At 29.6% G+C, this 72089-nt stretch overlaps 6 protein-coding genes, 1 long non-coding RNA gene and 2 pseudogenes across 8 annotated transcripts; 8 read left to right on the top strand and 1 right to left on the bottom strand.

Annotated features, from left to right (window-relative positions):
* Positions 1–30867: 30867 nt before the first annotated feature.
* LOC149055068 (uncharacterized) lies at positions 30868–31913 on the bottom strand. Its single transcript, XR_016192066.1, has 3 exons — positions 31821–31913; positions 31218–31309; positions 30868–31138 (listed from the first exon to the last, which is right to left on the bottom strand). It is a non-coding gene; the product is annotated as an uncharacterized LOC149055068 (long non-coding RNA).
* A 1637-nt stretch (positions 31914–33550) lies between these two features.
* LOC149055067 (uncharacterized) lies at positions 33551–34814 on the top strand. Its single transcript, XM_089228639.1, has 4 exons — positions 33551–33667; positions 33839–33997; positions 34203–34370; positions 34592–34814. The coding sequence occupies exons 1-4, from the start codon at positions 33578–33580 to the stop codon at positions 34763–34765; spliced, it is 591 nt and encodes a 196-aa protein (XP_089084765.1). The 5' UTR covers positions 33551–33577; the 3' UTR covers positions 34766–34814.
* A 6699-nt stretch (positions 34815–41513) lies between these two features.
* On the top strand, positions 41514–42733 carry LOC149055066 (uncharacterized; annotated as a pseudogene). The gene is made up of 4 exons (XR_016191924.1): positions 41514–41651; positions 41778–41936; positions 42156–42322; positions 42483–42733. The product of XR_016191924.1 is annotated as an uncharacterized LOC149055066 (transcript).
* A 1757-nt stretch (positions 42734–44490) lies between these two features.
* LOC149055065 (uncharacterized) lies at positions 44491–45881 on the top strand. The gene is made up of 4 exons (XM_089228638.1): positions 44491–44630; positions 44802–44960; positions 45166–45333; positions 45550–45881. Exons 1-4 carry the CDS (start codon positions 44541–44543, stop codon positions 45721–45723), a joined length of 591 nt encoding a protein of 196 aa, XP_089084764.1. The 5' UTR covers positions 44491–44540; the 3' UTR covers positions 45724–45881.
* A 3043-nt stretch (positions 45882–48924) lies between these two features.
* LOC149055064 (uncharacterized) lies at positions 48925–50312 on the top strand. Its single transcript, XM_089229049.1, has 4 exons — positions 48925–49065; positions 49236–49394; positions 49612–49779; positions 49981–50312. The coding sequence occupies exons 1-4, from the start codon at positions 48976–48978 to the stop codon at positions 50152–50154; spliced, it is 591 nt and encodes a 196-aa protein (XP_089085175.1). The 5' UTR covers positions 48925–48975; the 3' UTR covers positions 50155–50312.
* Positions 50313–53355: 3043 nt separating this feature from the next.
* On the top strand, positions 53356–54743 carry LOC149055063 (uncharacterized). The gene is made up of 4 exons (XM_089229050.1): positions 53356–53496; positions 53667–53825; positions 54043–54210; positions 54412–54743. Exons 1-4 carry the CDS (start codon positions 53407–53409, stop codon positions 54583–54585), a joined length of 591 nt encoding a protein of 196 aa, XP_089085176.1. The 5' UTR covers positions 53356–53406; the 3' UTR covers positions 54586–54743.
* A 3043-nt stretch (positions 54744–57786) lies between these two features.
* On the top strand, positions 57787–59174 carry LOC107164962 (uncharacterized). Its single transcript, XM_015513003.2, has 4 exons — positions 57787–57927; positions 58098–58256; positions 58474–58641; positions 58843–59174. The coding sequence occupies exons 1-4, from the start codon at positions 57838–57840 to the stop codon at positions 59014–59016; spliced, it is 591 nt and encodes a 196-aa protein (XP_015368489.2). The 5' UTR covers positions 57787–57837; the 3' UTR covers positions 59017–59174.
* Positions 59175–66977: 7803 nt separating this feature from the next.
* LOC149055062 (uncharacterized) lies at positions 66978–68055 on the top strand (annotated as a pseudogene).
* Positions 68056–70181: 2126 nt separating this feature from the next.
* Positions 70182–71191, top strand: LOC149055061 (uncharacterized). Its single transcript, XM_089228985.1, has 4 exons — positions 70182–70268; positions 70382–70537; positions 70739–70906; positions 71053–71191. The coding sequence occupies exons 1-4, from the start codon at positions 70182–70184 to the stop codon at positions 71158–71160; spliced, it is 519 nt and encodes a 172-aa protein (XP_089085111.1). The 3' UTR covers positions 71161–71191.
* The last annotated feature ends 898 nt before the right edge of the window (positions 71192–72089 follow it).

Here is a 72089-nt window from a genome sequence, read left to right as displayed (position 1 = left end):
TTTAAATTGATAACTTAAAATCCTAATAATTATTATTTAGAATTAATTATCCACTCATAATCGTTTTTCATGAATCTGGCGACCTAATTATAGCTTGAATGTGATAGCTATTAAAAACTATAAATAAAGCACTTAACATGGAAAATACCATTAACAACAAAAAATGCAGGCAATAAAAAATTAAAATTAATAAAAATCTATTTAAACGTATTACTTTAAGTTTATAATTATTGTAGTTTTATGTAGGTTTATAGTTATTATAGTATCTATACAATACAAGTATTATTATAATATATGTATACATTAACCACTAATATGCCTACATAATATTCATCACACTTATTATTATATATTAAATATTAAATTTACTGAATATTGTTAAAACTATACAATATAAGATTTATAGGTAATTTTTAGTTAAAAGCTGTATAGTAAAGTTGTGTAATATAATGTACTCTATTAAATATAACAAAAAATAATTACTATTATAAGCAATAAGCATAGGCCATAACTGCAGATAAAGCATATGTGGCAACTATTTTTTGAATACCCACACCTTTACACTGTCACCCCTCAAAAAAATATACATTATACTTACCTGCGAAAAAAATCATAAATAAAACTTATACCAAGCAGATAATTATTATAATTTACCATAATGCAACGATGATACTTTCAAATCCAGCAATTTAGAAGGAGTTTTTAGAAAAGAATTTAGGAGATTCTTTTTTGCCTATTTGTTGATGCCTATAGGACCTAAATAAACTTCAGGTGTGGCTATAGCATATAGGCTATAAGCCACACTCGTGTGCACGTCTATGGTCTATGGTTATTAGAACAAATTTTATAAAACAAAAAAGCTCAAAAATCAACTAAAAAAGCTTAAAAACAAAAAAAAATTACGCATGCTCATATATCATATTTTTATAGTATACCGTAGGTATAGTGCGTGAAACGAATTTATAGCATGATAATGTTTCATTATCACCTATAAGTAGTTGATATATATTATAATAATTTTAAATTTATTTAATTCAATTAAAATGTTTCAGCACATTACATGCTATTATACAAGTTTGTTATTATAATCGAAACAATAATGATAATTATTGTTATTATTGTTTAATGACTATCTGATTCGAGTTTGGAACGATTTGTTTAAACTTAATAAAATAATACCTATTTATCACGCATAATCTGGTGCGGTACCTATTATAATGATGTAGCAACGTATAATAATAATATTTTAGTTTTAGCCTTCATCCATCGTATCAACTGCACTCATCATAGCATTATATTATATTTACGCTCATCGAAACATAATACAATAATTATATTTTTTTATCGCGTCTGTACAACATTACAATATATCCTTTTTTTTTTTTTTGTGCCCGACGTTTCCGTACAAAAAACTCCACACGCACTCATTTTTTACATATTATTATTATTACTTAAATGATAAAACGATGACGTGTAGCGTGCAGTCTCGCAGTATTAAATGTGTCGTCAGTGATGCACATTGCAATCAAGACGGCAGTGTCTGTGCCGTTTGTGGTCGCGTTTAAGGCAGAGCCGAACTGTCGGCGACGATCGGGTTGTTGTCGTCGTCGTCGACGGGAAAGAGGGTGAACGACGGAAAAAAATATGAAAAAAAAAACGGGAAGGCTGTTAAAAACCCATTTGGCAATATAATTATTATTATTGGAACCGGAGATAATCCGGCGTCAGACGGTCGCGAGCATGACATTATATTATAGTATACCGTCGCGCTCTTTGTCACAGCGTACGTAAATTATGTTGTACGTATGTACACGTGATGTTAGGTATATAATACTATACCCTTTGTGACCCCCCACCCCCCAAAAAAGAGCGCCGCTCGCAACTACTAGACGGGCTCCGCCGCAGACGCCACACACGTGTTTTTAGTGTGTCTTTTAACCGCGGCGGCGGCCAGTTAAAATGTAATAATAATAATAATGATATTGCTTTAGTGTGCAGCGTTTCTCGCCGCCGCTGACTTGTTTGAACAGAGCGGTATTATTATTATTATTATTGAAGACGTATTTTGTCTTTTAGGTATAACCCCCATCATATATACCTACGCGTTTATCAACCCTTTGAGTCACGTTCAACGGGTACCTAACTACTAACTACACTTCTCCGCACTTGACGTATATACTATTAATAAAACACAATACTAATACCTATATAGATATGTTGCAGCACATCATACAAGTCGTCTCCATAACGTTTGTATCCGACTGCAGTCCAAGACTTGCGTATAATATTATACAGGATGATCGCTGCAGAACACCCGTAGTTTTCTTGATCGTAACATTCGTAACCCATGAAAAGTCAGACTATAATACGCTCTATCGCTGTGTATACACAGCTGAAGGGGCAGGTTACAGATATAATGAATGAGAAAATTCACCCTGTCTGCAGGGCTCGATTTAAAGATGATACTGCAGAGATCCGAAACAAAACTCGATTTCGTGGTCCTTTTTCGATTAATATATAAAGGTAGGTACCTATATTAGATCATAACACATACTATATGAAACCTCCATTTACGAAATACGTTAAATTTCTAAAATAACTAATTAATAATTATTAGTTAGTTTGGGCCCCGGAACCCCATCAAATTTGGAAGCCAGAATCAAAGGATTCTTGGGATCCTCCGTACATATGGTCTGTTCCTTGTATGTATAATGTATATATATATATATAGATATAAATGATAATATTATATGTTTCAGTATATAGGCATGCACACACCATTTGTATAATATCATAACTTGTATGAGTATTATTACTTTTACAGTACGCTCAGTACTAGAGCGAATATTTACGTTTTTCTAAGCTTATAGACAATTATGAGTAATAATCTGTGCATGTTGACTACACAATAATCATACCCTCATCGCCAGGGTGGTAAGGGAGAAGTGTGTGCGTGTAAAATGTTTGTAAATATATCCACAAAGCGCAGTTAGATTAATTTAATTGTGATTCGTTATTTTTTTTGTGAACGTCGAATACTAATTAAACTTGAAAATTGGGTTCAATCAATAATTAAACTATTTAATTTATCATTATACTATTTATACTTCATCGATAATTAACCGGTAATAATATTTTCTTGAATATTCGTGAGATTAATTCTTCTCCGTTACATAGAGCATGAGGAAATATAATATAACGGACCTAACCAAACAAGATAGTTTTTAAAAATATTATAATTTTATATTTATATTTTAATCACAAAGATCAGTTTGAATTTTAATTCGTTCAAAACGATCATTTATCAGTTTGCATACTATGTCGAGTCTTTTTAGTATAATTATATATAGTAGAGAAAGTTGCCGCATAATCGAGATGAATTGATCGCATACACAATTGCATTAAAAATACATTAAATTCTACTTAACATATCATGGCACGAACTTATAAAATTGTAAAAATAAACATTTCATCGTGAAAAATAATAATAAAAACCATTATTAGTCATTATTATTATTATATTACTCGAAACTCGTCGTCAAACGATTCGTTTTCAATTGTATATATGCCGAAAATAAACATTTAGGTAGTATTTTATATTTTTACTTAGTTCAGTCTTCTCGAATTGAAATTTTAAAACAGAATTGATACCGTCAAAGACTTAAAATGATTGAATATATTTTATTTTGTGACATATTATAATTGAATAAAGGGAATTTGCTCGAAAATATTAATTACGATGTATTTATATGTATATGCATGGGTAACTTTTTATGGTTTTTTTAAATCATTTTCAACTTAATAATAAAATAATATTAAGTAAATTGGTTATATTATTATGTATTACGTGCGCTAAAAAAATATATAAAACGAGTTTCATACACTGCCGGCAGGTCAGATTGCAATCGATTGGATAGGTCTTATATCAATATATATCTACCTAATATTATTATATTTATATATACTTTCGGAACGTGAAGAAAATTTTATGACAAAACGCGCGCAACCATGTTTTTTATATAAGAACTAAGCGTTATAATCAAGCACGTATTCAGGAACATTTTTCGGAGGTGGGGGGGGGGGAGATATGAACTAAAAATCCATTATTAATATTATTATTTTAATATTTTTAATGTGATAAATATAAATATATATATATAAGTCTCCTTCACATCAAGTTTTGGGCCTCTGTAGGACTAGATTTTTTCAGGACCAATAAAATATTATTTAATATAAAATGAGTAATCCTTTTATAATTTTGAAAATTACAGATTCATTCCAATGGGCCCCTAAATTAGCCAAACCTTTGTACTCTAGGTCCGACAGCCCCCTCTATGATAGTACCGTATACCTACTTCATACTTGAAACATTTTCATGCAGGTGTACCGCTAATCCTTCCCTGTATATGAGATGTAATATTAATGAAATAATCAAATAAGTAGCATAATGTCTAACGGGATTTTAAAACAATATATGTAATACGTTTATGTGACAGGGTAGCAAATAGGTAATTAAAAGGATTAATAATATTATAGAAAAAGATGTGGGGTATCGATGCGATGGGGAAAACGTATCGACTGCAAGTTGTAGTACGCATTAAAATATAATAAAATAATCATGTCATCATATCCGGTCTTTATTATAGTCACTGTTTTTCCTCGACGATGATGCATGATTTGACTTTCGATAATTTTGCTGTCCTAAATACACCGCGAATCGGTAAATTGAATAAGCCCACACTACACGCGACCAGTTCGAAAAACGGTTACGACCTACCTTTAATACACATTAGCGATTGCAATGGGACGACAGCGAGACGCCCTGCAGCAATATCCATATACCTACATAACGTAATATAACATGATCGAGACACGGGAAAACTACGGAATTTCGGCGGTGGTTTACACACAAGTCAATACCGAACACGATGTGTATATTGTACATGTTATAAATTATATACGCACCGCACTCGGGGGTGCAATATTTCCGAACGAGGTAGTCGGACACGCTGTCGTCGGATCACAAATCAAAATCGAGTATACAACAGCAAAATAATATTATATATTATATTGTATTTTCACTAGGCGATATTTCGTTTCAAGTCGCACACACAACACTCATTGTGTCGCATTTTATGTCTTAGAAAACCGTCCCCGATAACATGTTATTATTATTGTAGTCGGCCGGTCCTGCACCGTACGTATATTATTGTTATCATTATTGCGGTGTATATACCGCATCGGGAGCTCGCGTCATAATAAAAGTGTTATAGCCCCCATTGGATGGGACATCGTGGGTGTGTGTGTTTTGTATTATACAATATATGTATATAGGTACCTTTTGATTGATATCCGTCTTCCCGGGCGGTTGCATTGTTCCGGACCGTATAATATCATATATAGAACACAACAAAATATATCCTCGGCCCGGCCTTTATGTATACACAGCAGATAAACGACATTGCCGTGGTATATATATATATAGGTCGAACGCGATTTCTATATTCTGTGTAGATACCTACACACTATCGCACAGTGCACTGTATACGAAAACGGACTTTAATCATTTCTATATGCCGTAATAATAATAATAGTAATATATCATTACGATCACAATACCGATATATTATTATATTGAAGGTACCTTTACGGCATTACCCAGGTACGTGTATAAATGTGCCGTTTCGTGTAATTTCTTACGCTCCCCTATAGTGATTATGATGAACACACGCATATATATAATATATATATGTTACCCAATCGCACAATATTATATTATTATATAAAAGCGCCGGCCAGGGCGATACGGTTCAATGCGAACGTATAATATTATTATAATATTGTTATAAAAACCGAAGGAGCAGCATAAAAGTTTTTTCACAATGGCGTCGTGTAAACGTTTAAAAGGTTTTACCGCATTTCGAGAAATAATAATTTTCCATCGTGCAGTAATCGTGGAATCGGTTTTTGAAATCCGTTACCTTATAACACAATAATATAACCGATGTTTTGACATCGTAATAATATTATAGAGGTCGTTGGCGAAAAATCGGTCAATCTAAATTCTAAATGCTTATTCGTTGTGACTTTATTAATATTGATGCTTTTGAAAAATATTTTATGAGGTTTAAATTTAAATCACACACGATACACCAAAAAAAAAACTTAAAAACTATCCATTATTATGGATGATATTAATTATTATCAGTTGCGTAGCCAGGATTAACAACCCTCCCCCCACCGGTTATTATACATTCCAGCAGAAAGCCCTAATATACTATGCTGTAACTTATAAGAGCATCCCTAATTCTGTGTGCTACTACGACCGATGGTGCTATAGAGGAGAGATTTAAGAAATTTCATTATAATGGTTTTCCATCAATTTGACAGCTCGCCGATGCAACGATTTTCGTCGTACTGACAACGTGATTGTAATATTATATTTTTAATAAGCTAACGAGCGAATTTTCCTCGACATTTTTTGTACCATTACCGTCGTTCAACCCATAATGTTTTCTTTTACTCCCATAAATATATTACAGAGGTACACCAAATTGCAGCATTAAACCCATACGACATATGCTCGAGGATAAGAGTGGCGAAGCCTATGCAGATTCCCCCCCCCCTCTCTTTAAGTTCATTGTTGTTCATTTATATACACAATATATATATATAATAAATATGGAATAGACATATGATAATATTATATGTTATATATGTATACGATAAGTGCAACGCGGCGACTTCAATGAATCGAGGGGGACACGAAAAAAAAATAATATAATAAAAACGGTGGAAATAAAATATATAAAAAAATAATTCGAGTTTTTATTACATACCTACTTTGTATACGTATGATGTGTATATGCGTGGAAAATAAAATAGTCGAACAACTTAAGTCGGCAAATATGATATATTACCTATATATCTAACGTCACACATGATATAATATACGATACAATGATATTATTGTAATATATACGCCAACCGCGCATAATATGATACCTTCGTATATTCACGTCATCGCGCATTTTAGGGATATTTATTATATATTATTATTGCTGTTGTTATATTATTATCATATGGGTAGTGCGTAGTCTCTTCGGGACGCACACTTGTCATCTTCGTGCGAGGTGCGTATTGCCGAAAAGATGAAATCGCTCGTGCACTTTCATAATACAATATGATAATAAATAATATTATGATTTATACGAAGTGAAAAATTACCTACGAGCATCAAACGCTTACTCAGCAAAGTCGTAAAATATATAATACAATTAGTGTTAGAAGCGTACATATTATAATTGACGTAATATTATTGAAAAGTGTTAGTAAAACAACTAACGTTTATCACATAATAATCGTGCCTGCTGAGTATTTTTTTTTCGTAACTTGTTAACGCGAAATCAACGATTTTTTATGCTAATTATTGTCTATTATTTACCCGAGGCTTTTTCTTTAGTCGTTAAAAAACAAAACACCACGCGCCACATTCCAAAATAGTTGAAGGTGCACGTATTATTATATAAAGGCGTTATAATAAACGACGTACAAATTACAGTCATTACAACGCGTCTATTGTAGTCTTATCATTGTAGAGGCAACGATTTCATTGCTGGGCAGCCCTAGTGCAGAACAGGATTAATGTAATAGATCGCCCCCGGGGTATCCTATTTTTGGGGGTCTCAATTTTTCATATTTATTTCAGAATTTGTTTATTGATATTTAGTAGGTTTAATAAGAAAGCATTTTCACTCGGAAAGTAACGTAATGATTTCGCTTCTCTTCTTATGTCGGTTTTTCTTCAGTTTCATTATTTATGTTTAAGAATATTATGAATTATGATGATTGATGATCAAAATACTCAAAATGCAATTACTTTTACGTGCTAATTGTGATAAAACCTCCTATCTATAATTATAAATATGAACATCGAACGTTTACATATATATGTAAGTATAAGTACCTATATCGCGTATATCTTAACACACATGCAGTGGCGTACACGGATATTTTCAATTGGAGGAGTTATATAAAAAAAATGTATGTATTATATATATAATACTGTGTAATGTGTATATATCAAAGTACTTTTTAAATTTTTGTATATTTTAAATATAGTAAAAGCTTACCGCTTGTTGGGGTGAGGAGTTGAACATCCAAAAACTCCCCATGAGCACACCACTGCAGATCTAACGACATGACTATAATAAGTCTACAACGCATTTTTTATTTTTTATTTTTTGTGTATTAAATATTTCAATCCAAAAATTTACTAGTACCTATATGGCTATATCAATATAATAAAAGAAAATATTAAAAAGCACATGCTAGCATTTTGATATCACTAATCTTACATTCGTAATATGATTTTTTTCAAGTTGTGGGACTAAAAGAAATCTTTAAAATTGTTAAGATTTCTAGACGTTTGGTGAAACATAATATTATTATATAGGTAAAATTCAAATATGTGAATAATGCACGTGATAAAAAAAAACATAAATATATTTATTAGTATAATTTTTGGCACCAATGTTATGACCTAATGATAATTTATAAGTTAAAACACTATATATATTATATATTATATGCTCATATAATATTATGTTTGCGACGTGATCAATTAAAATATCTACTTTCATTTTTATTTTCATTATTATTTAAAAACGTATATTGACTTTTTGAAAATATTTTTGTTTCGTAATTTCATATTTTAAAAAAAATATTTTTTTTTGAATGTTTATTGTTTTCATTTTTTAAGTTTTTACTGATAAATTGCATACATTTTGAATTCTGAATTTCATATTCCCAAGTAAGGAATTTTTCGGATCATTTCGATGTGCCAAAAACGAATTTTAAACGAGTAGTTGTATTTTATTATAGTTGTAAATATTTTAAGTTTAGCTGAGCCGATGAATTTATGGTTAGGTGCTCAAAGGTACCCGTCGCAACATTGTAATATCAACCCGCTACATCATATTATTTTATTATGTTATATTCTTTCAATAACTATACTTACTTATACTGGTTCGTATAATTCAATTCTTAGGTATATCGTATATGTATACGTATGTACTATACAGTGCGACGAGAGATTTTTATTCGTCAACAGTATCTGTGCGATATGACGTGTGCGAATGAACGCGTGGAAAACGATCGGTTTTGATGGGGAGGGAGGGGGGACGTTTGTATTCGTAATTCCGATGCGCACGCGGCCATAAGATCCGTGACCCTGCAGGAGGAAATAATATAATAATGTACACAGTTCCATTTCTGTTTTTCACAGCCCCTCCGTCGTATATATTATAGGCGTGCAGTATTATACACTTATATTATATAACATATAACATATATACATGCACGCAATACGCGTTCGAGATTTCCTCGGCTCTTGTGTACCTACACCCCCGCCCCGCCCGACCACCCGTCGACAACAACGCTCGCGAATGGCGAAGTATAAGTTTATACGCGCCAGCCCTTATTTGCTGCTGCGGGAGACTGAGTGCGCGATACATAATAATATACCTACTTTATATTATATACGCACACGCACTGTACCTATATAATATACATATATATATATACAAACGGTTGGTGGAGGGTCGGAAGGAGAGAAAAAAATTTCGACGACTTGAATTAACTGCGAGTAAACGATAACATTATGCGATTCGCACCCCCTTTTGTAGACGAGATATAATATAATGTATATATTATATTGTCGCGTTCGCCTTTTTTCTTATATTTTCCTCGTTCGAACCGTCCGCGCACGCGCACTATATACGACCGTAGTCATTTCACGTGCAATGTAAAGTCGTTTTGCAAATTCGATTGCCCTCGTCGAGCGCCCGCCGTAAGTATACGCGCATATGTATATATTTCTCTCTCTCTATAATATATATATATATTTTTTTTGTGCACACAAATCCATTTGCGAGAAAACGATTTACCGTCCGCGAGGAGCGATTTTTTCCCTATTCCCATATCTGTCCCCCGATCGCTCGGGGTAGTTTCGCTATACGCGTGTATGTATAATATATAAATGCGTAAGAGCGTGCATTATAATAATAATAATATGCAACACGATATTCGTCGATTTTCCAATTAAGGAGAATGATGCGATTGGAGATTAAAGAGACGACGCGGCTGCTGCGTTTGTAGCCTGCACGACGAGGATTTTAATTCAAATAAACGCACAAGTTAATAATTCGTGATATAATATTCTATATGCATGTATAATTACAGTGCACAGGCAACGCGTGATGTATAACCTACTGAGAGCGAAAGGCCGTCTCGCCACACTATATTATGTGGAACTAATGTCGAATTTAAAAAAAACAACAATTAACTCAATATAATATATATCATGTGGAATTCAAAATATTATTCAAATATTATAATATATTACACGTGGCCTTATGAAACCGGTTAACACGTTGTCTATCTCTATAAATTAGTAAATGTACGCACAGCACAATAATATCACGTTGAGCTCATCCGTAGTTAGTTTAAATAAGTGTGAATCGATGACTTACTGTGAAACTTTAGTAAGAACATTTGCTAAAACTATCGTAGAAAACCCACAGTTAGTGTTCTTATGACCATCAAGTTTCACAATAATTCGATTCACTGCTATAATCTTTAAACTAAAAGAGTTAAACGCGATCTGCTGAACGTAAATTTGCTGCCATATTATTATGCACTACATAGTGGTGAGACCATGGAGAGATAATCAAATAAATGCATATGTGTGTTATTATCTCAATGGCTCCTTAATTCGATTGAATCGTTTATACAGTGCGTTATAGCCTTATAGATGATGTACATTCGACGAATATTTTTCATAAGTACATCAATTTAATATTTGAAAACGCTTCATATAATATATATTTATATATAATACTGGTTAGGTAATTATTAATTACTTAATTAGTACACGTTATTACAATATACAATTAGTTACACTCATTGACAGGGCGTCCACAAGGGGTGGGAGGCTCGGCATTCATACAAATGATGTGTATCAAGTATTATAATTTATAAGTGTACCATAACTATATGCATATTGCATAATATATTCAAATATTATAAGTATTAAGTAATATATTTATAATATTTTAAATAATATTTTTAATATTTATAAGTGTACCATGACTATATACATATTACATAATATTCAAATAATATTATACAGTATAAGTTACGACAATCACACTATTTCATTTTTACTTAACAAATGTTTTATAATATTTTTTTTCAAGATTTTAACGTTTAAAATATATTTTTAGTTTGTACTATATGCATATAATATCACACATATTTTCAATTTATAAAGGATACCTACAAATTAGTTGATATTTTATTTTTCAATTATAGAACTACTCTTATAATCTATATATAAAACTAGCATTAATTTTTCATGTCGAAAAATTAATTGTTTTTTCAGAGAGGCCTGGATTTAGTTATATATATACCATGGCCAAAAATATGGTATGGGGGCTTGGTCATTGATTAAAATTGTACGTATCTTCTCGCTATATGTATACAGTATACACTATACACTGATACTGCAACTAATAAATAAAACGTAGGTACTAAGATTTACAAATCCTCACACGTTTATCATTATATTGGTCATCTGCCGTGAAATATCACTCACAATATTTACGACCATATAGGTTGATGCTCACTGATAGGTATAATAATATACACACCACGCGTATTATTGTTATTATTATTATTACGCGCAACGCAAGACGATATATATAGCGATGGCTGCAAATGGAAAAACGGAAATGTTGAAAAATTTAAACGCACCAGCTAATAAGCGAACGTGTATACGTATATGATGCGCGGGGTTGTCGACGAGACGTGAAGTGAATCGACGACGATGTCCGCAAACAACCGACCGGCAGCTCGTTATATTTTAATAATATTATTATTATAAATCGTAAACGGCGTACCTATATATAGGTATAAACCATATATACCACGCTGCAGCCGGTATTCGGTTCGTTCGCCGTAACGTCTGTGTGCACGGCTTTTTGAAGAGTCTATCGCGAAACTGGTCGACGGCATAATATTATTGTATGATATATGTATCGTTAGTAGTTGGTACCTACGTATATACGTCGTCATTCAGTCGTTGTGCACATCGCAATATACTATAATAATATCATTAGGTATGCATCTCATTAAGTTTTATTTGATATTTGTATATACAGAACGGTAATCAAAGCGGTATTATTGTATAATTATTAAAAAAATTCCTGTACATCAAAATGTTTATATGAACACAGAATGGACATAATATTGTGGCGGTAATGGATGTGAATCGTTTTTATCGGCGTCGTTTTAGATAGCCACGATCTGGGGCCACTGGTTTTCCGGCGAGAAAATGTCTAACCACCTGCGATCCCCGCCAATTATTGAGTGGCATGTGCGGATTATCGAATGTTTAGTAAAATGCTATTATATACGATGTACACATTTTGGTATGTATAGGTTATTAGGTATAGGTACTTAACCTTTGACCTATAAAATAAATGCACATGCAAAAGTCTATAATATAATATAATAATCTGACGAACGCGAACACTATCGAATGAAAATGAAATGCCAATGGTCATGGTTAAAGATAAATTGAAAAAAAATAGTTTTTTTTTTTTTATAAATTTCAGAACGAACGCGATGTATCCATATTATACCACAAATCCATCATCTTAAGCTATACGAGACACTATGTAGTATGTATATACATTTATACAGTGTAAAATACTATTAAATGGTTTATATAGTAGAAGACGTACCTACATAATATAGTTATTTTATAGACTGCTACAATACCTACCCGGCTATACCCATATGATAATATTATATACATATCACGCGCGCGCATTTATCGAAAAAGGGCAAAACGTCCGATTACGAGAGTCGATCGATCCACAGCGAGGTGGTACATGAATGCCTATGAAGTACTATACGATATAATAAAATATAATAATATCACTTACCATTTACTACTATAGTTTGTTATATTAATTTAATGTACTCGCACGCTAGAATAACCTGTTGACGTTTGAAAATAATGACGTGTATAATATTATAATATAATAATAATAATATTATTAGCATCGTATCGGCGATATAAAGTTATCAAAGTGTGACATGTATATTATGTGCATAAATACATAATAATTTTATATAAACGTTCAATGAATTATGTGATTACTTGAAGCGTGTTTGTAATGTTGATAATGTTTTCTAACGTAGAATATACCTACACTTAAATAATACGAGAAAAATATATTATAATATCAACGTAAAGTTTTATAATTATAAACATTAATATATATTATATTTGTAGTAAGACAATGTATAATTATATAGGGTGTGTATAATATATAATATATGACTCAATCACATGATCTACTGATTAAAACTACTATATTCATATTTTATTTTAAAATAAAATAATTTGTTATGATAATTTGTAATTTTGTAAAACTTAAAAATGTACAATTTTAGACTTTGTGTGTATTAGAGGTATACGTATTATTGTGATTATCGGTATTATATATATATGTATATATAGGTTTTAAAAATAAATAAATTATATACATTAGTACCTATATATATATATATTTGCACAATTTTCGGGACCTTTATATTTAGGGGAAAACGTCCGCAGGTGCTGCTGCTGTAGGATACTATATTGTACAGTAGTAAGTTACTCATCTATTTTTTGACTCAGATCCATATCAACCCACTTTTCTTCATTCAGCCGCTATAATATGTACGTGAGAAAATTAAATGCATAATTTAAATTGATTACTCGATCGTACAATATTGAACGGTTTACCCGAGATTCTCGAAAGTCGAAAGTATATAGACTAAGATACTAATAATAGGCATAATATTGTATTACGCGGCTGAAATCGACATCAAACAATACGCAAACAAAAATTATTTTTTCAAAGCAACACAAATTCTTCAATTACTATAAGATTTTAAAACTAGCAACTATATAATTATTTATTTTTATGTACTTTTTTTATATTTATATATATTTCTTTCTATTTTTTCTAGTATTATGATATTAAATGTAATACCATAATGGCCTCAGACGTCGAAGCAGAAATTATTAATAATTTCAAGATCTATATATATATATATATAAAAAAAAAACTAAAATTGCATTTCAAAATAATATAAGTTGTAACCATCATAAATGGCTACGTATTATATCACCTTAGTATTTCTGGTTTGTACAACTGTTTCGAATGACATAGACAGTTTTAAGTTTTGTTAGCTGATTATCTTGTCGATAGTCGTGACTTCATGTCGTAAAAATCATGTAAGTTCCTATTTATATTGCATCGAGTTTCTTTTAACACGTATAGGTAAACGCAATTTTATGTGTTATGTCATATTATGCATTGTATAATATTCATAATAACAGTCTGCGTTTTGTTCAACGACTGGCAATTTTTTATTTTTTCGATTAAGTTTTTTTCTCTCTCTTATATTGTATATACTTTTCCGATGCAATCGTATTAACTACAGAGAATCAATAAGAGCGACCATTGATCGTTTTATAGTATAGTGATAATAATAATTATGTATTATAATATAAAATATATATTTAAAACCTGTTTATACAATGTATAGATGTATATATATATAGAATATAGATATGCAATATATATAATATCATATACATTATCAGTGCGCAGTGACAAAACACATTTTTCGTGACAATTTAGTCGGTTTTGATATTGCAATATCGAAATTCAATTAACACAACTCATCCTTGTTGAATTCACCCAAATGGTTCCCTCGGTAGTATTTAGATTAGTATCATCATTGTATAAATGTTATACGATTCCAAACTCGGTTCCGATTCCAGGCAAAACTATTATTATAACGGTCGTTTAACTTCAATGGTCCCTTCAACCTTCATTAATTCTGCCCTTCAATTATTTAAGAACGACAATAAGGGCTGTACAGTGTGTACATTTTGAATTCTGTTTGTTTGCATGTATACCTACATCATTGTCGTGTTATTATGCATAATATTATATACTACAAAAACGCTTTGAAATTAGTACATCCGTTAAATCGTCACGCTAAGACATCATAAGTATTTATATACATCTACAATCTAAGTACTATTCTCATTTCTTATATGTTTACTATAATAATAGGTAATTTTCTATATCAGATCTACGAGAATTGTCACGCGTCTTGTTCAGATCTGTAGCTCATTATTTTCGTAAATTTGCAGTTTATCAATTATCACTTTGATCGACAATCGACACTCTGCAGAGCGTTGTGCGCGAACCTGGAAATTTTCAGAGGTAAACGCGGTGGTAAGTTATGATTCGGATTATGTACAATATATAAATAAGGTGTACATACGAGCCTGCAGACTTAATGCTAAGCTATAACTATATGATCGCCTTTACACTTTCATAATATAACCGTCTAAATCGAATGATGAGCGATTTTCTTGTGAGCGGTGATTTCGCGTTATAGCATCGCGTATAGATAAGTACGTATAACAATAATATCTCGAAAATCTAAAATATATATTTAATTTTATATCATGTCGTCGACCATATGTCCATATAGATATTAAATAATGGATAGGCCATGATGGCTATATTAATAAAATAGGCGGAAGTGTGTCGGAATAGGAAATAGAGAAAGAGTGTTTTTTTATCATTGTCTCTCATTCTGACAGAGGTCTTATCATGAATTATGTATTTATGTACAATAATTATACATATATACTATATTTATTTGTGCTAAGACCACTAAAAAACCTCAAGATATTTTTCATGTTCGTTCCCGTATGATAAGCATAAATGGTGACATTCATTCTTCAACATCAGCTACGTCGTCGACGACGTTCAACGATGATATAATAATAATGTTATTGATATTTAATAACTATAATATTATCACCAACATTATAATGGGAATAATACATAAGAATAGGTATATAGTGATGCACAAAGGCATAATAATAATATATATAATGGCCGAAAAGCGCAATAAACCGCGTGGACGCGCTGAGGAAAAGGTCCACGGCGGAGGCGGCCGCGGTGAAGAATTAATCCTGGGAGATCAATAAAAGCGCTCGCAAGAGCTAAAGTCGGAGAAGACGACGACGACGACGACTGCCACGACTATAATAATATTATTATTGTATGTGTATATAGATGTGTGTGTGTGCGTACAATAAAATATATAATAATAGCGCACTGAAGGTGCATGTGGAGGTGATGCAGAGAAAGAGAGTGGAGGAGAAGACACGATGTGTATAATAATAATAATAATAATACGAATCGGGCTGGTGATATATAGTGAGACGACAGAGGGAGAGTGAATGAGACAGAGTGAGAGACCGAGCGCGTGTGGGCGATCGCGAGGTGCTGGTGACTCGCGGGTGGCGATGGCGAAGAAGAGTAAAAAGGGGTTACCGAGTCGGGCGGGAGGACAGTGCCCGCGCACGCGTTACCGGTGGCAACATAAACGCGAGCGTAATCCGTCGGCCATTTTCCTTTTGCCCATTGTGTCGCCGCCCCCGCCGCCGGTCTCTAACGGTATACCGTTTATATAACGGCGGCGGCGGCGGAAGAAGAGGAAAAGGAAAAGGAAGAGAAAAAATACCGTCGTCGTCGTAACGATATTATTACATATTATTATACATTATAATAATAATAATAATATAACGTCGAAGGGTAGCGCCCGGTGTGTATACATATTAATATATAAATGTTATATTATATTATTATACGCATTGCGACAGATATTGTAAACAATAATCATTTTAATAATCATAATAATCACGTGACAATAGATTATTTTACTATTATATTATTACGATGTAACTAACCGGCTGATCCTGCAAAGCGGTGTGGCAAAAGGGGTGTATCTACCTACGAGGAAAGTGAGTGTGTGTGTGTGTCCACCGGTCGATTTGGAGAGATCAAAAGTCATCGCGGGGGTGGGGGAGGGTGGAAACGAATTTTAATTGCTAAATTTATGGACGGTGGCTGGGGAGGGAGGAGGATTCTGTGATGGTGATGATGATGATGATGATGATGATGATGATGCAGTGGTGGCACGCCATATAATGTTATTATTATTATTATTATAATACTCCACCCGACGACGATAACCGTTTTCCACCGCGGCCACACGACAAACAGATTACGCCCCCTACCGCACGTCCCCGATCACCGACCACCGGCCGCACACTCCGCCGCCTCGCTCGATCCCGTCGGCGGTGGCAAAGGACTTATCTCTTCGTACGTAATTAACCTGAACTTTTATAACGTTTAATTACGAACCGCCGTTGCCTCCGCCGCCGGTGCAGCAGGACGGGAGGAGCAGATAAGCTTTGCGTTTTTTACGGTTGGAAGGACGCAATATAATAGGGTTAATTACGATTTTTTGCCCTTTCCCAGAGTAAACTTTGCCGTCATCGTCACAATATCATAATATTTTAATAATAATACGATACCACATAATCGTGCAATAACGCGTAATTTAATAATAATAATAACAGCGGCGACGACGACAATGATTACGTGTATTACTATATGAGGTACTATTATGTTCTCTGCTGCCTCATTCCAAACCATATCTCCGCGATCTTCTCCTCTGGAATTTAGGAAATCTTTTCTGATACCATCATGCACCCAACGTAACTACTTAGCCTACCCAGCGGCCTTTTGGTTCCCTTGGAGCGCTCTTAAATTGTATCATTTAATTTTGCACTGCACGCATGCAGGCCTATTACCCATCATCGTTCTCCCAACTTGCTCTGTTTACTACTCGTTCACTGCAATACGTTTGTTCTATTGAAAATCTCCATCAGTTCGACTTATGATATTTGTGTCTTTTTCTCCGTCCTTAAATGCCTTGATCGTATATAGGTCCAGACATTTTGTGTACCATATTTTCCTCCCGAACACACAATATTATTATGATGTATTCTATCTTTCTATGTTTTTTGTAACGTCCAGCATTGTTTGTGAAACCGGAAAGTAACTGCTGCAGTGAGACCGGAAATGGTATATGCTCATATAAATACATGAACTATATAATAATATTATCTTTGGGAGCATAGGCGTGCGCAGGCCTCTTTTTCAGGATATGCAGAAGGCTGACAATAGCGCGCCCTGAAAGTTATTTTAGGCTCGTAAAATTATGATAATATGTATACACAATTCACAAATATTGAAAAAACCTACTGTTTAATTAAAAAAATATTGTAATAAATACCATTACATAATACAAGAAGTATGTATTTCGCAAATACTTGGTAGTTGATAACTGATAACTGGATGTTTCAATTTTACAGAGTCGATGTTCGCCCCTCACAGAACTTCAGGGTATGCAGCTGCATACCCTGCATACCCCCTGCGCACGCCTATGTTTGGGAGGGCAAGTTAAACTTCCACTAAACGTTTTAATCATCGATTCACGGTTTATCACCGATGGGCGATTTATCCATTCATGTTTCCATCACGATAATAATATACCTATTTTATAAGTCCATCGTCTAAATAATTGAGTATTTTGTAATGTTCAAATGTGCGGATGGTATTTTACTATTGTATTGACTAAAATTATGAAACAAACATTGTAATATCAATTATTTCTCAGTGTTGTCGCACCGAAAAAATAAATAGGACGGCGTTATAAAATTCATTCCCATAATATTAAAAGAGTCGATAAAATATTATATTATGTATCTACTTTCGACGTGGTATGAAATGCAACAGCTCAACTGTTTAATATAATATGTAAACGTACCTATGACCTACCGAATAAAATAATATCGATTGAGACGGAATTACACGGAAAACTTACGAGTAGACTTATAATAAGTAAGTATTATACAGTTATACACACTATACGCACAAACGCAATTCTGTAATATATGTATAATAATAAGACGTCTATAATGTACCTTACTTACTATTTAAGACTTTGGGCATGATAATATTTTACGTGTAATATTATAACTAGGGCTGGGATTTTAATGCCCTAAAAACCCCCGAAAAATGTCCTAAAAAAATGCTTTTATGACCTAAAAACTCTAAATAATGCCCTAAAAAAACCCGAAAATGCCCTTAAAAAATTGCTTTTATGAACTAAATTTTTTTTGTATTTTTAATAATTTTAGTATAAATTACAATAAAAATTTTTAAAAAATGTATTATAAAAATCTATTACAAGTATAAATCTAAAAAAAAAGTTTAACAGGAAATGCGGATAGAGGTTACTCGATAATACTCCGATAATGGCGACAAACCGATAATATAATACGAATTACGAGTACCTACTTATAATCTGTTATATTTATTTAAAAACCATGTTGGTGTAAAAATCTTAAAATAAAATTTCAAATTCATGCACTTGGTTTCCAAAAACTCAAAAAATGCTCCAAAAACTCGAAAATGCCCTAAAAAATTAAGAAAATGACCTAAAAACTAAAAACTGCCAAAAAATGCCAAAAAATGCAAAATAAACTTTCTTATTCTTATTCAAATGTACATAAAACAAATTTGTGACACGATGAGCATTGCACAGTAAGCTTTGAAAAACAATGCTAAGTGCATCGAAATCCCAGCCCTAATTATAACCGTCGCCGTATCATCGTTGTACAATTTTATACTATTTAATATACATTTATACCGACTGCTGTATAGTCGTTTTAAGATTTTTTTCAAACAGTTTAAGCTTAAATTGATTAACAATAATTTTGCCGTTTGTGATTCGATCACAATAATATTATTGTACACGGCCATTGATCATAATATTATATAGTATCATAGTATATATTATATTGTAATAGGGTTAGGTACTCTCGGACATCTTTAAGCGTACCAATAATAAATTTCTTCTACAATGTTCAAGTTTTGTTCGTTTTCTGGTGCCGTGATGATGAGGAAATCGACCGCACAGGCCCCTCTGCTCACCGCTCCACCACCCGCGTGTTTACCGTTTTTAGTAATTCGCATTTTAATTATACGTATTATGGTATTTTCTTCCTTTTATTATTTTAATTAATTTTTTCTCGTACACTATTTTTGAAATTAATTTTCCCTTTATAATATTTTCATTAACAACTCGAGTATTATACTGCAGTTTTACATAATGACTTATTAGGGTGTTTATTAAAGAATAATTTCACGTTAATTAAATTAAATTTTTCTTTTCTTTTTTTTTTCTAAAAGTGTCAAATTTCTTATTATATTATTTAAATTTCCGATTCATCATTGTAAACGCCTTGGGGCCATACGACAATCTTTGTATTCTTATTTCTTCGACCAATATAAGTATGCATCTACAACATCAGTTTTGTTTTATCGCTTCAGCGTTTTCGTTTAAGTAGCGATTATTATACTGAACTAAATTCAACAAAGGCATAATAAAAATAAAAATATATTTTTTATGGGGAAATATTGTATGTAGCTACCTATAAATAATTTTAATCGCGGTTCGTAACGTATGACCAGAGATAGACGAGTAGACGTTTATTTCGTTTTTCAAACCTTTTTTTAGATAGGTTCATTTGCATCTATTGTTTTTTCAAATTAAAAAATTAAAACTCTCAATATATTTTTATCACTTATTATACTATTTCTAATTATTAAATTATAATGAATCGCATAACTTATCGTTTGTACACGAAGAGCATCTTTTGAATCGCTCACCTGACCTGACCCAATGAATATATACGGTTTATACCAATTCCATTGTACTACAATTATTATAGATGTATGCATTATATATATCATGATTCTTTTTCTAATAATTCTTATACAAATACATAATATCATTATAATTATATAATTGTTTAGTTCATGAAATATGCATGGGAAGTATACATAGTTACCTAATTATACATATACATATATGATAACGTAATTATTAGGAAATAACGTAAATGCCCAGCCAATATCATGAATTCCTAACATTACATTGACGATGTCGTAACATACTACTCTACTAGGCAATGTTGGCATGTTGAACAAATCAAACAATTATTTTGTTAGCAAATTTACTTCTATGACTAGGAAACTGCCTTAACGTCTAAAATGATTAGACAATGTCAACACTTTTGAATGAAAAAAATATTTAAATTGGGTCAAACATTTAATAATACGATATAAATTATTATGAATAACATTACATAAACAAAATAAATCGAATCATTGATCTTCACAACGTAACAATGTACTACTGCTGTGCACGTGGAAGGTATATACCTACTATACAGATGACAGATATATCCGATCGACATCTTTTACTTAATATGTACCTGTATAATAAACGACTATCGACTTAATGTAGCTGAAAAGTACATTATTGTAGGTAATAACTAATTGTATAAATAAATCGACGAGTCAATTTTACAACGCTGCAAGGCCATTTCTAATTTAAAAAACAAATGATTATTGCTTCAAAATGTTTATTAATTATTTCTGAAAAAGCTCGAAGTTATTGTCATTATTACTTATAGAAATCATTCCTAAATGCACCTTTGCCTGAAAATAACGGACATAATTGACATTATTTCCTTGCCAATATCGTTTTCTGTCTAATTTGATCATAAATATAATAATTTGTCAATATGTTATGTGTTATGAGTTAAGTATGTAATTTAATATTATAGCCATTAGGTAAATGATAAAATATTTTTTACTTTGTGCTCCTAAAATGCAGTATACTTTTCTATTCAATAGAATTTTATTTAAAACATTATTACTACTCATATTTCACTATATATTTTGTTAATATAAATATTAAATATTAAATGTCTGTAAGATTTTTTAAGCTCTCTGTATTTCTAATCTATATTTATAGATTTTGATTTTTTTATGCGACAGTATAGTTTGTGAAAAGGAGATGTTTAGATATTATGACATCCTCATAGAGTGCTATGTCACGATTTAATATATTTGTTATAATAAGTAAGTAAGCAGCTTATTTTTACTGAATTAATAACCAGATCACTAGAAACTGTATCGTCTAAACATACCTTATTTGCAACAAAAAAATTAATATTTTAGGCTTTTGACACGTTACTCTTAAGAAAAATATTGGGGGTGGAACATTGTTTAATTAAACATGACGGCGAATGTAAGCTACGCCCAAGGTATAGGTAAACATAAAAGCATACGTCATGTAAACTGCGCCTGAGTTTTTATCAAAAGTATAAAGGTGACATGTAAAATTTTAAATTTGCGCCTATGTAACTTGTTCACTACTTCACTAGGCAGGTAGTCATTAACGTTAAATGTTAATGTTTTAACTCGCGTCTTTGTCCAGTAACATATTCATAATTATACTTCTCATTCTCAGTGACACATATTATAATGCATATAATTATACTTAAAATTTACGAATGGTGTCGAGTAGTTAAACGGGTACATGAAAATCGCATATTTTGTATAAATATGTATTTATAGAAGAAAGGAAATTTTTTTTTCGTTCCATTTTTTTCCCCCCGAACGGAGGGTATGCATTTCCAAAAACACGACCGATGATTAATGGCCGACGGAGTAAAAAATAATTATAATAATCGTTGTATACCGCGGCTCCTACGGGGTGTTGTAAAAATCGTTAATTATGGCAATGTCATCATCGTAGTCCACTAAAATAATATCAACTGCAGCGGTGTAATACATCATTACCGACGTCGCACACCCTTCCTGCAACTACATAATATACATAATATTATATACGACCACAGGACACGGAACGATATTATTATTATCACAATATTATTATGATTAAGAAGAAGAGCCACCCCGAAAATCACTGTTGTTATAATAATACGAGGAAGCACTCGGCACAATAAAGACGACCCCCGCCGATCGGGTTATTAAAAAACTACTTAAAAATATGATAATATGCGTCGGAATACATTGGACTGGTTGTCGTGATGCGTGTGCCCGGCATAATGTTACTTTAATATCATTTTAATAATAATAACAGTATCACAATACACGCCATTCACATAATAATACATATCCATATCTCACGACAATATTATTACACTTTTTTACACGTGAACGGGTTTACGCGAGTCGCATAAATAGGTACACCTACGACCCGGTCGAAATCCGTAGGCATACACGTAATACCTACCTATATAATAAGTACATATACAAGTTGGTCATAATATGTATATTATAATATTATTATGTACGTCGTGTCGCATGACAATAAAATATGCCACGTTATTATTAATTATTTATGTCATTATAACACCTATAGGTAGGTACGATAAAATTGAATGAATTCTCGCACAGCACAATATTATCACGTTAAAAATACCCGAGGCAACGCGCGACAAATCATGCCAATAATAATTATGAGCCATGGCATTCGAATTCGAGGAACTGCATATTATGTTATTTTTTACGGTTATTATAAATATTGTGCGTATGTTTTAATACTTATACGCTTGGGTGTATTTTTTTTTTTAATCAGTAAAAAACTAGGACCTGCGCGGTGGGAACTGTCTAGATGCGCCTGGGTACTTGTACAGTTATTAAAAATATAAAATGATATAATAAAGCTATACCTAATTGATTTATTATACAGTTATGTCAATTTTACAATGATATCGAGTGTAGTAAAAACTGTAGTGCGAACGCCACAACTAAAAATATTACAAGATTAATCATGTTAAGAAAAAAAAAAAAATAGGAAAGACATAAAAAAACACCGTAAGAATGATAAGACAACATTTATGAATTATAATAAACATATTACAGTAAATACTGTATATTTGTATATTGTTATCGATGAAAACCGTATTGGTAAATTTCGCCAAATACAGACACATGATATCTGTTGGTGGGTATACCTATACGACTATGAGTACGTATTATATAAACAATCTTAAAAATCATGTAAAAATATATATTTTAAAAAGATTACCAATTATTGATAAAAAATTTGTCAAGGTGTATTTAAAAAACATCAGGAAAAAAGTGTTTAAGGGCTTCTCTCATCAACTTATGATTCTAAATTATTTATTTATTTTTTATGTAATCTAACATTGGTAAAGTAATTAAAAACCGATAATTATTAGGTATTAGATAATAAACACTGGTAAAATTAAATCCTAACACTGTTTTGAATAACTGTTCAATGAAGTTATGGCGAATCTCTGTATTATACAATAGTACGTTACTACGTTATGCAACAACTGCAAAGCGATCGCGTTTTTTTTTTAAATCTTATTTAATTACAAATATATCAAATACTTTACAAGTCTGTACGATTAACAATCATATGTAAATCAACATCAACGCTGCTGGACTTACCTACATAATAATATTAATTATTTATACATATTATAAATATAATGTTATACAGTTTCGTACGTACTATGAAACGATATGTAAGTGTCAAAAATTAAATCACTTTCCGTCGTCGAAAAAATATTTAACACGAGTGTCGAATGCAACTATCACTAAACTAAAATATTTTATGAGATGACTGATGCAAATTATGATTTTGTGGTTTCTTCTCGAGTTTTAAAGTTATATTTTTTAAATAAAATGATATATTTTGACTATAAAATGATGAGAAAACGTTATTATTCGTCACCAATGGGTATAGAACAAAGATATTATACTTTTATACAGTATTGGATTTAATGTTGTAACACAATTAAATTAACACGAAACTGAATGTATGTAAATTTAATTATTTTTTCTCAAGAACTGAATTTTGTACATTTTTAATGTAAAGTATTATTTAATAATGTAAACATTGTAAACGATTATTCAACTATTAGAGTTCTAGAAGATTTTCTATAATGTAGCTGTACAATCCAAATGACCAACCGCGATTTTCATTTGATAAGAAAAACAAAAACATTTTCACTTTAAAATACTCATTCCCATTCATCATCCACTCAGATTCGATAAGAGCCAAGTCGATTTTATACCACATCACATCATAATGTGAAAAGAATATACCAAACTAATGACTATATTGGTTTAAAATGCGTTATAGGAATTACCTATACTCATCGCCCACGCCGATTACTGGACAAGTATACCAACCAAGCCCTGAATAAAGAGAAAAGCGAAATTAACCCGTTTAACTTCCTTAAAGATATACCAATCACAATTATTATATGGTATATACAATTCTAAAAACTTATTTGAAAACATAAATATAATTCAATGACATTTTATCGTAAATATAGCAATAAATATATGTAGACAGTTTTGCTGCGAAATCTGGCTTTAATAGTCCGAGCTTTTGAAGTCCAAAAAAAAAAAGTGATAAGGACCTGCAATGGCGCGGAGATGGAAGCAATAAAAAAAGTCCCGCACGTCGCGACGTAACGATGATTTACAGCGTTGCGCGACGAAACGAAAAAACTGCTTGAAAGTGTCGGATAATCGAGAATGGAAAAAAAATCGCAGACGGTGGATGACGTATCTTACGTTTCTTTTAATTTGTTAAGTATATATTATACTCTCCGGGCTATTAAATTGCGAATCTATCCGCGTCATTAGCGCAGCCGGGTCAGTGCGCAGATTGTATATATGTATATAATACGAGTGCGGAAACTGTTATTATTATAATATTACTACTACCCACACCAATTATTATACATGTATATATTCAAGCGACAATGACGGGGTTAAAAAACACCAAAGTAAAAAAGCGCAGTCGTAGAGATAACGAAAACTTTTTTCCAAATTTTATTTCGTATTTCATCGCGTTGTTCGCGGCTTTTTTTTTTTTTTTTGTATAACCATCGTCGTCGTGCGATACTTTAATTAAAAAAAAAGTACAGTACAACGACAACTTATACTAGGTACTGCTTAACGACAAAAGAACATAAAAACAAAAAAAATAAAGAAGAAAAGGAAACATAATCATATTTTTATACGCGGAAAGTACAGCGGAGATGAGGACCAAAAAAAAAAAATGTATATAATTTAATGGGAGCAGTATATATATAGATATACCTAATCGGACAAAATATATAATATTATTATTATATAAATAATATTTATTCACAGCGATAAACCGTCGACGGTGTTTGTGGGGGTCGTGAGGGGGAGACCCGTCCAACTCTGTATATAATTATACCCTTAAAACGGCATATACAATATATTATATTATAGTTATATATATATAAACAGACGGACACGGAAAACTCAGTTTCTTTTCGAGTGCGCGCCCGTGAAATGAAAATAAGAGGGATGACGACGGTGACCGGAAAGAGGGCGAATAAAATATCCGTTTCTTGGAGTTATTATTTTCGGCGGTAATTGAAAATCCACCCTCGCCACCGCCATCTCGGCCAGGAATTTATTTATTATTATAATACTACCGTCGTCGCCACCGAAGCCTTCGTCTCGCCCGCGCGTTATTATATATAACATAATATTATAATATTGTCGCGCTCGCAGGGCCGCACGGTAATAAACCTCTCCCGATTTAATATTATTATATTATTATCATCATACTTTGTATTTTATAGGGTCGGCCATTTAATGTTCATTAAACCAATTCGAGGACTTATAATATACGGCCGCGCGGGGACCGAGTAAATCTCCCCCGAGGCCTTTTATTATTATATCATTGCGCGTATTGTTTATTACATATATTATATATATTGCATTATCGTTACGTCTATATACCTATATAATACATGTACCTATATAGGTATAAATATTTGTGTATACACAATTTCCCTCAACCCCGACGCTTATTGCTTATAATGCTTATATAATACTATTGGTGTATTACCTGCTATGTACATATATATATTTGACGAGTTTTTTCGTTTTGTTCTTTTACGATTTCATAATAAAATAAATAACTTTTTACGCTTTTTAAAAACGATATTTTAAGTTAATTTTATCCAATGTGCCTTTGAGAACCATATGGGTTTCGCACGACCTTCCCCACTCAATTAAAAAAAAAAAAAAATGCTTGAGGAACCCAGCAAATTGTCTGTTCACAAGCTTAGTTTCAAAATTATATAACAATAATGATTTGAAAACAAATGACTAGCAGATTTTAGAATACATTTATATATATCGAAGAAAATTTCTGCACTCAACCATCATGAATTTGTTTTGATGAAAGGCGAAAAAGGGTCGAAATAAATTTCAAAACTAAGCAAATGAATTCGTGTAATAATAATCTGTAAAAAAAAAATTCCAAACCCGGAGCTTCGATGACTTACAACAATAAAATGTTAAAAAAAAAACAAATTTGCAAACATTTTATCACAATATCATATTATAATATGGACTGCAGTAGGTAAGTTTAATATAATAAAATGATATATACAACGAATACATAATATTATACGATACGCGATTCGGTTATAAAACAAGAGAAACTACGTGACGTTTTTCCCGCGAAATTCTCGTTTTATACGCCCATTACGAAAGAATAATATCATTTAGGTAAGCATCATACAGCATATATATAACAATAACAATAACAATAGTAATATATAATAATATTATCATTATTATGACGATATGGAGCCTTTCGGAATTAGCATAGAAATGGAATCCGCTTGACGCTCACTTTTGATGTTCCGTATAAATATATTGCATTATATTGTATACTTACATGTAAATACCATTTATTATTATGTGTACGCACGCGCATAACGATCAACGTCAGACAGCGAATCGTATAAATAATATTGATATGAAAAACAAAATACTTTATTATACCTACGTAGTGGCTGGTAAGGATTGGTTTTTTTCGATTTATACATTATTCCAATAGGGGTTTTCTCGTCGCGGTGGTGGCGACGTCCAATATAATATCGGATCAGACATTCAGACGCCGCTATTCAATTTTTGAATTTTTGCAACGGCTGTCTATTTGTATACATATAGGTGCGCACTTTTGTGGTGACGGACCACCGACTGCAGCTGGCAGCTGGGGAAGACGGCCAATCGATGGTCCTAAACTACAGTATCAACGGTGCTTGCAGTTTGGAAAATAAAAATAGAAGGCGATGAATGCAAAAATGCAATCAAATTTTTTTCGATCAGGATATAATTATAGAAATAGAATATCTAGATACGTACGTTAAAATATTTTTAAAAAAACACGAGTGCTCTTCCTCCCCCTCTCCACCCCTTCAAATTCAATCATTCCGTTTATTACTGTGCTTATATTATACGTATATTTAGAACACATTATAATATTATACGATAATATTATATCATTATTGTGCGCTAAAAATCAATTATGATCGTCGCCAATTCGCCATCGTCGAAAATTTGAACGCAATAGACGGAAATATGTTAGCATAGGTTGATATTATGTATTATGAAGGTTCATAAATTGATTTCAATCATTTGACTGAATGGAAGTGCAACAAATTACCGATAAGAAATTTAGTCAATAATTATAGAGAAGAAATATACGTATAATAATTTTTATTACCTACTATCATATATATATAGTGTTTTAGATGAGAACATAATTTTATTACAATTGGATGGTAATAGGTAGGTACTTACAACCAGGTAATTTTGGTGTAAACAAACGTTCACTTACGAAAATAATTCGAGGTCTATAGGACGAAGTGGTGGGGCTGCGTGAATTTGGCACCACCAACTGAGGAATTCGTTTCCGGCTTAACTATGAGGTTGCAAATTTTTTCACAAACGTTGCCTAAAGTTTCAAATTAGTTGCTAAATCATGAAAAAATTCGAGGTCGATATGATGATGTGGTGGGGTTGCGTAAATTTGGCCACACCAAAATTGGTTTAGCGATTAGGAAAAAAATTTAGAGTTGCAAATTTTTTTTATAGCAGTTGCCTAAAGTTGCAAATTAATTGCAAAATATTGGTACAACTTTGGTGTAATTATCATGACATAGTAGGGCTAACTTTACGCACGTCCTATACAGATGCACACGTATTTATTGCGTACCAATTCAGGTAAACGTAATTAGGTACCTTTTTGAATGAATTCCATCTGGGACACAATTCGTATTAGTTTTTCATTCAAAGTTAATATTCATAAGTGGTTCCTAAAGTAAGATTGTCAAACGCAATTTACTTACAATTTAATGTAGGTATACATTAAATTATGATTTAAATTTAAATTAAAATATATATCTTCAAAATTAAATATTCAATAATAACACCATACGCGTCCTAATGTCAAATAAACTATATCCTTAGATATGATTATACTAATCAAAAGTAACAGTAAACCACGATTTTGACTATGTAAAATATTATAACTACTGACACTGAGATTTAAACATTGTAGTATACTGTAGTTATTTATGAACATAGTCTGTAATATTTGTATTGATTTTAGGTACATTGGTACAATTAACCACAAAAAACTTCACGAAATGTAATAGGTATAGGTAGTACAATTTTATTTTTAAATAATCAATTAAATATTATTAACATTTTTTTACCTATTATAGCCATTATAGATACAATTTTGTAATGCTAAGTTCTCATATAAAATATAAAAATCCATTGTTTATAAAATGCCACGAAACGTTGTAATCACAAAAAAAAAAATACGCTTAATAATTATTATTCAATTTAGGACGAAATTATTTATTTTTTCGGAATTTGTGATATAATATATCTTTAACATAATATAATAAGGGTGAGACTCAATAAGGGAGGCTGCAGAAACGAAATCTGTGTATCGTGTGCACCGAGTGCATCGAATTTGTCGAATGAATCGTAATATTATGTGCTGCGCGATGCATTATATGACGATGGTTATAACTCGAAATCATGGAGTAACGTAGTATTCTCCGGTATTTTAAGACGTATTGTTCATATAACATTACCATGTCCTTATCAAAGTTAACGGGACGACCATTCTTAGGATTTGAAAACAGTAACGGTTCACGTGCACACCTGGTTGGCTGTATATACAGGCTGTGTATACGCAACGCGAGTGACGAACGCTATTTTTAAAGATCTTAAGATGACGGTACATCCGCATGACATGTTGTCTCCAAATGCAACAAATGAAAGCACTGCAACATATGGCAAATAAAAATGGCAAAATAACTGTTTTGCGCGGCATAGAACCCCAATCAGGCTGTAAAGTAATAGCCAAATTTATATCCAATATAATATAAGTACATATATGTAATTTAAAAAATTATCTGGGAAATATCGTTTTTGTCACTTTCACGAAAAAAGTTCTTATTGTTTCAAAATCCGTTATTTTTGTGTTTTTTCAAACTTGAATAACTTTAGTTGTTGTTCCGTTATTGAAAAAATAAAAAAGGAACATTTCACAGACAAAATTCTTCTTTTAATGCATAGTGGAAATTTTGTTTCTTATAGTTATGTGCCTGTAGTCTTCTCAGTTCTTTCTTGCGCAAAACATTTTTGCTATGTTTTACATTTTGTCAGACGAAGACCACACATGGGAACAAACAGTATACCTATAATGTTACACGTGTTTTACCGACGTTTTGAGCGTTTCTTGTGAAGTTATGTGTCGGCGAGCGACGAGTCAAAGAATTAGAGCATCATTATCATCATAATATTACAAAAACGTAAGTATTTTTCAGAGTTCTATGATGTTGCATCGGACCCACACACACAAAAGACTACAGCAGAAAGACGTAAATACAAATCATACTGTAATAATAACATATTATTATGCAGCTGATTAACAACGATATAGAAGAATGGAATGTGACGAAAGGACCCTAAGACATGCGATAATGTATTTCTGTCTTGTGCTGCGAGTGCTGCCGGAAGTATTCTAATTTATAAATTTATAATTATCTCAGCATATTAACCGTGACGAATGACAAAAAAAAAATAAAAAATAATAAATATATTCTAATAGAATAGAAACATCACTGTCACGTCACGCTACGTGACATCAAATCAAGCCTGTTTAGTGAATATAATATTATACATTTTTTGGGTATTACATAAATATTGTCACTCATCTTGTAACTCTTCCGGCGCGGCGGCTACAAACACGACGACGGTCGTCCAAACTAGACTTCATGGTTTAACATCTTATATCTTTTTTCTGACTAAGGTTCTCACTTGTAAAACAGCTGCAGCTATCGCATCACTGTAGTCTACGAAAATGGAAATGATAACATAGTATAATATCATTGGAGCTAACAGGTGTATATAAATTTATTAAAGTTTACGTACCTCCTAATCGATTTTGTTTGATTTGAATTTTTCTGCCTATCATATGTCACGTTGTGTTTTTCTCGAATATATTTCACTACCTTCAATGACTACTATAAATATACATAATAATAGTTTATTTATTTTTTACTGACTTTGAAAAAGCTATTTATAGTGCTACAAAACATGTTTGGCCAACTATCGGACTAAAAGGATCTTATCTCATAGTCTGGGAAAAACGACAAAACTGAAAAAAAATTAATATTTTCTTCCTAATTACAGGTCAGACTGACAATCAAAATAAACTGTAATCTTATTGATTTTTTCTTTCCACGCATGCCTACAGGCTACAGTATGTGTGACGAAAAATAAACAAATAATAGTGTTGCTAATATTGTACAGTTTGATTTAAATGTGCATGAGGTACGTTGGTCTCTGAGAGCTTAAATTATATTTTAATATATTATGACTTGAGGTACTTCAAATAAAATCTAAATACTATGATATTTGGTTTTAATTTATCAATTTAGTTTACTTATACAGTTATATAAGTGCAAAATAAATAGCTTTCATATTTGTGAATAATATTAGTGCCAAACAGAAATTTTAACAATATATAGGTACCTATTTTCGTAAACGCCAATCGCTCCCGACGTACACTATTGAACACACACACACAATTATAAAACCTAACAACTGTTATGTCCAACAGTGCCACAGTGAATGCATCAAAAGATCACAACAGAATGACCCCACGCATTTGTCTACTCTTATCAGTGGCTATCACTTAACCTATTTTCTATTTTATTACATCTGCTAAGACTCAACACTAAATTTTATTTTACATTATACACATGTTTATTTAACCTAGATAATAGTTTTAATATTAATAATGCCAATGCTTATATATTATGCATGATATAACTTTAAATATAATTAATAATACAACTAAGAAAAAAAAATTTAATCTTCCATGGTTAATAATCTACAATCTACAGATAATTATAATATCGATAAAAAATTATTATTGAACAAATTAAAAAAATATAAGTTACTAGTTACTATTGGGCTGAAATTGAATCCATTATGAATTACAGTAGAATTCTTGCATGGTTAAAATATTTTAGACTAAAAATCTTTGTTTACTAATCATATTATTATTGTTTTTGTAATTATTGCTTATTCAGATACCAATCTACAAATAAACGTCTGTTTTTACAATAATTGCCGATTATAAGTACCTATTTCATTATAGGTATATGTATTAACGTGTCAATCATCTTATTTATATAAGATTAGCATTTATCGATTATCAGATTCTTTGTTCACTACATTCTCTAACAATTAGGAAAAGCAGTAATTTTTAAAAGATACCAGTTTTTGATCAATATTAATTATTTATGTGTAATTCAAAAGCGAAAAATAGAAAAAGTGGCTATTTCGAATTATGACCAGGATTTATATTATTATTTAATTATTTTTGGAAAGACTATAAGCATCTCAAAAAATTTTAATTACTTTTGATCTATTTATAAATTTAAATTTACATTCTGAGTGGTGAGAATTGTATTGATTTTAATTATGTGTATTTTTTATTCTGTAGTAAAAATAACACGTACATCTTCAACTTGCATATTTGCGAATAAGAAATACGTGAATCCATAGTTGACACCTTTAGGAGAACATAATTTAATATTCAGAATACATAATAAAAGAGTTAGGTAAAATATAAAATTCATAGGGATATCTAGTCGAAAATCCCGTTTTTTTTTTTTATAATTCGATTTAGTTTTTTATTTATACAACGAAAAAAACTATTACCGTAGGGATTAATATTTTCAACAAACCGCACACTTTTTAATTTATACAACATTTTTAAATTTTTATGCTATTTATATAGGCATACAAAAATTAGATTTTTAATAGTATATTTATTGTTACTGTCGATAAAATTTTCCTCATTTATTGTTTTAAATAATGAATATTATAGCAAACTTAATCTTGTAATAGGATAGCTACGACATGAAATATCATATGATAATTTTTCGGTAGATTTTTGTTATTTTCAATTTAATATGAAATACGTATTTTCATTATACAATATTATGAAAAATCAAACTAATTATTAGGTATGAATTCATTTTATAGCAAATGATGGAAATCAAGTTTAGCAATTTTTTTTAATTTAAATATATCTACTGCAACGATAGTGGAAACAAGGTCAATGAATAATATAAATATACTAATATACATATACATTAGGTATGACAAACTATCAAAAATTAATAGAGATTATGTACTATTATTGTACCAAAAATCATTTGACTGTAGGACAAAATACAACGTTGGTGCTTGTATAGTTATAATATTTCGAACCAAAAATGAAGTGTTTATTAATCTTTCTTATTATTTTTGTGATTGCTGTTAATTCAGATATTAATAAACGTTTGTTTTTTCCACAATTACCTGTTGTAAGTATCTTATGATTTGTTACATTTCTTAGAATTATTTATAATTTTATAATACCTTAACCGATCTAACTATATAACGATGTTGTAACCATCCCAAAATACCAAACTTTTTACATCAAACCTATAAATTATATTGTTTAGAATTGTATATAATTGTATACATTTCTTAAGGGTCAATACCGATTAAATTTTCTGGGAATTACGCGTTGTGATTCTATTCAATCAAATAAAAAAATAAAATTTGATTTGTATCTAAGCAAAAAATCTGCAAACACCACAGAAGCCAAAGGAAACATAACTTGTACTGCTCCATTCGATGATTCTCTTAATGTAAGTTCAGTCATTATTTTTACTAAAACTTAAATTTTCTATTTTTGGAAATTTAGTTTTTATGGTTTTGAATTCAATGCAATTTATTTAGAACGATTAATTGAAGTTTTATCCATTTAACAAAGATAATTTTAATTCCTATTTTATCAACATCTGATTAGGATTTTGGTCAAAATAAATAAATAAATTCTTCTTTTCTTTTAAGTTGGAATTCAATCTGGCCATAAAAGACTCTATTGGTGGCTGGAAGGATAATGCTCATGTATACAAAACACCCAGAGCTTGTTCGTCACTTAAAATGTTCTTTGGAGATGCATGGATTCAAATAATGAGTGGTATTGGAGTTTCCAACGCAACTTGTCCTATTCCCCCAGTAAGAAATTCCTATATAAATTTTAATATTTTTATAACATCAGACTAATTATATTATAACATAATTTTATATCTACATATATATATATATATAAATATTGATATATTATATATTGCAGAGCACTTATAGAGATTTGAATATCAACTTATTTTTGATTATGCAATGTTGTATTATTATTCACAGTTTGCAATAGAAAAAAAAATGTCGTATTATGTTTCCAGGGTTTTTATAAAGGTACTGGCGTAGATACTGATATTTTCTATAATACCAATTATCCCAAGACATTTTTTTATGGAACATACAAATTTCGTATTTCTTATACCAAGAACAATGAAGTATATGGCTGTTTCATTACAGTTTTGGAGATAAAGCGGCCATGGGAAACTAACAATTAATAATTAAATTACAGTAAAACAGTAACAAATTTATTTAATTTTACCCATGTTCGAGCATATTAACAGAAATACTTTTTCTAATAAATATATTTATTTTCTCATAACATAATATGTATATTATTTATTTTCGATTTATTTAAATACAATGCTAAAAGTGTTTTATGAAGTTTTTTATTTAACGTTCAATATTTTGTAAATAATCAATTCAATCATTAGTTATGATTTCTTTTTTAAACAATTGATGTAACTCATGTTTACTTATTTTGTTCGTTTATTTTATGGTTGTTTGCTTTTGATACAAACACATAAAATTAAATATGTTTTATATAACGTAATATATTGCATTTTCCTGTTAATTATAAACTATAATTTATATAATATAATATGTAGGTATAGATGTATGATCTGTATCATCTGGTTGGTATAAATATATTTACTCATTGCACAGTGCACAGCATATCAGCTCCATGTCCCCGGCATCCCCACTTTGAACTTTCGTAAAAAAACCCGGGGCGATCGTTTGTACTCTGTTTGTACCGGTTTGTACCGCAAAAATCGTCGTTTGTACCGAAAGCTGCAAAAAGTTATTAACGTTTTAAGTTGGGGGTGCTGGAGACATGCCAGCACTCCCCACTTTGAGCTTTCGTAAAAAAAAACATGGGCAGATCGTTTGTACTCTGTTTATACCGCAAAAGTCGTCGTTTGTACCGAAAGCTGTAAAAAGTCATAAAAGTTTCGGACACGACTACAGCATCCCCACTTTGAGGGTAGGCATAAAAAAATCGGCCAAAATATGACTCTTTCACCACTCAGCCTACGCACTTATCGCAACATTTATTGTGATCTTAGTTACTTTTTGATTTTTTGTTAATTCGAAAAATGTTTTCCTAAACACTTCTGAGTAGAAGGCTCATTGGTCTTGCAACCCCTCCGATTTTAATATTTGTTTTTCGTAATTTTTTTTAAAAAGGGGCTCTAAAATTATAAGATATTAATAAAATATGAAACGAAATTGGTAATATCCTAATTATTAAAACAAATGTACTTGGTTTTAAAATGTATTATATTTTAATGAGGATTGAGTGACTGTAAACTTAAAATACACTTATAGAATTATATTTGACACAAAACTATAACAAAACCATTTAAAACCCATTGAAAAATAAACATTTTAAATTATTTGTTGCAAAATAAAAATAACAAATAATATATATACATATTGATATACAACAATCGTATTCGATTGGCTATACGGTATTGTCACGAGTTCCAACGAATACAATAGTCCTGCCGAACTGGTCAAAAAATACGAACCTTTGATCAGTACCTTTCTATATATTGTATACGGTACTTTGTGTATGGTAATTACAATTGCGTATTATCGGTTTTCTTTGACAGGTTCAGATAAGAACTAGTTTGCTAGTCTGATGTGCAGTGACAGTCCTACCTATGTATAGTCTATTGATAATCTTATTTTATTTTTAAATTCTTATTTTTAATTTTGACGATTGTTAGTAAAATTTAAATTTCAAATTCTCATATATTATAAAATTTCGTCAATATTTGAACTTCAAACACAAATAAATTTCACGTATTTATTTTAATAATTTTTGAAAGACTTTACCTAAGACAAACTTATGCAGATTCATACAGAATCTCCAGAATCTGAATGAAAATTTAACAAAGCAAAAAAAAAAAAACGTATCAATAAAATAAATTACCTATTTCGAATCCCTAGCTTAAAAATGAGCTTTACATAATTTTCTTTTCAAAATATTTCTGTATTTTTTTTTAGCTATTTATAGGTATTTGAAATATTCAATTTTTTTAAAAAAATTTTTGTTATAAAATATATTGATATATATTGTATTGCTGAGTTAAAATACTTGAAAATGTAATAGGTACAAAGGTTTTCACAAGTTGGTCGCTTACAGCCATTAAACAATTATTAAAATACATAATATGCGCAATTTGATTAATTATTGTTTGAAGTTCAAATATTTCCAAAATTCTTCAAATGAACATTCGAAATAAGAATATTAATAAAACTTCGAAATTACCGTATTAAAAAAAGTGACTTAATTATTAACACTGTATTCAAGTTTAATAATAATACATACATTGTCACTCGACAACTTCTATACAGCAAAGTAACAACGTTTTTTTTATTTGATAATGGTTTTCAAAATTTTAATTAATATAATATGAAATCAAAACAATTTTATTAAATCACTATTGTTTGTTACTTATTAACTAATTATTTCTTACCCTTTCCAGCCCATTGGGTCCATTTGGATTACGTATTGTATTCTTAAACGTTATTCCAATACAAATAGTTCGAAGACTCCAAATGGACCCATTAAATATAAACAATTTTATGTTCTATCAAATGGTACCACTGTTTTTAACATATGATTAATATTACTCGTGTTTTTATCGTATTTATTATGATAAGAATTAAATTACTTTTTCCGAAAGATTTGAAAAAAAAAAAATTGGGCGGGAAAGGGTTAAAATACGGAATTTAATGCTATGTTTTATTTACAAAAGAATATTTTAAAATGTTAATTTACAGCGATTAGATGCTAGTTTTAGATTCCTGTTAAATAACCTATCATTAGATACAATACAAGTTTAAAAATTATTAACAGTTATACCTACCTTTATGTTTTTATCATTTGTTAGAAAAAATTAATATTTTTAATTTTTATGTTAGATATATATATATATGTATATATATGTATATATATTACTTATATATAATATTTTTAATTTTTATGTTAGATATATACAGGGTGGTTCTTTTAAGTGTGTAGGTACACTAATTATCTCGAAAAGTATTTACTTTTTTCAATATATTTTTTTACATGGTTTTAATTTGTTAAAAAACCAACGTTTTTATTAAAAAATTATTTTTTTAAGTATTTTTTATCCTTATCAATTTTTAAGTTTTTTACTTTTTTGAATGACAACATAGAGTTTTAATTTCATTTTCCAAAGCAGAATATTTTTCTAAGTATTTAGATTCATTAAAATCGAATTTAGGGCTAGTAGTTATTGAGTTATAAGTATTTAAAGTTTAGATTGGCAGAGTGGATTGGTACGGGGTTACCCCGCAAAATGTTTGTCCACTACTCCGCTTGTCTATACTTTAAATACATATTACTCATAAACTACTCGTCCTAAATTCGACTTTTAGGAATCAAAATACTTAGAAATATATTCTGCTTTGGAATATAGTAAAACTTAAAGAATGATAAGGATAAAAAATATTTAAAAATATAATTTTTTAATAAAAACGTTGGTTTTTTAACAACTATAAACCACGTAAAAAATATTTTGAAAAAAGTAAATACTTTTCGAGATAATTAATGTACCCACTTAAAAGAAGCACCCTGTATATATTATTTGTTATTTTTATTTTGCAACAAATAATTTAAAATGTTTATTTTTCAATGGGTTTTAAATGGTTTTGTTATATTTTTGTTTCAAATATAATTCTATAAGTGTATTTTAAGTTTACAGTCACTCAATCCTCATATTTTGGCCGAATTTTTATGCCTACCCTCAAAGTGGGGATGCCGTAGTCGTGTCCGAAACTTTTATGACTTTTTACAGCTTTCGGTACAAACGACGACTTTTGCGGTATAAACAGAGTACAAACGATCTGCCCATGTTTGTTTTACGAAAGCTCAAAGTGGGGAGTGCTGGCATGTCTCCAGCACCCCCAACTTAAAACGTTAATAACTTTTTGCAGCTTTCGGTACAAACGACGATTTTTGCGGTACAAGCCGGTACAAACGATGGATCTGGTTTTTTTTTTCGAAAGCTCAAAGTGGGGGTGCTGGAGACATGGACCTCAGCATATCATACATGTACAAAATGTTGATCAATCTAACCTACGTATCAACCTCACATATCAAATTTTGGTTCCTGTGGACTGTAATATTGTCTTTGCAGACCCTAAAAAAATTCCAATAAAATACTACCCAACAGGTTTACTCTACATAAAAAATAATACCCGTATTTAAATTCATAAGTATATTATTTCCAAGTGATCATCGCTTTTTTTACATTAACAATGATTTTAAGTACTGTAGTGGATACTAATCTTCTCAATATTTCCATTTTTCCCAAGCCTTTTTTTTATGGAACATATAGATTTCGATTTTCTTATACCAAGAACAATGATGTATATGGTTAGGTTAGGTTTTTTTCCGAACAAGTGTGGTCATCTACGGCAAATTGATATTGAAATATCATCATTCATCACTTATCATAATTTAAAATATCAAAATAATATTAAAATAATCAATTAAATTCGATTCCGTCTTCGTATATAGATAAATAAACATTTTCATTACTCTACATTTTTTTTTCTATCTATACTTTAGGTAAACGGGCCATTTAACTTCCAGGCCACCAGGAATTTTCCCGGTATCCCGGTGGGCCACTCCGCCCCTGACAGCAGCTATATATCTATAGTTTACTGAGGTTGATAAAATTATATACGATAACATATTTTTAATCGTTGTCGATTTTAATATATTTTTGCATAGGATATTAAGTACCTATAATACGATATGGACAGTATATATTTTTCTGTCACATTGTGTCAGTTGATCTGAATTTTAGCAAAATAAACTGTTTTTTTTTATTATAAATTTATAAACATAAAATTTTTCAGCACACATGGTGCTTTTCAAATAATTATTTTAAGCTGTTTTTAAATACTGATATATTATTATAGTTGGTTTAAGATTTTATTGGTATATAGTTTGATGGAGAATGATTTTGTATATTGCACTCAACGATTGCTCGTCGTAATCATTAGGTAATAGTATATATTAATACATTATTAATATGCAAAATAAATTTAATCGGTAATAACATAATTTTAAATTTTTTTATATTTTAAGCTCAAAATACATTTAAAATATTTGGTATCTTAAAAATTAATTTTAAATATTATACAATATACGCATATTATACATGTTTTTAATCGTTTTTTATTTGATACTATATTAAATGTGATTCTTAAAGTTTTTTTATATCATGTTTTATAGACGTATAGGCTATATACGTAGACGGTGTAGTTATTTATTTGATACTTAATAGTAACAGGCAAACCCAAAATTAACAATAAATATATTGTATATATTGTAAACACCAGAGGGCACCCGATGAGGGGGATTTCACTGTACACCTAAAATGTTTTTTTTTTTTTTGGATTGCTTGGTTAGTTAATAAGAATAGAATTTTTTTTTCAATATTATGGTATTAATTATAGTTTTATATATTTTTTGTTAGGTTAATAATTTTAATAAAAAATACAGTTATAAGTTATCAGCATAGTAATGAGACATCATCTTCACATATTCAGTCCTCGTATAACAGTGTTTTTATTGTATTGTTGAAAAATTTTAAATTCTATTTGGTGTTTTGATATTCTTTAGGTTCATTTATAGTATTTTATACCATTAAATTTTATATAAATTTCAAGTTGTAACTCTAATATTTTATCCATAAAATTATAAATATGATGATGAGGTGTATAAAAGGTTTTATTAAAATGACTGTTGAAAGATTCGCAGGCATCAGTTATCCGTGATACGAGTAATTTTGCGAAAAATGATGCCCAAATATTCGGATGAAATTCAGCAAATAACGAATACGTGTTTAAAACATAGCAACAAAATTGTCTAAGTCCATCATTTTCATAGTACCGTAATTCATAGACATTAATTCATAGTTATAATAAACGCGAACATTTTACCATGGTCGTAATTTACTATACCTGTTTTAGACACCAAAAAAAATCACAGGCACAATTTTTAGTATCGTATTTTCACTACCTGCTTAATGTAAGCGCAATTTACAAGCTCCCACATTTTCAATAAAAAAAAGGCAAATTTAAAAACCAAGATATCTTCGAAAATGATTTTAAAGAAACATTTTGTGTATTATCAATAATTTATAGAGGTTTATTTATACGGTTACGGGATATAGTAAAATAACGATCTAGTATATTGTAATTTATATCAAATTCTAATATTCTTTGTATAGCACCCTCTCACACGCACAAATAAAATTTTCTGGATTCGGCAATGGTGAGTTGGTCACTGATATAGTTCAACAATTAGCATCATCTAATGTTATTATACTTATATTAATGTTCAAGTTCTTGAATATCAATTACTATATCCAATGTGTACGATTACTATAATCATGGTTGTAATTTAACGCAAACAAATATTTATAGTATTCTATTCTTAGATGTGAAGTAGTCCACAATAATGGTGGTACTCATTTAGAAAATCGGGCAATATCTGTCTTTTATTTTTTAATCTGTAATAATAAAAAGTGTGCATCTATGTATATTATTATTATTATTATTATTTATTCACCACTCTTTTACTATAATGTTGTTATGGATGGCTACGACATGTAATATCATATGATTATATGTTTCGGTAGATTCGAGTTATTTTCAATTTAATATGAAATACGTTTTTTCATTTTGCAATATTATAAAAGATCAAACTAATTATTAGGTATGAATTCAGTTTATGGCAAATGATGAAAATCATGTTGAATAATTTTGTTTTATTTAGGTATCTACTGCAACTATAGTTAAAACAAGGTCGATGAATAATATAAATATACATATACATTAGGTATGACAAACTATCAAAAATTAATAGAGATTATATACTATTATTGTACCAAAAATCAGTTGAATGTAGGACAAAGTACAACGTTGGTGCCTATAGAGTTATAATATTTCGAACCAAAAATGAAGTGTTTATTAATCTTTCTTACTACTTTTGTGATTGCTATTAATTCAGATATTAATAAGCATTTGATATTACCACAATTGCCAGTTGTAGGTATCTTATTTTTTGTGTTATTATACAACGATGTTGTAACCATCCCAAAGTACCAAACTTTTCACATCAAACCTATAAATTATATTGTTTAGAATTGTATATAATCGTATAAATTTCTTAAGGGTAAATACCGATTAAATTTTCTGGGAATTATGCGTTGTGATGGTATTCATTCAAATGAAAAAATAAAATTGGATTTACACCTAAGCAAAAAGTCTTTTAACACTACAGAAATCAAAGGAAACGTCACTAATTTTATTGCATTGGATGATACAATTAATGTAAGTTTAGTTATTATTTTTATTGTAACATAAATTTTCTATTGGTGTAAGTTTAATTTTTATGGTAATAAAATTGTTTCTAATTTAATGTACAGTTTATTATTGAATAATTATTTGAAATTTTATACTTAAAACAAAAAAAAAATTAATACTTATTTTATTAACATCTGATTCGGATTTTGGTTAAAATAAATAAATAAATTCTTCTTTTCTTTTAAGTTGGAATTCAATCTGGCCATAAAAGACTCTATTGGTGGCTGGAAGGATAATGCTCATGTATACAAACACCCAGAGCTTGTTCGTCACTTAAAATGTTACTTGGAAATGCGTGGACTCCATTAATGAGTGGTATTGGAATTTCCAACGCAACTTGTCCTATCCCCGTGGTATGAAAATCCCATTAAAATTTAAATATTTTTATAACATAAGAATATTATATCATGATTTTATATCTACGTAGTATATATTGCAGAGCATTTAAAGGTATTTGAATATCAACTTATTTAAAATTTGCAATATAAAAAAAATTATGTTTTATGTTTCCAGGGTTTTTATAAAGGTACTGGCGTGGATACTGATGTTCTACATAATTCCAATTTTCCTAAGACGTTTTTTTATGGAACATACAGATTTCGATTTTCTTATACCAAGAACAATGAAGTATATGGTTGTTTCATTTTAGTTGTGGAGGTAAAACGGCCATGGGAAACTAACAATTAATAATTAAATTACAATAAAACAGTAACAAACTTATTTAATTGTACCTATGTTTGAGCATATTAACAGAAATATTTTTGTTAATAAATTAATTTATTTTCACATTATATATGTATACTATTTATTTTTGATTTTTTTTTTATACAATGCTAAAAGCGATTTATAAAGTGATGATATGTTACATTTTTAAATTATGAATTAATCAATACTGTATGTGTAAAACCCTTTTTTTTTATTTCCGAACAAGTGTGGTAATCTAATATCACTTTTTGACGCTTCTTGTTCGTTGAAACGCAACAATAAGACACTGAAATCTCTTCCATAAGCCTTAAAAATACGAAAGTTGTGGATTCTACTGCGATTCCAATTCATGGTGTCCGACGTCCGTTAAGGTGATCGAGTCAATGACCATCACGGGGTTGAAGGACTTCTCCTCGTCAATATCAGTTAGCATTCGGGCATATCATAGTTCTCGTTTTTGGCTTATTATTAGGGGCGAGCCCGTTTTCAACCAAAACCGTACCCTTCCCTTTTCGGGCGATTCACTCTTCGACAAAATTTAAAATAGGTCGATTCCCTTTTCGACTAAAACAAAAATGTATATAATAAATTCAAAATAATAAAATAATGATATACAATTTTTGTCAATAATTATTAAGTATAATATTAATATAAAAATAATGTTTATTATTTTTTTATTAAAGCTGCAACAACTAAGGTTATTGGCATATTGTACAATGTAAACATTAAATTAGGTGCTAGATAACATTATGAATATTAAGTACAATGTAGATTATTTATAAAGGTATAACGTTAAAATATAGAAGTACAGCATTGGAAGTAAGAGAAAGAAGAAAAGAAAAAAAACACAAGTACAAAACAGATACAAATACAAATACAAATGTCAGATAAGGTTATACAATTTGGTTATTTTAAGAAACTTCATGATTTTGATAGTGTTTTCATGATCGGGTCCAAGTGCTTCATATAGATGCTCAGGTATACTTAAAGCTGTTCTGGTGTCTGCGTAGTTTCGACAGTATAGGAGGATATGTTTGACAGTTAAAGCTTCCCCACAAGTTGTACATAGGTCTGGGTCTTCTCGTCTCATGAGGTGACGATGTGTAAGCAAAGTATATGTCCAATTCTTAGTCTATTGATTACTACTTCATGACGTCTCTTGGTAAGGTAAGTTGGCCATGGAGAGTTTAATTTCATTGAGTCTAGTTTGTGAAGAAGCCCAACGATGATGCCACTTTTCCAGTGTCAGGGCCTGTATGACGCCTAATTATTTTTATATTTTAAATAATTGTCTATATTAAATTTCATAACATTTTATGCAACATACCTATAACAATTTTAATTAAACGACAAAGGGAAGGAAATGCAATTTGATGATTTCTAATAATGTAATGTATTTTTGATAATCTAATGTATGTAATTCTAATAAAATATTAATAATTATACTAAATATTTTATTATAAAAATAATTAATAATCAATACATAATTATACATTTTTTTAACTTTATATTTCCAACATCCGAACTTTTGCGTATCCAAACTAGGTGCGGACCCATTTAGTTCGGATAATCAAGGTTCTACTGTATTATGAAAAATCAAACTAATTATTAGGTATGAATTCATTCTATAACAAATGATGGAAATCAAGTTTAGCAATTTTTTTTAATTTAAATATATCTACTGCAACGATAGTGGAAACAAGGTCAATGAATAATATAAATATACTAATATACATATACATAAGGTATGACAAACTATCAAAAATTAATAGAGATTATGTACTATTATTGTACCAAAAATCATTTGACTGTAGGACAAAATACAACGTCGGTGCTTGTATAGTTCGTTAATATTTCGAACCAAAAATGAAGTGTTTATTAATCTTTCTTATTACTTTTGTGATTGCTGTTAATACAGATATTAATAAACGTTTGTTTTTTCCACAATTGCCTGTTGTAAGTATCTTATGATTTATTACATTTCTTAGAATTATTTATAATTTTATAATACCTTAACCGATCTAACTATTTAACGATGTAGTAACCATCCCAAAGTACCAAACATTTTACATCAAACCTAAAAAATATATTGTTTAGAATTGTATATAATTGTATAAATTTCTTAAGGGTAAATACCGCTTAAATTTTCTGGGAATTATGCGTTGTGATGGTATTCATTCAAATGAAAAAACAAAATTTGATTTCCACCTAAGCAAAAAGTCTGCAAACACCACAGAAGTCAAAGGAAATATAAATTGTACTGCTCAATTCGATGATTCTCTTAATGTAAGTTCAGTCATTATTTTTACTAAAACTTAAATTTTCTATTTTTGGAAATTTAGTTTTTATGGTTTTGAATTAAATGCAATTTATTTACAACGATTAATTGAAGTTTTATCCCTTTAACAAAAATAATTTTAATTCCTAATTTATCAACATCTGATTAGGATTTTGGTCAAAATAAATAAATAAATTCGTCTTTTCTTTTAAGTTGGAATTCAATCTAGCCATAAAAGACTCTATTGGTGGCTGGAAGGATAATGCTCATGTATACAAATCACCCAGAGCTTGTTCGTCACTTAAAATGTTCTTTGGAGATGCATGGATTCAAATAATGAGTGGTATTGGAGTTTCCAACGCAACTTGTCCTATTCCCCCAGTAAGAAATTCCTACATAAATTTTAATATTTTTATAACATCAGACTACTTATATTATAACATAATTTTATATCTACATATATATATATAAATATAGATATAGTATATATTGCAGAGTACTTATAGATATTTGAATATCAACTTATTTTTGATTATGCAAAATTGTATTATTATTCACAGTTTGCAATAGAAAAAAAATGTTGTATTATGTTTCCAGGGTTTTTATAAAGGTACTGGCATGGATACTGATCTTTTATATCATACCAATTTTCCCAAGACATTTTTTTATGGAACATACAAATTTCGTATTTCTTATACCAAGAACAATGAAGTATATGGCTGTTTCATTACAGTTTTGGAGATAAAGCGGCCATGGGAAACTAACAATTAATAATTAAATTACAATAAAACAGTAACAAATTTATTTAATTTTACCCATGTTCGAGCATATTAACAGAAATACTCTTTCTAATAAATATATTTATTTTCTCATAACATAATATGTATATTATTTATTTTCGATTTATTTAATTACAATGCTAAAAGTGATTTATGAAGTTTTTTATTTAACGTTCAATATTTTGTAAATAATCAAATCAATCATTAGGTATGATTTGTTTTTTAAACAACTGATGTAACTCATGTTTACTTATTTTGTTCGTTTATTTTATGGTTGTTTGCTTTTGATACAAACACATAAAATTAAATATGTTTTATATAAACGTAATATATTGCATTTTCATGTTAATTTATATAATATAATATATAGATATAAATTTATGATCTGTATCATCTGGTTGGTATAAATATAATTACTCATTGCGCAGTGCACAGCATATTATACATGTACAACATTTTTATGAATCTTACCTATACGTATCAACCTCACATATCAAATTTTGGTTCCTGTGGCCTGTATCTACTATGATCTTTGCAGACCCTAAAAAAATTCCAATAAAATATTACCCCACAGGTTTTACTTTACATAAAAAATATAACGCGTATTTAAAAGTATAGGTATATTACTTCCAAGTGATCATCGCTTTTTTTACATTAACAATGATTTTTGGTACTGTAGTAGATACTAATCTTCTCAATATTTCCATTTTTCCCAAGCCTTTTTTTTATGGAACATACAGATTTCGATTTTCTTATACCAAGAACAATGAAGTATATGGTTGTTTCATTATAGTTGTGGAGATAAAGCAGCCATGGGAAGCACCGGCACGTTCTCCAAACAACTCAAAATTGGTATCCACATTTTGCTACGAATTTGCTACATTTTGCTACGCTGTTTTTGGAATTAGCTACCTCCTGGTTTTCCCGGAATCCCGGAAAACAGAAAATTTCCCAGCATCGGCACTTTGACCAAATACCATGATATAGTAGGTATTACATTTTTTATTTTCATAGATTATTGTTCCATTCATGTGCGTTTGATACCCGTTTTGAGTTGTTTGGAGAAAGTGCCGGTGCTGGGAAATTGTATGTGTTCCGGGATTCCGGGAAACCAGGAGGTAGCAAATTCCAAAAACAGCGTAACAAAATGTAGCAAATTCGTAGCAAAATGTGGATACCAATTTTGAGTTGTTTGGAGAAAGTGCCGGTGCTGGGAAATTTTCTATTTTCCGGGATTCCGGAAAAACCAAATTGTAGCAAATTCTAAAAATAGCGTAGCAAAATGTAGCAAATTCGTAGCAAAATTTTGATACCCGTTTTGAGTTGTTTGGAGAAAGTGCCGATGCTGGGAAATTTTCTGTTTTCCGGTATTCTGGGAAAACCAGGAGGTAGCTAATTCCAAAAACAGCGTAGCAAAATGTAGCAAATTCATAGCAAAATGTGGATACCCGTTTTGAGTTGTTTGGAGAAAGTGCCGGTGCTGGGAAATTTTCTGTTTTCCGGGATTCCGGGAAAACCAAATTGTAGCAAATTCTAAAAATAGCGTAGCAAAATGTGGATACCCGTTTTGAGTTGTTTGGAGAAAGTGCAGGTGCTGGGAAATTTTCTGTTTTCCGGAATTCCGGGAAACCAGGAGGTAGCAAATTCCAAAAACAGCGTAGCAAAATGTAGCAGATTCGTAGCAAAATTTTGATACCAATTTTGAGTTGTTTGGAGAAAGTGCCGGTGCCAACTTGACGGACGTACAATATTTTTATTTAATTTATTATAATATGTGGTTTATTGTTCATGCACATTAATAGAAATATTTGTTGTCATTAAATTTCTATTTTTTTCTCATTACATATGTAAACTATTTATTTTTATACAATGCTAAAAGTGATTTTTAAAGTGTTGATATGTTACATTTTTTGTAATTAAGATTTAATCGATACTATATGTGTAAAACACATTTTTTTCCGAAAAAGTGTGGTCGTCTACGGCAAATAAATTGATATTGAATTATCATCATTTGTAAGACAAAAGTTTGAAATAGGGGGCCCCAAAATTTGATTCGCACCTGGGCCCTTTTATCTCTAATTGCGGCACTGATCGTGTCCCTAAATGATATTTTGTCCTAGTTGCGTCCGCGGTTTTCTCGTCTCATGTACAAGTTTCATCCACAGGTTTTTCAGTGACTGAGAATAATGTTACTTGAAATGACAATCCTCAGTCTGTGAAAATGGGAAGGAAAATATGTATTCTATTAACCAATTAATTGATTGTTAAACAGGACGCAAATTGAATACATGTTGCGAAAAAATCGTGGACGCAACTCAGATGTGTTGTACAAAACCCACGGACCCAATTCGGATATCGCGATGTATATTTTCGTATTTTGGGACACAATTTGTATGCAGCCAAAACGGACTCATCCCTAATAATAAGCAAAAAACGAGAGCTATAATAAATTTGGGCTTATCATAGCTTTCATTTTTGGCTTATTATTAGGAGCGAGTCCGTATTGAACCAAAACCTTACCCTTCCCTTTTCGGACGGTTCCATTTTCGACAAAATTTAAAATAAGTCGATTCCTTTTTCGACTTAAACAAAAATTTATATAATAAATTAAATTTAAAATAATGATGTACAATTTTTGTCAATAATTATTAAGTATTAATAATGTTAATTATTTTTATATTTTAAATAATTTTCTATATAATATTGAACATACCTATAACAATTTGAATTAAACGACAAAGGGAAGGAAATGTAATTTGATAATTTCTAATAATGTAATGTATTTCTGTTAATCTAATGTATGTAATTCTAATAAAATATTAATAATAATAATAAATATTTTATTTAAAAATAATTAATAATCAATACAAAATTATACATTTTTTTAACTTTATATTTCCAACATCCGAACTTTTGCATATCCAAACTAGGTGCTGTCCAAATTAGTTCGGATAATCAAGGTTCTAGTGTATTATGAAAAATCAAAATAATTATTAGGTATGAATTCATTTTATAGCAAATGATGGAAATCATGTTCAGCAATTTTTTTAAATAATTTAGATATCTACTGCAACGATAGTGAAAACAAGGTCAATGAATAATATAAATATACATATACATTAGGTATGACAAACTATCAAAAATTAATAAAGATTATATACTATTATTGTACCAAAAATCATTTGACTGTAGGACAAAATACAACGTCGGTGCTTGTATAGTTCGTTAATATTTCGAACCAAAAATGAAGTGTTTATTAATCTTTCTTATTACTTTTGTGATTGCTGTTAATTCAGATATTAATAAACGTTTGTTTTTTCCACAATTACCTGTTGTAAGTATCTTATGATTTGTTACATTTTTAGAATTATTTATAATTTTATAATACCTTAACCAATCTAACTATATAACAATGTTGTAACCATCCCAAAGTACCAAACTTTTTACATCAAACCTATAAAATATATTGTTTAGAATTGTTTATAATCTTATACATTTCCTAAGGGTCAATACCGCTTAAATTTTCTGGGAATTATGCGTTGTGCTTCCAATCATTCACATGAAAAAATTAAATATGATTTGTATCTAAGCAAAAAGTCTTCTAACACCACAGAAGTCAAAGGAAACATAACTCATTTCGTTGAATTTGATGACTCTATCGATGTGAGTTTAAATATTGTTTTTATTAAAACTTAATATTCTATTGATGGAAGTTGAGATTTTATGGTATTGAATTGTAACTAATTCAATATACAATTTAAAGTAGAACGATTATTTGAAGTTTTATCCCTTTAACAAAAATAATTTTAATTCCTAATTTATCAACATCTGATTAGGATTTTGGTCAAAATAAATAAATAAATTCTTCTTTTCTTTTAAGTTGGAATTCAATCTGGCCATAAAAGACTCTATTGGTGGCTGGAAGGATAATGCTCATGTATACAAATCACCCAGAGCTTGTTCGTCACTTAAAATGTTTTTTGGAGATGCATGGACTCCAATAATGAGTGGCACTGGAATTTCCAACACAACTTGTCCTATCCCCGTGGTATGAAAATCCCATATAAATTTTGATATTTTTGTAACATAAGAATATTATAACATGATTTCATAGGTAGTATACATTATTTATATATATATATTGCAGAGCACTTATTGGTATTTGAATATCAACTTATTTTTGATTATGCAAAATTGTATTATTATTCACAGTTTGCAATAGAAAAAAAATGTTGTATTATGTTTCCAGGGTTTTTACAAAGGTACTGGCGTGGATACTGATCTTTTATATCATACCAATTTTCCCAAGACATTTTTTTATGGAACATACAAATTTCGTATTTCTTATACCAAGAACAATGAAGTATATGGCTGTTTCATTACAGTTTTGGAGATAAAGCGGCCATGGGAAACTAACAATTAATAATTAAATTACAATAAAACAGTAACAAATTTATTTAATTTTACCCATGTTCGAGCATATTAACAGAAATACTCTTTCTAATAAATATATTTATTTTCTCATAACATAATATGTATATTATTTATTTTCGATTTATTTAATTACAATGCTAAAAGTGATTTATGAAGTTTTTTATTTAACGTTCAATATTTTGTAAATAATCAAATCAATCATTAGGTATGATTTGTTTTTTAAACAACTGATGTAACTCATGTTTACTTATTTTGTTCGTTTATTTTATGGTTGTTTGCTTTTGATACAAACACATAAAATTAAATATGTTTTATATAAACGTAATATATTGCATTTTCATGTTAATTTATATAATATAATATATAGATATAAATTTATGATCTGTATCATCTGGTTGGTATAAATATAATTACTCATTGCGCAGTGCACAGCATATTATACATGTACAACATTTTTATGAATCTTACCTATACGTATCAACCTCACATATCAAATTTTGGTTCCTGTGGCCTGTATCTACTATGATCTTTGCAGACCCTAAAAAAATTCCAATAAAATATTACCCCACAGGTTTTACTTTACATAAAAAATATAACGCGTATTTAAAAGTATAGGTATATTACTTCCAAGTGATCATCGCTTTTTTTACATTAACAATGATTTTTGGTACTGTAGTAGATACTAATCTTCTCAATATTTCCATTTTTCCCAAGCCTTTTTTTTATGGAACATACAGATTTCGATTTTCTTATACCAAGAACAATGAAGTATATGGTTGTTTCATTATAGTTGTGGAGATAAAGCAGCCATGGGAAGCACCGGCACGTTCTCCAAACAACTCAAAATTGGTATCCACATTTTGCTACGAATTTGCTACATTTTGCTACGCTGTTTTTGGAATTAGCTACCTCCTGGTTTTCCCGGAATCCCGGAAAACAGAAAATTTCCCAGCATCGGCACTTTGACCAAATACCATGATATAGTAGGTATTACATTTTTTATTTTCATAGATTATTGTTCCATTCATGTGCGTTTGATACCCGTTTTGAGTTGTTTGGAGAAAGTGCCGGTGCTGGGAAATTGTATGTGTTCCGGGATTCCGGGAAACCAGGAGGTAGCAAATTCCAAAAACAGCGTAACAAAATGTAGCAAATTCGTAGCAAAATGTGGATACCAATTTTGAGTTGTTTGGAGAAAGTGCCGGTGCTGGGAAATTTTCTATTTTCCGGGATTCCGGAAAAACCAAATTGTAGCAAATTCTAAAAATAGCGTAGCAAAATGTAGCAAATTCGTAGCAAAATTTTGATACCCGTTTTGAGTTGTTTGGAGAAAGTGCCGATGCTGGGAAATTTTCTGTTTTCCGGTATTCTGGGAAAACCAGGAGGTAGCTAATTCCAAAAACAGCGTAGCAAAATGTAGCAAATTCATAGCAAAATGTGGATACCCGTTTTGAGTTGTTTGGAGAAAGTGCCGGTGCTGGGAAATTTTCTGTTTTCCGGGATTCCGGGAAAACCAAATTGTAGCAAATTCTAAAAATAGCGTAGCAAAATGTGGATACCCGTTTTGAGTTGTTTGGAGAAAGTGCAGGTGCTGGGAAATTTTCTGTTTTCCGGAATTCCGGGAAACCAGGAGGTAGCAAATTCCAAAAACAGCGTAGCAAAATGTAGCAGATTCGTAGCAAAATTTTGATACCAATTTTGAGTTGTTTGGAGAAAGTGCCGGTGCCAACTTGACGGACGTACAATATTTTTATTTAATTTATTATAATATGTGGTTTATTGTTCATGCACATTAATAGAAATATTTGTTGTCATTAAATTTCTATTTTTTTCTCATTACATATGTAAACTATTTATTTTTATACAATGCTAAAAGTGATTTTTAAAGTGTTGATATGTTACATTTTTTGTAATTAAGATTTAATCGATACTATATGTGTAAAACACATTTTTTTCCGAAAAAGTGTGGTCGTCTACGGCAAATAAATTGATATTGAATTATCATCATTTGTAAGACAAAAGTTTGAAATAGGGGGCCCCAAAATTTGATTCGCACCTGGGCCCTTTTATCTCTAATTGCGGCACTGATCGTGTCCCTAAATGATATTTTGTCCTAGTTGCGTCCGCGGTTTTCTCGTCTCATGTACAAGTTTCATCCACAGGTTTTTCAGTGACTGAGAATAATGTTACTTGAAATGACAATCCTCAGTCTGTGAAAATGGGAAGGAAAATATGTATTCTATTAACCAATTAATTGATTGTTAAACAGGACGCAAATTGAATACATGTTGCGAAAAAATCGTGGACGCAACTCAGATGTGTTGTACAAAACCCACGGACCCAATTCGGATATCGCGATGTATATTTTCGTATTTTGGGACACAATTTGTATGCAGCCAAAACGGACTCATCCCTAATAATAAGCAAAAAACGAGAGCTATAATAAATTTGGGCTTATCATAGCTTTCATTTTTGGCTTATTATTAGGAGCGAGTCCGTATTGAACCAAAACCTTACCCTTCCCTTTTCGGACGGTTCCATTTTCGACAAAATTTAAAATAAGTCGATTCCTTTTTCGACTTAAACAAAAATTTATATAATAAATTAAATTTAAAATAATGATGTACAATTTTTGTCAATAATTATTAAGTATTAATAATGTTAATTATTTTTATATTTTAAATAATTTTCTATATAATATTGAACATACCTATAACAATTTGAATTAAACGACAAAGGGAAGGAAATGTAATTTGATAATTTCTAATAATGTAATGTATTTCTGTTAATCTAATGTATGTAATTCTAATAAAATATTAATAATAATAATAAATATTTTATTTAAAAATAATTAATAATCAATACAAAATTATACATTTTTTTAACTTTATATTTCCAACATCCGAACTTTTGCATATCCAAACTAGGTGCTGTCCAAATTAGTTCGGATAATCAAGGTTCTAGTGTATTATGAAAAATCAAAATAATTATTAGGTATGAATTCATTTTATAGCAAATGATGGAAATCATGTTCAGCAATTTTTTTAAATAATTTAGATATCTACTGCAACGATAGTGAAAACAAGGTCAATGAATAATATAAATATACATATACATTAGGTATGACAAACTATCAAAAATTAATAAAGATTATATACTATTATTGTACCAAAAATCATTTGACTGTAGGACAAAATACAACGTCGGTGCTTGTATAGTTCGTTAATATTTCGAACCAAAAATGAAGTGTTTATTAATCTTTCTTATTACTTTTGTGATTGCTGTTAATTCAGATATTAATAAACGTTTGTTTTTTCCACAATTACCTGTTGTAAGTATCTTATGATTTGTTACATTTTTAGAATTATTTATAATTTTATAATACCTTAACCAATCTAACTATATAACAATGTTGTAACCATCCCAAAGTACCAAACTTTTTACATCAAACCTATAAAATATATTGTTTAGAATTGTTTATAATCTTATACATTTCCTAAGGGTCAATACCGCTTAAATTTTCTGGGAATTATGCGTTGTGCTTCCAATCATTCACATGAAAAAATTAAATATGATTTGTATCTAAGCAAAAAGTCTTCTAACACCACAGAAGTCAAAGGAAACATAACTCATTTCGTTGAATTTGATGACTCTATCGATGTGAGTTTAAATATTGTTTTTATTAAAACTTAATATTCTATTGATGGAAGTTGAGATTTTATGGTATTGAATTGTAACTAATTCAATATACAATTTAAAGTAGAACGATTATTTGAAGTTTTATCCCTTTAACAAAAATAATTTTAATTCCTAATTTATCAACATCTGATTAGGATTTTGGTCAAAATAAATAAATAAATTCTTCTTTTCTTTTAAGTTGGAATTCAATCTGGCCATAAAAGACTCTATTGGTGGCTGGAAGGATAATGCTCATGTATACAAATCACCCAGAGCTTGTTCGTCACTTAAAATGTTTTTTGGAGATGCATGGACTCCAATAATGAGTGGCACTGGAATTTCCAACACAACTTGTCCTATCCCCGTGGTATGAAAATCCCATATAAATTTTGATATTTTTGTAACATAAGAATATTATAACATGATTTCATAGGTAGTATACATTATTTATATATATATATTGCAGAGCACTTATTGGTATTTGAATATCAACTTATTTTTGATTATGCAAAATTGTATTATTATTCACAGTTTGCAATAGAAAAAAAATGTTGTATTATGTTTCCAGGGTTTTTACAAAGGTACTGGCGTGGATACTGATCTTTTATATCATACCAATTTTCCCAAGACATTTTTTTATGGAACATACAAATTTCGTATTTCTTATACCAAGAACAATGAAGTATATGGCTGTTTCATTACAGTTTTGGAGATAAAGCGGCCATGGGAAACTAACAATTAATAATTAAATTACAATAAAACAGTAACAAATTTATTTAATTTTACCCATGTTCGAGCATATTAACAGAAATACTCTTTCTAATAAATATATTTATTTTCTCATAACATAATATGTATATTATTTATTTTCGATTTATTTAATTACAATGCTAAAAGTGATTTATGAAGTTTTTTATTTAACGTTCAATATTTTGTAAATAATCAAATCAATCATTAGGTATGATTTGTTTTTTAAACAACTGATGTAACTCATGTTTACTTATTTTGTTCGTTTATTTTATGGTTGTTTGCTTTTGATACAAACACATAAAATTAAATATGTTTTATATAAACGTAATATATTGCATTTTCATGTTAATTTATATAATATAATATATAGATATAAATTTATGATCTGTATCATCTGGTTGGTATAAATATAATTACTCATTGCGCAGTGCACAGCATATTATACATGTACAACATTTTTATGAATCTTACCTATACGTATCAACCTCACATATCAAATTTTGGTTCCTGTGGCCTGTATCTACTATGATCTTTGCAGACCCTAAAAAAATTCCAATAAAATATTACCCCACAGGTTTTACTTTACATAAAAAATATAACGCGTATTTAAAAGTATAGGTATATTACTTCCAAGTGATCATCGCTTTTTTTACATTAACAATGATTTTTGGTACTGTAGTAGATACTAATCTTCTCAATATTTCCATTTTTCCCAAGCCTTTTTTTTATGGAACATACAGATTTCGATTTTCTTATACCAAGAACAATGAAGTATATGGTTGTTTCATTATAGTTGTGGAGATAAAGCAGCCATGGGAAGCACCGGCACGTTCTCCAAACAACTCAAAATTGGTATCCACATTTTGCTACGAATTTGCTACATTTTGCTACGCTGTTTTTGGAATTAGCTACCTCCTGGTTTTCCCGGAATCCCGGAAAACAGAAAATTTCCCAGCATCGGCACTTTGACCAAATACCATGATATAGTAGGTATTACATTTTTTATTTTCATAGATTATTGTTCCATTCATGTGCGTTTGATACCCGTTTTGAGTTGTTTGGAGAAAGTGCCGGTGCTGGGAAATTGTATGTGTTCCGGGATTCCGGGAAACCAGGAGGTAGCAAATTCCAAAAACAGCGTAACAAAATGTAGCAAATTCGTAGCAAAATGTGGATACCAATTTTGAGTTGTTTGGAGAAAGTGCCGGTGCTGGGAAATTTTCTATTTTCCGGGATTCCGGAAAAACCAAATTGTAGCAAATTCTAAAAATAGCGTAGCAAAATGTAGCAAATTCGTAGCAAAATTTTGATACCCGTTTTGAGTTGTTTGGAGAAAGTGCCGATGCTGGGAAATTTTCTGTTTTCCGGTATTCTGGGAAAACCAGGAGGTAGCTAATTCCAAAAACAGCGTAGCAAAATGTAGCAAATTCATAGCAAAATGTGGATACCCGTTTTGAGTTGTTTGGAGAAAGTGCCGGTGCTGGGAAATTTTCTGTTTTCCGGGATTCCGGGAAAACCAAATTGTAGCAAATTCTAAAAATAGCGTAGCAAAATGTGGATACCCGTTTTGAGTTGTTTGGAGAAAGTGCAGGTGCTGGGAAATTTTCTGTTTTCCGGAATTCCGGGAAACCAGGAGGTAGCAAATTCCAAAAACAGCGTAGCAAAATGTAGCAGATTCGTAGCAAAATTTTGATACCAATTTTGAGTTGTTTGGAGAAAGTGCCGGTGCCAACTTGACGGACGTACAATATTTTTATTTAATTTATTATAATATGTGGTTTATTGTTCATGCACATTAATAGAAATATTTGTTGTCATTAAATTTCTATTTTTTTCTCATTACATATGTAAACTATTTATTTTTATACAATGCTAAAAGTGATTTTTAAAGTGTTGATATGTTACATTTTTTGTAATTAAGATTTAATCGATACTATATGTGTAAAACACATTTTTTTCCGAAAAAGTGTGGTCGTCTACGGCAAATAAATTGATATTGAATTATCATCATTTGTAAGACAAAAGTTTGAAATAGGGGGCCCCAAAATTTGATTCGCACCTGGGCCCTTTTATCTCTAATTGCGGCACTGATCGTGTCCCTAAATGATATTTTGTCCTAGTTGCGTCCGCGGTTTTCTCGTCTCATGTACAAGTTTCATCCACAGGTTTTTCAGTGACTGAGAATAATGTTACTTGAAATGACAATCCTCAGTCTGTGAAAATGGGAAGGAAAATATGTATTCTATTAACCAATTAATTGATTGTTAAACAGGACGCAAATTGAATACATGTTGCGAAAAAATCGTGGACGCAACTCAGATGTGTTGTACAAAACCCACGGACCCAATTCGGATATCGCGATGTATATTTTCGTATTTTGGGACACAATTTGTATGCAGCCAAAACGGACTCATCCCTAATAATAAGCAAAAAACGAGAGCTATAATAAATTTGGGCTTATCATAGCTTTCATTTTTGGCTTATTATTAGGAGCGAGTCCGTATTGAACCAAAACCTTACCCTTCCCTTTTCGGACGGTTCCATTTTCGACAAAATTTAAAATAAGTCGATTCCTTTTTCGACTTAAACAAAAATTTATATAATAAATTAAATTTAAAATAATGATGTACAATTTTTGTCAATAATTATTAAGTATTAATAATGTTAATTATTTTTATATTTTAAATAATTTTCTATATAATATTGAACATACCTATAACAATTTGAATTAAACGACAAAGGGAAGGAAATGTAATTTGATAATTTCTAATAATGTAATGTATTTCTGTTAATCTAATGTATGTAATTCTAATAAAATATTAATAATAATAATAAATATTTTATTTAAAAATAATTAATAATCAATACAAAATTATACATTTTTTTAACTTTATATTTCCAACATCCGAACTTTTGCATATCCAAACTAGGTGCTGTCCAAATTAGTTCGGATAATCAAGGTTCTAGTGTATTATGAAAAATCAAAATAATTATTAGGTATGAATTCATTTTATAGCAAATGATGGAAATCATGTTCAGCAATTTTTTTAAATAATTTAGATATCTACTGCAACGATAGTGAAAACAAGGTCAATGAATAATATAAATATACATATACATTAGGTATGACAAACTATCAAAAATTAATAAAGATTATATACTATTATTGTACCAAAAATCATTTGACTGTAGGACAAAATACAACGTCGGTGCTTGTATAGTTCGTTAATATTTCGAACCAAAAATGAAGTGTTTATTAATCTTTCTTATTACTTTTGTGATTGCTGTTAATTCAGATATTAATAAACGTTTGTTTTTTCCACAATTACCTGTTGTAAGTATCTTATGATTTGTTACATTTTTAGAATTATTTATAATTTTATAATACCTTAACCAATCTAACTATATAACAATGTTGTAACCATCCCAAAGTACCAAACTTTTTACATCAAACCTATAAAATATATTGTTTAGAATTGTTTATAATCTTATACATTTCCTAAGGGTCAATACCGCTTAAATTTTCTGGGAATTATGCGTTGTGCTTCCAATCATTCACATGAAAAAATTAAATATGATTTGTATCTAAGCAAAAAGTCTTCTAACACCACAGAAGTCAAAGGAAACATAACTCATTTCGTTGAATTTGATGACTCTATCGATGTGAGTTTAAATATTGTTTTTATTAAAACTTAATATTCTATTGATGGAAGTTGAGATTTTATGGTATTGAATTGTAACTAATTCAATATACAATTTAAAGTAGAACGATTATTTGAAGTTTTATCCCTTTAACAAAAATAATTTTAATTCCTAATTTATCAACATCTGATTAGGATTTTGGTCAAAATAAATAAATAAATTCTTCTTTTCTTTTAAGTTGGAATTCAATCTGGCCATAAAAGACTCTATTGGTGGCTGGAAGGATAATGCTCATGTATACAAATCACCCAGAGCTTGTTCGTCACTTAAAATGTTTTTTGGAGATGCATGGACTCCAATAATGAGTGGCACTGGAATTTCCAACACAACTTGTCCTATCCCCGTGGTATGAAAATCCCATATAAATTTTGATATTTTTGTAACATAAGAATATTATAACATGATTTCATAGGTAGTATACATTATTTATATATATATATTGCAGAGCACTTATTGGTATTTGAATATCAACTTATTTTTGATTATGCAAAATTGTATTATTATTCACAGTTTGCAATAGAAAAAAAATGTTGTATTATGTTTCCAGGGTTTTTACAAAGGTACTGGCGTGGATACTGATCTTTTATATCATACCAATTTTCCCAAGACATTTTTTTATGGAACATACAAATTTCGTATTTCTTATACCAAGAACAATGAAGTATATGGCTGTTTCATTACAGTTTTGGAGATAAAGCGGCCATGGGAAACTAACAATTAATAATTAAATTACAATAAAACAGTAACAAATTTATTTAATTTTACCCATGTTCGAGCATATTAACAGAAATACTCTTTCTAATAAATATATTTATTTTCTCATAACATAATATGTATATTATTTATTTTCGATTTATTTAATTACAATGCTAAAAGTGATTTATGAAGTTTTTTATTTAACGTTCAATATTTTGTAAATAATCAAATCAATCATTAGGTATGATTTGTTTTTTAAACAACTGATGTAACTCATGTTTACTTATTTTGTTCGTTTATTTTATGGTTGTTTGCTTTTGATACAAACACATAAAATTAAATATGTTTTATATAAACGTAATATATTGCATTTTCATGTTAATTTATATAATATAATATATAGATATAAATTTATGATCTGTATCATCTGGTTGGTATAAATATAATTACTCATTGCGCAGTGCACAGCATATTATACATGTACAACATTTTTATGAATCTTACCTATACGTATCAAATTTTGGTTCCTGTGGCCTGTACCTACTATGATCTTTGCAGACCCTAAAAAAATTCCAATAAAATATTACCCCACAGGTTTTACTTTACATAAAAAATATAACGCGTATTTAAAAGTATAGGTATATTACTTCCAAGTGATCATCGCTTTTTTTACATTAACAATGATTTTTGGTACTGTAGTAGATACTAATCTTCTCAATATTTCCATTTTTCCCAAGCCTTTTTTTTATGGAACATACAGATTTCGATTTTCTTATACCAAGAACAATGAAGTATATGGTTGTTTCATTATAGTTGTGGAGATAAAGCAGCCATGGGAAACTAACAACTAATAATTAAATTACAATAAAACAGTAACAATATTTTTATTTAATTTATTATAATATGTGGTTTATTGTTCATGCACATTAATAGAAATATTTGTTGTCATTAAGTTTCTATTTTTTTCTCATTACATATGTAAACTATTTATTTTTATACAATGCTAAAAGTGATTTATAAAGTGTTGATATTATGTTACATTTTTTTATATTATGAATTAATCGATAGATAGTATACATATGTGAAAAACACATTTTTTTTTATTTCCGATCAAGTGATATCACCTTTGGCAGAGTGGAGTGGTACGGGGTTACCCCGCAAATTGTTTGTCCACTACTCCGCTTGTCTAAACCTTAAATACTTATAACTCATAAACTACTCTTCCTAAATTCGATTTTTATGAATCAAAATACTTAGGAAAATATTCTGCTTTGGAATATGAAATTAAAACTCTATGTTGTCATTCAAAAAAGTAAAAAACTTAAAAAATGATAATGATAATAAATATTTAAAAAAATAATTTTTTAATAAAAACGTAGGTTTTTTAACAACTTGAAACTATGTAAAAAAATATTTTGAAAAAAGACAATACTTTTTTAAAAAATGAGTGTTGTTTGATAAAAGAATCACACTGTATGGCTGTATATATATATACAAAAACACATTTAAACAAAAGGCAACATTATGACGCCAGTATTATATCCAATTGAATAAAATGTATCAAACTATTGTTTATGATTCAGGTGAACGCTAAAAAAAAAATGTACGCTCGATAACATACAATATAAACCTATAATTATCAACACCTATTTTAGTGATTTTTCTCTCTGTCACCCTCTTTTTAACGTCTGTTTGTATATAAATTATAAGTCCAATCGTCATATCCTGTTCACTCAACAACTCTTTTGCAATTAGTTGCACGCACCTTATTGAGCACAACGCAACAAACTTTGAAGGTGATATCTGAAATCATTTCCAAAAACCAGCAAGGTCTTGGAGTGCAGCGTTGAGTTTCTTGGTGTGTCCGTTGAGGTCGTCGCGCTGAAGGTCAAGGAGACGGAGGACTTTATTCTTTGTCCGATTGTGTGGTTTCAGTCTCTGGAAATTTAAATACATCACAGGTAAACGTCTTCTCCACAAATACCGGTTTATAGAAGTTACTGTTTTAGATTCTGAACGAAGTGATGAATGTATTGATTTTACAATGATGTGTGTGTTTTTTTTTTTTGTTTGTGTACAGCATAACTAGTCGAAATATTGCTTCAATTTCAAACTTTGGGGGTAGTTTCCGATGTAAAATTGAATATCTTTGGTGCATTATGAAGGTCAAAAATAAACATTTACCAACAGTTTTCAAAAAAATCGAGAAAAACAAAAATAAAATGACAGAAAAACGAGAATTTTTACGCAAAACCAGTTTTTAATCAAATCGATTTTTTTATATGGTTGTAATTCAAAAACTAATCACTGTAAATACTTGAAAATTTTACCAGTCATTTAGATTGACATTTTCTTTACATGATTTAATTTTCAAAATATTTTGGCCACTGAAATTTCCTATTCTTTTGAGAATTTGTTTTTGAAGTGTCGGTAAAAAAATTTTGAATGACCAAAAAAACTTAAAAATTTAATACAAGGTTCCTTATGAGTTGTTCTCATTGTATCTAAAAAATATTAAAAATCGTTAGTCACAATTTTTTTTTTATCAGCGTTTATAGTTCATATTTTTACGAAATCTGTCGAAAGCGCGAAAATTTGCAAGTAATTTTGAAGTTGAAAAAATCATAAAATTGTTTGAGTTTATAACTAAGGATTCAGAATATAACACTAACTTTTCCATAAGTTTTTCTTCAAGTAGCTATAGAGAAAACTCGAAGCATCATTATAGGAAAAATTTTAAGTGCGTTTGAATTTTAAATTTTTACGAAATAGAGTAACGATAACGATTTGTCCTGAAACGATTTTAAATATTTGTTATTATTCAAAAAGTATAAGTCGTATATACTTGAAAATTTTATCACTTATTAAGATTGGCATTTTCTTTACATGATTTAATTTTCAAATATTTTGACTTTTTTTGAGATATTTATAGACAACTGAAATTTCAATTTTTGTAAAAAATTTTTTTTTTAATGTCGATAAATTTTTTTTGACCCTATCAAAATACTTGAAAATTTAATAAAAAGTTCCTCATAAGTTATTCTTATAATTATTAAAAAATTATAAGAATACATAGGCATAATTTTTTTTTATTAGCATTTGAAGTTCAAATATTGACTTAATACGTAAAAATTAAGGCAATGTTCATATTATCTTAGATAGAAATTCATAAAAGTTTTTCTTTTTAAATCTAAGATTTGAAAATTTAATACAAGGCTCCAATCATATTTTTACAATAGCAGTTTAAAAATAAAAGAAACATATATGCACAATTTGTTTTTAAAAGCATTCAAAGTTTGAATTTTGACAACATACGTAAAAATCACGAAAATTCGCAAATTATTTTAAGCTAAAAATTCATAAAAAATGTTATCTACTTACCCGCTTTTTTTAATTTTAAAATGTTTATACAATTTTTTATTTTTTATTTATGATTATATTTTGTCAATCGTGTATGAAATTGAGGTTTTCCTTAAGTATATTCCCTAATATATATATCAAAATCTCTCAGTGGGATATTCATTTTTTATTTTTAAATACTATACATAATAACGGGCGGGACCCGTTTCGCCCAAATTTATTTTTATGATTTCCGTTTCGCCAAGAGTAGTTTAGACAATTTAAAATTAAGTTGGCAATGATTAATATTTGAGTATCATTTAGCGTTATTTGAACCGAATTGTACTTATAATTATTAAACATTACCATATCTTTGTTTCTTTTACTTTTTAAAAAACACAGCCATTTTAATAAAATTTGTGATATGTTTTTTGTTAAATGGATAAAACTTCAATTAGATACAAAGTGATACATCAATTCGTCAAAAACCTATTATTGTATTCGTATAAGTTCTTTTGTGTTTCCATATTGAAAAATCAACGCCATACCTTTTTCTCGCTTCATCTTCAGTTTCATTACCGATTTTTCCTAAAGTAGGTCTCTTTGATTTTCCCGATACTAAATCAAATATTTCAGCTGCATTTATGATTATCACGTACGTTTGGCCAGCCCCCCCCCCCCCCAAGGGAAAATCTATAAACAAACTATACACATATTTAGCACGTGATTCGCACGAATTCGCACGCCTTATTTGAAAATTCGCACGACCCTCCTTCCACCCGAAAAAAAATTCGTGGGGGGCTGGCAAGACGTCTCGCCGCCCCCATCTCCCCCCGATGGTCCAAATTAACATTTTCGGAATTTTTCTTCTGCAGACATTTAGCACGTGATTCCCACGAATTCGCACGCCTAATTTGAAAATTCACACGACCCTCCTTCCACCCGAAAAAAAAATTCGTGGGGGGGGGGGGCTGACGAGACGATTTTTTTTTTTTCGGGTGGAAAGAGGATCGTGTGAATTTTCAAATTAGGCGTGCGAATTCGAGCGAATCACGTGCTAAATATGTGTATAGTTTGTTTATAGATTTTCCCTTGGGGGGGGGGGGGCTGGCTAAACGTACGTATGATTACCTTAATTTGAAGTTTCCAGATGTCCCAATTTGATGCATCTTTGAGTTTGTTGATCTTATATTGTTCGTTTTCCATATTTAAAAAAACACGTACATGTATACTATCTGCACACTAAGAAACGCACACACACTACGCAGCACTTACTTCGTGAATTATTATTGATGTACACTGTCTGTAGGTCTGTACACAAAAAAACAGGCAATTCGTTAATCAATTATTATTCTACCAACTATTCACGATCTTATTATAAAAACCTTACTACTGGGCCCATAACCTGTTGAAGTACACAGATATACAGAAGTTAAAGGTAAATAATAATAAGATCGGACATAAATAGTATATAGTAATAACTAATAAGTATAATGATACGATGTACAATAGTGTTATGAGGCGTAATATAAATCAAACGACTAACTGTGTATACAAGCTACACAAGACATATTTGCTGTAGTATAAAAATGTAGTCAGCGGCTGCTGAACTACAGTGTGAACATATTACTTATACACTACATGATATAGGGTGTTTTGTTTATAATTCCAACATGCATATTTAAAACTTATAAAAGTAATGAACAAAAAAGATTATCAGATTTGATCGTAGTGCGTATAATGTTACATGACGTGTTAACATATTACATATCACACATTTTATTAAAATGGCTGTGTTTTTAAAAAGTAAAAGAAACAAATTTATTATGCTAATGTTTAATAATAATAAGTACAATACGTACATGAAGTTGGCCCACCCACTTTGGAGTAGCGACTTAAAATCTTCACCAATATTTTGCGAGTTATTTGCGAGAATTTGCGAGTTCACTTTTAGAATTTGCGAGTTAGCCGTTTATGAGCAGCAAGCAAAATAAAAATGGGTGGGCCAAATTCACGGAGCCCACCCATGTTGTCCTAAAACTTTGAAATTGGAATCAAATGATAGCCTCTAATTTGCGAGAATTTGCGAGTCCACTTTCAGAATTTGCGAGTAAGCCGTTTGTGAAATATTGATGGGTGGGTCAAGTTCGCGTAGCCCACCCATGTTGTTCTAAAACTTTGAAATTGGTATCAAATGATAGCCTCTAATTTGCGAGAATTTGCGAGTCCACTTTCAGAATTTGCGAGTCGACCATTTACCCACAAAACCCACTTTTTGACCGTGAACTTGGCCCACTCATGTTGTCCTAAAACATTGAAATTGGTATCAAATGAAAGCCTCTAATTTGCGAGAATTTGCAAGTCCACTTAAATTAAAAAATATTGGTTAATATAAAAAATGTAATTTAATTTAAAATAAATAATTTAATTTAAAAAATATTAGTTGATATGAAAATATAATTTGTTTAAAAAATATTAATTGAATTAAAAAAACTGAGGATAACAAAATATAATCTAACGAAAGAAAATAATAAAGTATAAAAAAAATTCAGTAATATAAAAATATAATGTGGTTTAAAAAATTAGTTGAATAAAAAAAATATTGGTTGATATAAAAATACAATTTAATTAAAAATTAATAATGAAATTAAAAAATATTGATTGATAAAAAAAATATAATTTAAATAAAAAATAATAATTGAATTAAAAAAACCGTGTATAAAAAATATAATCAACTAAAAACATGATGTATTAAATAAATATATCTACCTCAGTTGATAAAAAAATATTAATTGAATAAAAATAATATTGGTTGATATATTAAAGGGAATTTAATTAGGTAATATTAATTGAATTAAAAAATTAAGTTAGTTTATTTGATTAATTTAGTTGTTTTTTATGTTATTTTATATTCAAAATGGCTTTTTTTTATTTTGCTTATTTTGCGTAAAGTATTTTTTTACTTCTATGTTTCATCTTTTTTTTTTTAGATTCTGAACGAAGTGATGAATTTTTAATTAAATTGTATTTTTATATCAACCGATATTTTTTTTATTCAACTAATTTTTTAAACCACATTATATTTTTATATTACTGAATTTTTTTTATACTTTATTATTTTCTTTCGTTAGATTATATTTTGTTATCCTCAGTTTTTTTAATTCAATTAATATTTTTTAAACAAATTATATTTTCATATCAACTAATATTTTTTAAATTAAATTATTTATTTTTAATTAAATTACATTTTTTATATCAACCAATATTTTTTAATTTAAGCGGACTTGCAAATTCTCGCAAATTAGAGGCTTTCGTTTGATACCAATTTCAAAGTTTTAGGACAACATGGGTGGGCCAAGTTCACGGTCAAAAAGTGGGTTTTGTGGGTAAATGGTCGACTCGCAAATTCTGAAAGTGGACTCGCAAATTCTCGCAAATTAGAGGCTATCATTTGATACCAATTTCAAAGTTTTAGAACAACATGGGTGGGCTACGCGAACTTGACCCACCCATCAATATTTCACAAACGGCTTACTCGCAAATTCTGAAAGTGGACTCGCAAATTCTCGCAAATTAAAGGCTTTCGTTTGATACCAATTTCAAAGTTTTAGGACAACATGGGTGGGCCAAGTTCACGGTCAAAAAGTGGGTTTTGTGGGTAAATGGTCGACTCGCAAATTCTGAAAGTGGACTCGCAAATTCTCGCAAATTATAGGCTATCATTTGATTCCAATTTCAAAGTTTTAGGACAACATGGGTGGGCTCCGTGAATTTGGCCCACCCATTTTTATTTTGCTTGCTGCTCATAAACGGCTAACTCGCAAATTCTAAAAGTGAACTCGCAAATTCTCGCAAATAACTCGCAAAATATTGGTGAAGAATTTAAGTCGCTACTCCAAAGTGGGTGGGCCAACTTCACGTACGTAAGTACAATTTCGGTTCAAATAACGCTAAATGATACTCAAATATTATAATCATTGCCAACTTAATTTTAAATTGGTCTAAACTACTCTGGGCGAAACGGAAATCATATAAAAATAAAATTTGGGCGAAACGGGTCCCGCCCAATATAAACAAATATTTTTAATATACTATTATTAAATATGTACAAGTCCACAGCAACGGTCGTACAAATTTTGAATATCGGGCAGTATCCATCTTTTATTTTAAATCTGTAAACTTATTACTAATAAGATTGTGTATCTGCAGTATTATGATTATAATTATTAATTAGTCAGCACCCTTTCACTAATGTTGCTTTGGATAGCTACGACATGTAATATCATATGGTTATATGTTTCAGTAGATTTGTGTTATTTTCAATTTAATTTAAATACCTACGTATTTTTATTTTGCAATATTATGAAAAATCAAACTAATATTATTAGGTATGAATTCATTTTATAGCAAATGATTCAGCAATTTTTTTTAATTTAGTTATCTACCGCTGCGTTAGTGAACAAAAGGTCAATGAATAATATAAATATATATAGGTACATACAATAGGTATATACAATAGGTACATACAATAGGTATGACAAACTATTAAAAATGAATAGGAATTATGTATTATTATTGTGCCAAAAATCATTTAACTGTAGGACAAAACACAGCGTTGATCAATGGTTATGAAATTTTAGGAAAAAAATGAAGTGCCCATTAATGTATATTATTTTTTTTATAATTCCTGTGAATTCAGATATTAATAAACGTTTGTTTTTACCACAATTGCCAGTTGTAAGTATCTTCTTATTTGTGTCGATATTTCGACCATCCCAAAATAATAACATTTTTACACCAAATCTATAAATTCATTGCTTTAAATATTTAGAATTTTATAATTTCATAAGGGCAATTATCGATTCAAATTGTTAGGAATTATAAGATCTTCTAATTATTCAAAGGAAAAAATTAAATTTGATTTATATTTAAGCAAAAAATCTGTCAACACCACAGAAATCAAAGGAAACATAAATTGTACTGTTCCATTCGATGATTCTCTTAATGTAAGTTCAGTCATTATTTTTACTAAAACTTAAATTTTCTATTTTTGGAAATTTAGTTTTTATGGTTTTGAATTAAATGCAATTTATTTAGAACGATTAATTGAAGTTTTATCCCTTTAACAAAAATAATTTTAATTCCTATTTTATCAACATCTGATTAGGATTTTGGACAATGTAGATAAATAATTTTTTTTTTTTGTTCAAGTTGGAATTCAATCTGGCCATAAAAGACTCTATTGGTGGCTGGAAGAATAATGCTCATGTATACAAAGCACCCAGAGCTTGTTCGTCATTTAAAATGATCTTAGGAGATGCATGGACTTCATTCATAAATAGTATGGGAGTTTCCAACGCAACTTGTCCTTTTCCCCCGGTATGAAAGTTCTATATACATTTTAATATTTTTATTAGAATATTACAACGTGATTACATAGCTAGTATATATTACAGAGCACTTATAGGTATTTTAATATCAACTTATTTTTGATTATGCAATATTGTATTATTATTCCCAGTTTGCAATAAAAAAAAATTTGTATGTTTCCAGGGTTTTTATAAAGGTACTGGCGTGGATACTGATCCAATATAATGCCAATTTTCCTAAGACATTTTTTTATGGAACATACCAATTTCGTGTTTCTTACACCAAGAACAATGAAGTATATGGTAGTTTAATTGTAGTTTTGGAGGTAAAACGGCCATGGGAAACTAACAATTAATAATTAAATTACAATAAAACAGTAACAAACTTATTTAATTTTACTCATGTTCGAGCATAATATTAACAGAAATATTTTTGTGAATAAATTTATTTTTTTTCTCATTATATATGTATACTATTTATTTTCGATTTATTTAATACAATGCTAAAAGTGATTTATGAAGTTTTTTATTTAATTTTGTAAATAATCAAATCAATTATTAAGTATGATTTCTTTTTAAACAACTGATAAAAATCATGTTTACTTATTTTTTCTCATTTATTAGACATAATATGGTTGTTTTATTTTGATACAAACACATAAAATGAAATATGTTTTATATAAACGTAATATATTGCATTTTCCTGTTAATTATAAACTATTATTTATATAATATAATATGTATAAATGCATAATCTGTATCATCTGGTTACTATAAATATATTTACTCATTACACAATCCACAGCATATTATACATGTACAAATTTTTTATCAATTTAACCTACATATCAACCTCACATATCAAATTTTGGTTCCTCTGGCCTGTACTATTGTCTTTGCAGACCCTATAAAAATTCCAATAATATACGACCCCACAGGTTTTACTTTACATAAAAAATAATACGCGTATTTTAATTCATAGGTATATTACTTTCAAGTGATCATCGCTTTTTTTACATTAACAATGATTTTTTATTTTATAATTAAATTATGAATGAAAAATATCTATTACTAATATTTTTGGTTTAATTGAAAGGGGAATTACCCGTTTCCGCCAAAATTTGTTAAATGACCGATTCCGCCATCGCCCGTTTCCGCCAATTTAAAAAAAGGTTCGATTCCCGTTTCCGCCAATTTACCTGCTATTCACTTATTCATAATTAATATATTTATATTAAAATATTATGACTTTTTAATTATTTCAATTACTGTATTTCTTAAAATTAGGTTTGACAAAATATCAAAATATTATGTATTTATTATTTGATTTATTAGTTATTTATGTATTTTTCAATATTTAATGTTATCAATTATCATATTATAAACCATGTACCTACAATCATTTCTAGTTAAAACTTAAATACACCTTAAAATAATAGGAATAGTACTCCAATGAATACGGAATATATTATAATAATTTTATCGGGGATCGTTCGTTTGTATCTAACATTGCCTTGTACTGTATCATATGAACGTAGTTTCAGTCAACTCAAATTAATTAAAACATATTTTTACCAAAAATATGGAATATATTACAATAATTTTACCATAGCAGGTAAATTGACGGAAACGGGAATCGAACCTTTTTTTAAATTGGCGGAAACGGGCGATGGCGGAATCGGTCATTTCAAATTTTGGCGGAAACGGTACATGCCCATTGAAAGAAAATACTTAACGGATTTAAAAATTATCATTTTCTTTCTCATCCTTGTATTTATTTAATACAATATTATTTGATATAAAGCGAGTAAGATACATGTTTTTATATTATGGCGCGTGGACATTAAGGAAATTAAATTAATAAAATGTAATAATATTGTGTATCTGTTTTATTATTATAATTATTAATTAGTCAGCACCCTTTCACTAATGTTGCTTTGGATAGCTACGACATGTAATATCATATGGTTATATGCAGGGCCGGCTTTAGATACGATCGACGTGTGCGACGGCATACGGGCGCCAAAATCAAGCGGCCACGCGGTTGCCTATTTATATATTTAAAAACAGGGCGAAAGGCGCCCAAATAATACTTGCTCTGGGCGCTGAAAAAGCTAGAGCCGGCCCTGGTTATATGTTTCGGCAGAATCGTGTTATTTTCAATTTGATATGAAATATGTATTTTCATTTTGCAATATTATAAAAAATCAAATGAATTATTAGGTATGAATTCATTTTATGACAACTGATGGAAATCATGTTGGATACTTTTTTTCTCTTTAGATATCTTCTGAAACGATAATGAAAACAAGGTCAATGAATAATATAAATACACACATACAATAGGTATGGCAAACTATTAAAATTAATAGTGATTAATGTATATTATTGTGCCAAAAATCATTTGACTGTATATAGTATATACTATATAGGCCAAAGTACAGCGTTTGTGCTAGTATAGTTATAATATTTCAAACCAAAAATGAAGTGTTTATTATTTCTGATTACTTTTGTGATTTCTGTCAATTCAGAAATTAATAAACATTTGATTTTACCACAAGTACCATTTGTAAGTATCTTATTATTTGTGTCGATATTGTGACCATCCCAAAGTAATAACAATTTTATACCAAACCTATAAATTCATTGCTTTAATTATTTAGAATTTTATAATTTCATAAGGGCAATTATCGATTCAAATTGTTAGGAATTATAAGATCTTCTAATTATTCAAAGGAAAAAATTAAATTTGATTTATATTTAAGCAAAAAGTCTGTCAACACCACAGAAATCAAAGGAAACACACATTTTACTGTTCCATTCGATGATTCTCATAATGTAAATTCAGTCATTATTTTTATTAAAACTTAAATTGTCTATTTTTGGAAATTTAGTTTTTATGGGTTTGAATTAAATGCAATTTATTTAGAACGATTAATTGAAGTTTGTTTTATCCATTTAACAAAATTAATTATATAGTTACTATTTTATCAACATCTGATTAGGACTTTGGTCAAAATAAACTTCTTTTCTTTTAAGTTGGAATTCAATCTGGCCATAAAAGACTCTATTGGAGGCTGGAAGGAGGATACTCATATATACAAAGCACCCAGAGCTTGTTCGTCACTTAAAATGTTGTTTGGAGATTCTTGGGTTCCAATAATGAGTGGTACTGGAGTTTCCAACGCAACTTGTCCTATTTCCCCGGTAAGAAATTCCTATATAAATTTTGATATTTTTATAACATAGAATATTATAACATGATTTCATAGCTAGTATATATTGCAGAGCACTTATAGATATTTGAATATCAACTTATTTTTTATTATGTAATATTGTATTATTATTCACAGTTTGCAATAGAAAACAGATTTGTATATTTCCAGAGTTTTTATAAAGGTACTGGCGTAGATACTGATCTTTCCCATAATTCCGATTTTCCTAAGACATTTTTTTTATGAAACATACCAATTTTGTGTTTCTTATACCAAGAACAATGAAGTATATGGCTATTTTATTATAGTTTTAGTCTCTAGAGGTAAAACGGCCATGGGAAACTAACATTTAATAATTTAATTACCTACAATAAAACAGTAACAATACTGTCATATATTTTTATATAATTTTATAATATATTATTTATTGTTCATGCACATTAATAGAAATTTGTCTTATCATTAAATTTATTTACTTTTATTAATACACATGAATACATTTTTTTTTATACACCACTTAAGTGATTAATAAAGTTTTATTTACTGAACGTTCTAAATTTTGTAATAATCTAATCAATTATTAGGTATGATTTCTTCTTAAGACAATCAATGTAAATCATGTTTACTTATTTTGTTCGTTAATTAAACATATGTTTGTTTTCTTTTGATACAGCGATACAAATAAATGACATTAAATATTTTTAAACAAATTTGTCATTCAAAGTATATTGGTCATGCTTGAAACAGGTATCCGAACCTAATATATTGCATTTTCCTGTTAACTATAAATTATAATTTATATAATATATGTATTATGTATAATCTGTATCATCTGGTTACTATAAATATATTTACTCATTGCACAGTGCACAGCATATTAAACATGTACAACAATTTTATCAATCTAAGCTACGTACCAACCTCACATATCAAATATTGGTTTCTGTGGCCTGTACTGTTGTCTTTTTAGACCCTAAAAAAATTCAAATAAAATACGGGTGAATTTACACGAAACACGATAACAAAAAGGTACCTAAATTCCTACACTGCGTTTGTTATTTTTATAAATATAATACACATAATATCATATACAATTTATAAGTTATCAATCTAATATTAGTTATATCTTTTGGCGTACATTTTAATGTAGTAATAATAATTCATAATTGTAGTGA

Source organism: Diuraphis noxia, unplaced genomic scaffold (assembly GCF_037042655.1).
Source record: "Diuraphis noxia isolate RWA-SAM2 unplaced genomic scaffold, SU_Dnox_SAM2 contig0005, whole genome shotgun sequence".
Lineage (NCBI taxonomy): Eukaryota > Metazoa > Arthropoda > Insecta > Hemiptera > Aphididae > Diuraphis > Diuraphis noxia.
This window is presented reverse-complemented; position numbering and strand designations above follow the sequence as displayed.

Excerpts from the sequence above, each read along its gene's own strand:
- LOC149055067 (XM_089228639.1), top strand. The coding sequence starts at position 33,578 with ATGAAGTGTTTATTAATCTTTCTTATTATTTTTGTGATTGCTGTTAAT. Across the intron at positions 33,668-33,838 it reads TTTTTCCACAATTACCTGTT|GGTCAATACCGATTAAATTT; the intron begins GTAAGTATCTTA and ends ACATTTCTTAAG. Across the intron at positions 33,998-34,202 it reads CATTCGATGATTCTCTTAAT|TTGGAATTCAATCTGGCCAT; the intron begins GTAAGTTCAGTC and ends TTTTCTTTTAAG.
- LOC149055064 (XM_089229049.1), top strand. The coding sequence starts at position 48,976 with ATGAAGTGTTTATTAATCTTTCTTATTACTTTTGTGATTGCTGTTAAT. Across the intron at positions 49,066-49,235 it reads TTTTTCCACAATTACCTGTT|GGTCAATACCGCTTAAATTT; the intron begins GTAAGTATCTTA and ends ACATTTCCTAAG. Across the intron at positions 49,395-49,611 it reads AATTTGATGACTCTATCGAT|TTGGAATTCAATCTGGCCAT; the intron begins GTGAGTTTAAAT and ends TTTTCTTTTAAG.
- LOC149055065 (XM_089228638.1), top strand. The coding sequence starts at position 44,541 with ATGAAGTGTTTATTAATCTTTCTTATTACTTTTGTGATTGCTGTTAAT. Across the intron at positions 44,961-45,165 it reads AATTCGATGATTCTCTTAAT|TTGGAATTCAATCTAGCCAT; the intron begins GTAAGTTCAGTC and ends TTTTCTTTTAAG. Across the intron at positions 45,334-45,549 it reads CAACTTGTCCTATTCCCCCA|GGTTTTTATAAAGGTACTGG; the intron begins GTAAGAAATTCC and ends TTATGTTTCCAG.
- LOC149055063 (XM_089229050.1), top strand. The coding sequence starts at position 53,407 with ATGAAGTGTTTATTAATCTTTCTTATTACTTTTGTGATTGCTGTTAAT. Across the intron at positions 53,497-53,666 it reads TTTTTCCACAATTACCTGTT|GGTCAATACCGCTTAAATTT; the intron begins GTAAGTATCTTA and ends ACATTTCCTAAG. Across the intron at positions 54,211-54,411 it reads CAACTTGTCCTATCCCCGTG|GGTTTTTACAAAGGTACTGG; the intron begins GTATGAAAATCC and ends TTATGTTTCCAG.
- LOC107164962 (XM_015513003.2), top strand. The coding sequence starts at position 57,838 with ATGAAGTGTTTATTAATCTTTCTTATTACTTTTGTGATTGCTGTTAAT. Across the intron at positions 58,257-58,473 it reads AATTTGATGACTCTATCGAT|TTGGAATTCAATCTGGCCAT; the intron begins GTGAGTTTAAAT and ends TTTTCTTTTAAG. Across the intron at positions 58,642-58,842 it reads CAACTTGTCCTATCCCCGTG|GGTTTTTACAAAGGTACTGG; the intron begins GTATGAAAATCC and ends TTATGTTTCCAG.
- LOC149055061 (XM_089228985.1), top strand. The coding sequence starts at position 70,182 with ATGAAGTGTTTATTATTTCTGATTACTTTTGTGATTTCTGTCAATTCA. Across the intron at positions 70,269-70,381 it reads TTTTACCACAAGTACCATTT|GGCAATTATCGATTCAAATT; the intron begins GTAAGTATCTTA and ends TAATTTCATAAG. Across the intron at positions 70,907-71,052 it reads CAACTTGTCCTATTTCCCCG|TTTGCAATAGAAAACAGATT; the intron begins GTAAGAAATTCC and ends TATTATTCACAG.